Source organism: Xenopus laevis, chromosome 5S, assembly GCF_017654675.1.
Source record: "Xenopus laevis strain J_2021 chromosome 5S, Xenopus_laevis_v10.1, whole genome shotgun sequence".
NCBI lineage: Eukaryota > Metazoa > Chordata > Amphibia > Anura > Pipidae > Xenopus > Xenopus laevis.
This window is the reverse complement of record NC_054380.1, coordinates 65,060,931-65,133,019: the sequence shown is the minus strand read 5'-3', so window position 1 is coordinate 65,133,019 and position 72,089 is coordinate 65,060,931. Positions and strand designations below refer to the sequence as shown.

Here is a 72,089-nt window from a genome sequence, read left to right as displayed (position 1 = left end):
ACAGTTCATTGAGCAACCCACAGTAATAAGTGTTGCTTTGTGTCACGTATTGCTTTTGACGAAACAATTAGATTAATGTAATAAAAGGTACAAACAAATGAATTAAAACGTTTTTAAAAAATGAAACAGGTGATCAATAAATTATACCTGCTAATTAGTAATTGCCCATAGTAGAGCTGGTGCAAACTTTGAGCTTTTTTCTTTAATTTACCCCAATACAGCATTGGAGAATATCATTGCTGGTTTGAGTTTAGAGGTGCCATGTACCTTTATCCCATCCACAGGGACATTGCTATTTTACTAACAGTCTTAGACGACTAGTGAAAGAAACCACCACTAGCTCAGTTTCGCGCCCTATCGCTAGGTAAATTTTCGCTCAGACGAACAATCGTTACTCGTAAATTCACTAAAGTGCAAATTTTACAGACCGTTACCTCTTTAGCAAGAATTTCCTTTGCCACCTTAGACCTGGCAAACTGATAAGATGAAGCTTCATCCTCCTCAATCTTATGTCAGTGACATCATATCCTGTATGCTGGAAACTCATAAAAACTGTAAAAAAAAAACACTGCTGTTTTTTTATTTTTTTTTTTAAAGCGGCATTGGCTTCAAAAGTCCTAACAATTAAAAATTTTTGTGTTAACATTTTTTTTCCAACCATTTGAGGGGCATGCCACATTTGTTTTAGGGTGGGCTCGTGTCTATGACATTAGAGGATCTCTTTATTTTTCATTTTGCTTCCTTGCACATTTGTAATAATAAGTGGCCACTTTAAGCATTTGCACCAACAACTCCAATAAATCCATCTATATGGCCTATATGTACCCGCCGTATTCAAATTGACCTAAGTGTATGAGTACTAACAAATTGAAAGATAGCGAAAGATCGCTAAGAAATATACTTGCAACACCACTTCAGTAATTTACCTTTTAGTGTAAGAGATGTGGGATTCAATACAGTGGGAGGACTCTATGTTAATTTAAGGAGCATGTGAAAGAACACATCTTCTCCATTAATAAATGTAGTCTGGTTGCCAGGGTCCAAATTACCCCATCAACCGTGCACTGATTTGAATAAGAGACATGAATATGAGAGGGTCTGAACAGAAAGATGAGTAATAAAAAAAGTAGCAATAACAGTAAATTTGTAGCCTTACAGAGCATTGTTTTTTAAGATGGGGTCAGTGACCCCCATTTGAAAGCTGGAAAGAATCAGAAGAAGGCGAATAATTCAAAAACTACAAAAGAATGAAGACCAAGTAAAAAGTTGCTTAGAATTGTCCATCCTATAACATGGCGGGTTTCTGGATAACGGATCATATACCTGTACTAATATCCATTCGTTTTAAAGAGTATCATGGACAATATGGGCTGACAGTTTCCCTTTGTCCTTGCCCCTGTTTTTCCTCCTTAAGCAGTCCAGCACAGCATTGTGGGAACCAATGAGTTCATATTGTATATTTACAATATAAAATGCCTACATGTTTCATATAATGACTATGTATCACAGCTGGAGTATGTTTACTTCACAAATATGAATTACAATCAATGAATATAATAAATATGGAATGAAACGATCCTGAAAATTTGCAAAAAAGCTTCTTTTACTTTTATTTAATTTTATTATTTCTGCCTCTCCACAGGCTGTTGATCTACTTATTCTCTTGAAAGAATCAAGCATGCTTACAAATGCCTGCAAATAATCCTATTAATAGGCCATAATGCTGCAGAAAAACCTGAGTGAATAGAAACGAGAGACAATTTAGAGCATCTCTGAGTTAAATGTTAATTCCTGAAGAGAGATAATCAAGTGTGAACTGCAGTTGTCTCTTTATGTACCATGCCTTGTGTAAGAAGCATTCAGCAGCATTCACACTGCAAACACAATAACTGCAACAACTCAGCAATAATATCAGCATATATACAGCTAAGCACAGTGCAAAACCTACTAGGGAGATTTATATACCAACAATCCAACAACATAAAAATGGAATTAGAATGGATTAAAGATGCATATGTTATTATGCAGAGAGAAATACTGAATTTCACTGAGGCAGTCTTGCCTTGGAAATGTGAGTTTGCATCTGTGTTATAGTAATTATCCCAGGGAGGAGCACATTATACAGCTCTTCATTGTTTGCTTTCCCAGGGGATCCCTGTCTAATTATTATATACAATTGACCCGTTTTTAACACGATTCCCTATGACTTTTGAATTCCTGTGTGTGACAGAAAGCGTGCTACAGAAGAATGAGCTCCCTATAGTCCTAATGCATTTAACATATATGTACTAATGTGTGCATACCAACTAATCTATTCCTAAATATCACACATCGTTTAATATGTAATTTGTATGAGCTTAAGAAGCCAGGGTGCAGTGTTAATAAGTAACCCCCCAACAGCATTCTCTGAAAAATGCACCAAACTAACCGTGTATAATTAAACTAATATAAGGTCATATGTATTCCCCTTTGTACATTTCTCTTAACTTGCTTCATCAGATGGATTCTGTTAGACACAACTCAATATTTATATAATAGCATTTAGTAGTCAGGAAATTTCATTTTGATGCCCCAGTGGGCATTACCTTTATTTTAATAACTTAATTGTGGAGTAGCTGAGTCAACTGAGGGCTGGAGTGTTATGGTAGTTACCAGTCATGTGGTGGCACTAGTGTTATCAATTCGATAGCATCCCGGTGCTTTTGATTACCACTGTTTTTATAGGGTGAACTGAACTCTGTGGCACAAAACACATTTGTTCCTCCAGCAGCCACTTACCATTTACTTAAATGAAAAACACTCTGCCATGGCAGCCCACTTGGTAGTGAGTGGGTGTTGCAGACTACCCCCAGTGATACCCACTTACATTCACAACATAGAATTGGTGTCATTGTGCATGTTCACTTTAAATGAATGCATGCAGTGGCCCCTGGAAGAAGGTTATATTTAACACTGCTAAACTCCACAATGTCTTCTGAGTCTTATATTGTAATTTTCCCTTATAAATTATTCATGTTAAGATCAATAACGTATATATATATATCTAGTTGTATTCTAGAGATGTTCAATTCAGCTACAGTTTTGCCAATTTCATATCTGGTATATGTATCTGTTCATATTTGGTGAGTGGGGGGGGCAAGCACTCCCTACCCCAGTGATCCCCAACCAGTAGCTCGCGAGCAACATGTTGCTCTCCAACCCCTTGGATGTTGCTCTCAGTGTCCTCAAAGCAGGTGCTAACTTTTGAATTCCAGGCTTGGGAGCAAGTTTTAATTGCATAAAAACCAATTATAGTGCCAAGTAGAGCCTCCTGTAGGCTGCCAGTCCACACAGGCGCTACCAAATAGCCAATCATAGCACTTATTTGGCACCACAATGGACTTTTCCATCCTTGTGTTGCTCTCCAACTCTTTTTATATTTGAATGTGGCTCACGGGTTAAAAAAGGTTGGGGACCCCTGCCCTACCCCAACACCCCCTTCACCTCTGCATGTTTGTGTAATAGATATGAATCAGAGATGCAGAGTCTCAGATAAGCATTTGCAGAATTAACTTTTTGTTAGGTAAGTGATTCTTATACTTATTATATACTGTCATATTTTATCTCTTTCAATTACTGACTTTAATTACTGACATCAATTTGCAAGCCACAAATTATTCTGTCCAAATCTAAGTTTTAAATGTGACCCATATGCTAAAATGTAGCTAAGAAGGTAAGATTTGTTGGCATTTGTATGGGGGGAGTCTGAAATGAGCTCAAAGCAACTTTTCCCATCCTCTTATCTATCTGGCGAAAGTGACTAACTTTAGGGCCCAATAGAGAGAGAGAAGAAAACAATGAGACCTTCTAATCCATCAAGTCACCTTCCACAGCTCAAACATGGGCTTCATTTCTTTCACCCTCTCTCTCGCGCTTTCCCTCTCGCTCTCTTTTGCTGGCTAGAAAAAAATGAGAGAGAAATTGACTTTTGTTTGGAGTTTGTGAAAAGTGGGGCTGTGGTCCCAGTCAATGGGGCTCCCTGCAGTGCGGGCTGAGTGGAGCCATCTCGAATCAGCCAGCCAAGGCCCCAATTAATCCGCTCTTTGTCCCGTCCAAACCACCACCAGCACATCAACACATTTGGCTATTGTTCAGACCTTCATGCAATGGGATTTACCCTTTCAAACAGCCAGTTTTGTCCTAAATAGTTCGAGCGGAAGTTTCTCACTGACAATTTGCCCCAAATAGATAGATTTGTCAGCACCGACCTCTAGCAAAAGCCAAGGAAAGTTAGATGAACAGGTGGGGGGTGCCAGGTTATGCTATACTTGTGGGTTGCGGGGAAGTCAGCTCCTCGAAGTGACAAGACCAGTTTAAGAAGCTAATATCCTTATCACCCATTTTTGGAATTGGATATTAGGCCTTCCACATGACTGGATTTACCTTGAATCTTGTGGGCTAGCATTGCCAAATGGGTTATATACACGTGTGTGTGTGTGTGTGATATGTGTTTTTAATATTATTATATTAATAATAATGTTCTTGTATCTTTTGTGCTGGCATCGGTTTTTATAAATTTATAGATCAGAAGTGACTTGAAAGAAAATACTGCAAATGCTTCAATACAGGAGTGCAGCTTCTGCACCTACTAAACCTGCGATTTTATTTTATTGAAAGGGGAAGTAAAGTGTAAAATAGAATAAGGCTAGAAATGCTGTATTTTGTATACTAAACATAAACTTACTGCACCAGAAGCCTAATCAAACAAATGATTTATGCTTTCAAAGTTGGCGGGGGGGGGGGGGGGGTCAGCATCTTGTTACTTTGTTAAAGGACCAGTAACATCAAAAAAAAATTGTTAGTATAAATCAAAAAATAAACACCAACACAAATTAAACTTTTAAATTACAAAGCCTTTATTAAAAAATAACTTACTGAAACACCACTTCTGCTCTTCTTCAGAAAAGGCGACAGGGCGACCATCCTTTCTGCAGCAGTTGATTTCTCCTCACTGGCTATCTCTCCTGGCCGCTCTGCCGGCAAGATTGGGGCAGCACTTCTAAGCAATGTATTTGTTTTCTTTCCGCGAGCACATGTCGTATCCCCCAGCCCACGTCACCATTGCCTGCCAGTTGCTCTCCACTTCCCAGCATTGCTCCTCCGTCTCTTCCTGACAGAAGCCCTGTGAGTTTGTGTCGGTGGCAACTACATCACCGTTGTATACATTCACCCTCTCTGACGGCTCCAGTGACTATTCAGCCCTCATAACTCATGTTTTTTTCTTCTAGCATCCCCAGCCCCCGCACTGCACTGCCCCCTGTTACTGGTCTTTTAAACATTTTTGCAAGACCAAGACTGTGCACATGCTCAGTGTGGTCTGGGCTGCTTAGGGATCATCATAAATGATCAAAACAGCATAAGTTAATTATCTGCCAGAAGCCGATACAGAAAGACTGATTAATAATCAGAATATATACAACCCTACTCCAGAACCAGTGGCTGCAGCAAAATTGAATCCCAGTTTATCTGTTTAAATCTGGCTCCATGATCTTTGTAAAGGCAAAAATAAAATACAATACAAAGCTCTACACACTCGCCAACTGCTCTACAGGGAAACAAACAAAGCTGCTTGAGTTCTGCATGGCTAGTAAGTAAGACTGGGCTCCCCTGCTGTTCATAAGTATGATTGTTTCCCTGCAGAGCAGTTAGGGACAGTCTGACAATTCCTATCCACAGCAGTAAATGAAGGGATGGTGAACTTTCACTTTCACCCTTTGATAAATATGCCTTTAAAAATCCCATAGAAATGAATGGATAGAGGCAGTATTTCACTCTAGCGGACTGCGTTGATCTCTAACTTCACTCTTCACTTCAACACACAAGGTAATCTGTATGAATTGGGGCTGAAAGGCATGGTTGGATAATCAGTCTATAACTAACAGGGAATCCTACAGTAGAAATCTACTGTATATACTCAAGTATTCTTTCTGATCTCATTGTGTCCTCTCTTTTCTTTAGTTTTGCTTTAGTTTTTTTTCTTAGAATGCTATTATTAGAGTATTTTTTTCCCGTCGTTTTTCACTTGACATTCGGATTTTTCATAAATACCCAAACATTTGAGTTAATTCGAGGTAGAAAAACCCTCACACAACTCAGAAACTCAATTCTTGATAAATATGCCCCATAGCCTCTCAGGGTAGCTACATGCAGAAGCATATAGGAGTGGATCCGCTTCTCTCCATCTGCATACAAAATACATTATTTTATATTGATCTTTTAAAAAAACGTTATTTTGGCAAAAATTTCAGTATGAAAGATATAAAGCAGTATCATATGTAAATGTATATATTATAATAACATTACGGCATGGTGCTCAACCAGTTATCACAAGCCTGTTGAGAATCACGAATAACATGAGACAAATTTAAAGTATCAGTTCCAGCTAACTCCAAGGAAGACTGTAATGATGTTCAGAGAGGGTTAACGTTCCTATACTGCTTTCCATTAAACAGTTTGATAGCAAGTTAATTTAGTATAATCTTTAATTTAATTCTAAAATAATCTTAATTAATTGGCTGTGAGTTTTAAAAAAAAAAACTACATCAATACTGTATATATAGTATGCATAGAGTGTATTCCATAATTATTTATCCCCCTCCTTAGGCTTCTCCAGATTTTGTTGTTTTACCATTTTTATGGAGTGGGCAGTGTTAGATCTGCACCACACATATATTACTTGACTTTGTGCAGAATGCTTTGTATTAGTCACAATGCCATTGGTGTAATGACATGCTTCTGGCAAACTCCAGTCTTGGTTAGATATGGTTCTTTCTGTGCAATGTTTTAAGCCTACAGAGAAATAAAGGCTATGGTGGCATCATTCCACTGCTTTTCCTTACCAGGCTCTGGACAGAAAGAAGAATGGATGAAAATACATCTTTATAAATGAATAGTGAAGTTATTGGTTATAAATGGTGCTTAGTGATGTCACTAGACACAATTAAACTATTATTATTGTATTATAAGAAATATATTTCTTTAGGACAATATTAAAAGTAACTGTGGCAACTTGACCTCTTGTTCTATCTATAGTCACTTTTAAACTAAGGGAATAAGGCAAAATGTTATAGTGTATAGCAAAAACAGCCATTTTTATTAAAGTAAATGTAAATCAAATCTTTTTTTTTTTCCAGAAAATTCTATCTCCCTTTAAAAAAAAAGATTTGATTATGACAACCAAAGAAATAATTAAAAAAAAAAAAATACACCTAAGACAAGAAGTCAGGAGGATAGAGTACAATTTTCCCAGTGTAGTTTTATTTTGTTCTCTCTGTTTTCAGAATCTGTGCTTGCTTCCCCGCCCCCTCCAAATTAGTCAAATAAAACAGCTCCATACCGTCTTTATCTTCATTTTGTTAAAGGACTTGTCCAAAAAAGGAGCTTCAGAGATCAAAAGTTATGCTCTGTTTGGTTGTAGTTCTAGCACTGTCTGAAGCACAAAAACATAACATCTTATTTCGCTCTCACCCAATTACTGCTTTCAGATGAGCCATGTGAAAATGAACTGGAAAACTGCCTTTACAAAGGGACATTATTTCAGTTTGAAGACGTGACTCCTATTTAAAACATAATCCTGATTACCCTCTTAGTCAATTATTTTGTAACATCCAGTGGTAGAATAGGGCATAAGATAGTTCAATCATCACAGCTGCTTGTTCTACACAAAAGAGAGGGAGTTAAAAAGCCCCAAGCTGCTTATAGACTTTCAGTTCTTTTTGTGAAGTACCCTCTCCACAAACAGTTTCTTGGCTATACCCACTAATGCACTTCCAATTGAAACATCCCATGGTAAACATTAACAAAACGCTGCACAGCAAATTAAAATGAAATGCTCCTCTAACTTCTATTCACTCTCGGGGTATTTCTCATTGTCCTGGCAGAAATCATCAAGGTAACTTCAAATAGGTTTGGCCATTTCTTTATCAGAGCTGTGCAGATGTGTCAGTGGCCGGGTTACAGTGGGTAAGTTAATAACCCTTTTCACATCCATAGGCCAGGCTGTTTTCTTTTTGCCAGCTTGGTGCATCATCTCACAGTCCTGCTATGCACTATAAGTTACCCCACTAAAGCATGGTTTTATGGCAAATACAGCCAAAGTTTTTCAGTTAGCATTAGGGCACTAAACGAGAACTAAACTCTAAAAATGCCGTATTTATATATATTGAACTTATTGCACCAGCCTAAAGTTTCAGCTTCTCAATAGCAGCAATAATCCAGGATTTCAAACCTGTCACAGGGGGTCACCATCTTGGAAAGTGTCTGAGACACTCACATGCTCTGTGGTCTCTGAACAGCTGTTGAGAAGCTAAGCTTAGGGGTTGTCGCAAATTATCAATCAGAAAATTAGGATTGCCTGTGATATAAGATAATGCTACAGATTAGTAAATTCTGATGCTAGTTGCACTGGTTTCTGTGCTGCCATGTGGTTATTATGGTTATTAATTACTAATCAGCCTTATATTGTGACATTTATATTCCATATGTACTGTATATTCTGGGTTTTTTTTTTAAAAAGAATAGTATTTTATTGATTTTGAAAGATTTCACATAGGTATACATGGCAGCATAGTATAATATAACAGAATCAGCAAGGTGAAAGTGTTGCTTTACTTGAGCTACACATAAATTTTGACAAAAGTCTGAACAGTAGGTGAAAAAAAAAATTGGACACTCGATGTCTCGCTTGCTGTTCTGTCTCTGAGAGGTTTTCCAAATCCGGTTAGCTTTTACTTTCATAGAGTGAGTCGAGATGTGGAGTCGTCTGTTGTACTGTATATTTGAGTAGGTCCCTAAGATCAGTAAGTGACAGCAGCACAGGTGCAGTGAATCAGCAGAAAAGAAGGTAGGGAGCTACTGGGGCATCTTTGGAGACACAGATCTTTACTGCTAAAGGGATGTGGTCGCTTTGGGCTGGAACAGAAGCCAAAACATAATGTACAAGATTTCTAGTCTACTTCTTTAGTTAGGCTTTAAAGTGGACCTGTCACCCAAATGTAAAAACTAATAAAAGTCCTTTACAAATTACTCATGAAACCCAAATTATTTTTTTATTAAATCATCCCTACATGTTATAATGTATTTAAAGATTTCAGCTTTCAATCATATATTGCCTGCCCCTCCTCTATGCCTTAGGCATAGAGGCGGAGCAGGCAGTTACTTTCCATTTTGCATTTCCTACATGTCAATTCCCTGCTCACAGTCTATAAATGTGTAGCTAGTAGGCATGGGCATCAGTTCTCACATTCTAGCACATAAACATGGTTTTAAAGGTGTTACATACTGTAGTTTATCTCAATGACAGTGTCCACAAAATGGTTGCTGCCTGTTTGCTGTGGTTGTGAATTCCAAGGCAGGTGGCAAAAATCATTTAAATAATTTTTATAATTTAAGAGAAGTTTATTTTGCTTAACAAACACAATAGATAAGAATTTGGAATTATTTTTTAGGGTGACGGGTCCCCTTTAATTCTCCTTTAACTGTGTGGTTTCCTGCAGATGCATATAACACAAGTTGTAAATGGAGAAAATAATAACATAAATTTGCACTTCACAATGTTTTACTGGCCAGAGCCATGATTTCTGGAGCCATATGAAAAAAGTTAGAATAATAAGTATAGCGGGGGAAGTACAGCAGCATCTATTCATCTGTGCATTTCACAGATAAGGACAGTTCTGTACACATAATAAGATAAACTGTATAGGTTTCACTTTAATTATATTACTTAGTTGCGGTAAGGCATGACTTAACAACTAGAAAACAACATTATGTGATATTTACTCATTTTATAATTTTCAGCTAATGAGCTTTTATTATACATATACAAAATATATACGAGTGAGAAATTAACGTTTGCGTTGGATGATGTTCCTATACAGTACATTCTCCTTGCACATAATGTTGATTGCAATTAACATAATGTTGAGTTACAGTAGCAAACATCTGAAGTTAAAGCAATGCTAAACAATATGAATTTGTAATATTTACATTTACTGAACGTGTCTTAGTTTCATTTCTCTGTCCAGAACTAGAAAACATTTTAAATTAACCCATTCTTGTCCATAATTGAACACAATCTCATGCATTTCTTTTTTTCACGTTGGTTGAGAAGTCGGATTGATCAGATGAGTGAAAACGTCATAGGGCAAGACAGGGCATTTGTGCCTGGTAGATCACCACTTGTTTGTGAGGTCCTAAAAAGATAATTTTTCACAATTTTGGCACTCTTGTCTCTAGAGGCAAGACAGAGGATGGGGGGGGTTGAATGATGACATGGAGCAGATTTCGCCCCCCCCCCCAAAAAAAAGTGCTTGCTTATACAATTAGGTGTGGAAACCATAGCAGATATTATTTTTAAACAATTGTACTATCATCATGGGATTTGATGGTCCAAAAGTTGTTTTCATGGAATGCTATATTTGTACTCAAGCTAAATATTATTTTATTTTATAATTTTTTTTAGTTCATCAGCACTATATATTCTTTCAGCCTTGCTTCTTTACATATGGCATTTATTAATAAGTTGGGTTCCATTCTGTATTACATTAGATTTCATTATCTACTGGAGGTTTTCAAGGTTATTCTTGATTAAAAATCATCAAATGGTGATTAGTACAGGGAGAAATCTGAGTACCTGGTTTGGGTCATACAGGAAATATTTGAGATTTCCCATTTCCCTTATGTTTCTTTAATATTTAGCAGTTTACTAACAATATCACCGCAAAGCTGTGCATTTTGCCACCATGAAATTGGCTCTCCCTCACTCTCAGATACTTACTCAGACACTATGGGGGTTGTTTATTAAATTTTGAATGTTAAAAACAAAATTATTTTTTTACTTTAAAATTGTTTACTTACAATTTCTTTTGTGGAAAAAAACCTTGAATTTTTGTGGAAAAAACCTCTAATATTTTGGCCTTTATTAAAGCCGAAGCTGGAAAAATCAGTATCCGAAAATCTGGCATCTCAGACCTGCCGATGTTGTACATAAGTCAATGGGAGAAGTCCCTATCCTATTTAGAAGTTTCTGTGGTCTGCACTAGAATTAGCCCAAAAATGTAACTATTTCTGACTTTTTGGGCAAAAATACAAAAAATTCAGGGTTATCGCTCAATTTTATCGAGTTTTTCCCCGATCCAATTAAATTGTGATTTTTTTTTTTATAATAAACAAGGAGCAATTGTGCTCTGACTTTTTTTAATACTAGGATTTTGATAAATAAGCCCTTACTATCAGATGCACCTACAAAGCAGTATAATGAGATAGTGCTTATTAGCAGATTGATTAGGCTATTGCAAGATTTTTTCAGGGGTTGACAAAAAGGTTATTGATAGTAATAGTGTTTATTGAATACATTAAATTATATAGTATTCCTGGTAGAAAAAGGTCACAAGTCTCTAATATTGGTCTTCTCAGGTCTCAGATGTCAGATGTATCACTTCAACTAATGTTTGGAATTACTGACCTTATAAAGTAGGACCATTGCCTGTCTTGTGTGAGCTTTTCTACGGAAGTGGCTGCAGCCTTGAGGAGTTTAATGGACCCTGTATTAAATTGTAGATAGGGGAGCCCTAATGATGTCTAGAAAACAGCTAGAAAAGAAATGGTTGTCAAGTAAGGGATTCAAAAGCTCATTTCCTTTGTCTACTGCACATGCTGAAGGAGTTAAGTGGTACAATGTTGAGTAAATATAAACAATGTTGAGTAAATATTTCACAATGAACTAGGAATATTGAGACTGGAGTGTCAGGACCATATATAACCAGGCCAAGAAAAATATGCTTCCAGATGATATTTTACCCTTAATAAGTCTACCCTCTCCCTGTAATTGACTCACAGCTGACTGATCCTCCTAACTTGGAACCTCTGTAATGAATTAATGACACAGAACAGCAGTAGATAAAGACAGCTTGGCCAGGGTGTCCAGCAAAGTTGGCTTTTGTAGAAGGAGATACAGAGAGGCAAGAGAGGCAAGAGAATAACTACAGAAGAAGCAGACCCTGCAGTCGCAGAGGGGCCCAGAAGTGTAGAGGGCCCAGTAAAGCTCTAATTAGTTTAGTGATAGTATTGGTGAAATTTGGAAGGGCCTTAAAGGGGTGGTTCACCTTTAATTTAATTTCTAGCATAGAATGGCCAAATTTAAGCAACTTTTCAATTGGTTTTCATTATTTATTTTTTATAGTTTTGAATTATTTGTCTTCTTCTTCTGACTCTTTCCAGCTTTCAAATGGGGGTCACTGACCCCATTTAAATACAAATGTTCTGTAAGGCTACAAATGTATTGTTGTTGCTGCTTTTTATTTTTGCCCTTATATCCCCTTTAAACATGTGCTTATTTTTCAGTTCCTGGCTTGGAGGCAAGTTTTGGCTACATAAAGAGAGTTCCACTTTATGCAGAGTCTCCTGTAGGCTAGCCGTCCACACGGGGCTACCAACTAGCCAATAACAACCCTTATTTGGCTTCCCCAAGTATTTATTTAACGCTTGTATGGCTGCCGGAATGCCCAACATTTTTTCTATGTGAGTGTACAGTCACAAGTAAAATAAGTTGGGGATCTCTGAAATACACCCTTGTGTGTTTCCAATATTTTAAGCACCACCTGCATGTAAAAGGATGGCACTTTGGCCACTTTGCTCTGGCTAGGGAGATGACTCTTGAGTGATACCAGTAACTGCTGCCCTTAAATTCCTCTGTTAAAAATAACATACTATTCCAATGAATATTCCAAGAAACTGCAGGCTGTGGGTTCTGACTCACTTGTCATTCTCAATGTCCTTCTGGCTCGGCACAGACTTAAGGTGGCCATAGACGCAGTACGAAACAAAGTTTCATATGATATTCAGTGCAGGAGACGAGTCAAATTGATATTGGCAAAAGACTTGCATAATGGTCAGCTCATTGATCGGGCTGGCCAGAAAGTTTTGATTGGCCCTTTGAAGGCACCTGAACATCACCCACTGTTGGAGCTGAACCGTCAGATACAGGTGGAATTCTATTGTTTCTACTTGTATATGTGATGATTGAGCTCTAACAGTTAATATTGAAAACTAACGACCAATGGTCACAGGAAAGATCGTAATTGTAACATCTATTGCCAACTTTTATATAATAATACAAACGGAAATATGTGCTATTAGTATCCCAGACTTAAACTAGTCAATTGCATAATAATGATGGGCATCAAAAGAAGTAATTTTGACCAGCCTATTACTGTGATATAACTATAACCAATACACTGAACTTCAGTCATGACCGAATAGGATGGGATGTTATAGCTCTTCCATCTGGCTCCATCTTTGTTCTGTAACATAGAGTGATGTAACTTTCCTCCCCAGGTGCTGGGATCGATGATTCCTTTCCTGAAGAAAAGGGGAGGGAAGAAGAGGGGACAAACAGGGGTCTCACAAAAAAAAGCAGGACCTTTAGATTAAAAATAGACTTTGAGGTCCCTGCTTAAAAGAGCTTACATTTTAAAGGGTAAGATAAGAGAATACAGAAGACTAAACAATTTAGAGCTGTTTGAACCACCAGTAACAAGTAGAAACCAATCAGCTATCAGCTTTCCTGGTGCTAGTGCAGTTCCATTTATGAAAACAAATGCCCAGCTGGTTGCTATAGGTTACTGCACAGGGGCAGCTTTGCACCCATATTATAAATGAGAACCAACTGTCTGCTTTTCATTTGTACCTAACCACAATACCATTGGAATGTTCTTCATTTACAGGCAAAGAGATTATTTACATAGACTTCCATTTGTTTGCATGATATTTCAGCAGGAGGGTAACACCACTAAACACACTCCAGTGAGAAATACATGAGTTAGCTTTGCTCTTTTGTGTTCAATGTTCATATTACCTTTTGTTTGCTAAATAAGTGATGGAATTTGATATATGTCCCTAATCAGTTATCAACAGTTATGTGGTAAGCAATCTCAGTCCTTCTGAGAATACAATTATCCTTCTCAGCTTCCAGGGCGGTCTTCTCTTCCCAGGTTATGTGCTATGCTTTATACTAAGAGATACATGATGTCATAGGCAGGAGCAGCAGTACATATATTTATCTGTAAAGAAAAGTCCCAGAGGCACCTCACTGCCTTTTAGAAGAGTTTGGGGTTATACATGAAGAGGTAAAAATCCTGCTAAAAAAAACAACGCTGTCACTACGTGTGGGAGGTTGAAACTCTATTGGACAAGAAATGTAATGATACAAATAATACAAATAATTACAAGAAATTACACTTCCTTCTGACTTGAGCTATTAGAGGATTTTTTTGGGGTGGGGGTGTTGTAGTTTCACATCTGATGTACGTAACAGATTGTCTGCTGGCCAGTGATTTTGAGCAGAGAACAGAAATGCCTTTGAATCAAAAGGTCTTGAAAAAAAGCTACTGTATAAAATGATTAAAGGGGAACTATCGCAAACATGAACATTTTATATAAGCTTCAACACACTGAAATAAGAAACTTTCTAAATATTATCAATTAAACATTCTGTATCACCTCTGAAATAATCAGGTTTATCTTCATTATCCCTCTCTCAGCATTTGTTTCTCTTCATTCTGTTGTCATGCAGGAGTTGGGTGTCAGATAGTCATTGACAGTTAGATCCAATATATCTTGCCTAGAAGATGTATTAGAGTTCACTCTAGGCGGCAGAATTACTAAAGGGCGAATTGTCGACAGTGACCACTTCGCACCCATCGATACACTTCTCCAGGTGCAAATGCACTTAGACTACGCTAATTCACTTAAATTCAGCGTTTCGTTGTGGGCGCCGAACGCTGGCAACTTTTCGCTAGCGTTACTTCACCAATGTGAGTATTTAGATAGTGAAGATGCGCTAGCGTTCATTTCTGCCTAGCAAAACTTTGTAGGGATCTTGCGCTTAGGTTAATATGCATACGGCAGGAAATTTAAAGTTGTATGGACGTCTTTATGTTAAATGTTGGTGCATATACTTACAAATTACGCTTTTAAAAACACATGTCCAGGGAACCTTAATAAAGACAATATAGTTGTTCTAATGCCCTACACATGTGCCCACTGTAAAATTAATGTTCCATATGTTAGCAAATGTATGGGGAAAACCAATTACCCAAAAAAAAGTTTGCAGGCAATCAGGCTGAAAAAAGGAAAATATGCCAGCGTTTTATGGACTTTGATGCATTTTCGGCTCACAGAAAATAATGTAAGTGACAGAAGACTGAGGAAGATCTAGCTACTTTAATGCACTTCGCCTGGTCTGAGGTGATGAAGGCAACTCTGGCGAAAGAGGTAACGTTCAGTAAAATCCGCATTTTAGTGAATATGCGGAGTAGTGTCTGTTCGCCACAGCAAACAGTCGCCTGGTTATAAAGTGCGAATGACCGCTAGCGCCAGTATCTTTTGCTAGCGAATTGGCACCTGCGCCCATTTGTAAAGTGGCGATGTCAATGCGGGTGGCAACGCTTGCGAAAAGTCGCTAGTGTTAGCCATTTTGCCCTTTAGTAAATCTGCCCCCATAAATTCATGGGATTTTTAAAGGGTGAAAGTGAAAGTTCATCCTTTGATAAGTACACCTTTAAAAATCCCATAGAAATGAATGGAGAGAGGCGGTATTTCACTCTAGTGGACTGTCGTAATCTCTAACTTCACTATTTGATAAATATACCCCCATTACTTTCTACATGCAGAATTTGTGCAAAAGGGCATTTTGTTCGATTTTGTTTGTACTGGAATCAGTTATTTGAATGGGCACTGAGCTCTATAAGATATATAGAATCTAACTGTCAGTGAATATCTGACACCCAACTCATGAATGAAGACAGAATGGAGAGAAAAAGATGCTGAGAAAGGGATAGTGAAGATGAATTTGATTATTTCAGAAACTATACGGAATATTTAATTAATTGTATTTAGTTTCTTATTTCAGTATGCTGAAGCTTATATTACTTTTTTATTTTCGCAATAGTTCCCCTTTAATATTTACATTGCCGGAACATGTAAAGTTCCATTTATACCGGGTAACTATAAATGAATGCAACTTAAAAAAAAAACAAAATATACAATATAGCAGTGGGTTTATTTCATGTAAATTATTTTTATGATTTGGTGCAATCATTCGTCTGTACGAGCTTGAACAGATGGATTTGTAAAAGAACAATTAAAATCTGATCCCAGTGTAGTGACTTATCGAAATCTATCAGATGAGCTAATATTAGAGGGAAACTTTTCTAGCCCACCGAATGTTGTGTATATTACCCACGGCGATCCTGCGCTAGACTGTTTCCGATTGGCGAAGTTGCAGCGCTAAATATCGCGCTAACTTTCCAGTTAATGGACTTATTCCACACTGTACTACAGCGATCAGGATGAACTTTGCAGTGAATAGGGGAAATAACACTTTTACAGGCGGGGGGTGAATATGCTGGTTCTCATACTGAATAGCAGCTAATTACTATTCTCCCGCCCCCCGCAATGTGACCCAATTATTAGAGATCTCAGGTAAATCGCACATCAAATGCCACTGCTTGTGGGCTTTATTCGTTTTGTGGTCTGCAAATGTATCATGTGGGTAACAATAATTAGATAATTGGCCTACTCTGTGTATGTGCGTCTTTCTCCTACAAATATATGTTTTATTTATTATATATATATATATATATATATATATATATATATATGCACACCACATCATAAACACACGTATATGTGTATATGATGTGGTGTGCTCGTATTTATGTATATATATATATATATATATATATATATATATATATATATATATATATATATATATATATATATATATATATATATTTCTAGAATGATAATATCTGAACAGATAGCATTAATAAAGTCTGAAAAACCCCTACGACAATAATAGTGTTTCTGTTAAAAATATTCAATATATATTCATTGAAACTCCTTACTACAAAAAAAGAGAGAAATTGCCTGTGTCTTCTGTTACTTAAATGTCTATATATATATATATATATATATATATATATATATATATATATATATATATATATATATTCTATATATATATATATATTCCACTAAATGCTAATGATAAGGTGTGAATATTACTTTAAGATATTTTCAGCTAAAGAGGCAGTTATACAGGAGAGGGGCAGCTATAAGGACTCTCTAGCTCAATGCTGTAACTCCTGGTTGCTATTTATAAGCATCTTTATTTTTGGAGGAATGTCTTACAAATCGGCTCTATCGGTTTCTTTCCTTTTCTGATTAAATGCAAAGTGTCATAAAAGAAGTTTCTGCATGTCAGATATGTGTGTTGATATACTAAATAGTGAGAAAATCCCCTGATTTCTAATGGACACATTTTGCCAGCTGTTCATGAGAATAGAAATCTCTGTACTGATCGCCTGGTGAATGGGTTTGATTTTATAAGGGACATAATGTAATGAATGCAGTTAAGGGTCTGACAGAAGCAGCAGTAAATAGCCCAGCAGCATGTTAGTAGCAAGCAGAATCTGAGTGAAGGGAAGGTACCACCACCATAGAGGCCAGTCTAACAGCAGGTAGGACTCAATACTTGTACATGGGGTAGGAACATTTAGTGCCTATTATATTTATCCGACTTAGCCCAGCTCCCTAGGGCAGGCTACATAGATCCAGAGAAAGGCAGGGTGTCTCTATCCCTTATATACTAATTAACAAACCTATTGTGACCCCACCAGGGTAACTGCCTGCTCTGTGGCAGCTCAGCTTTGTGTGGGGGATCAGCTGTGCTGCTGGGCAGAAGAATCCTATTACAAAGCCATGCAGTACACACAGAGCAACTTCTCACTAGAGCTCTACTACTTCTACTGCCCCACTTGTAATACCTTATGTAGACTGGCACTTCCACACTATGGATAAGGATGAGAGGTGGAACCCATAGTACATTGTTTTAGCCCCTCCACCTCAACTTTGGCAATATCACCTATTTCATTAAACTTCTTAGTAGCCAGAACCCCAATGTCCCACTATAGTTCTTGCAGTCTCTGTGGAATTGTCAACTTTTTTAAATACGCTTGCTATGATGATGTCTGAATTTGGGAAACTGTATCCAATGGTAAGGCAGATAAGAAGTAGTACAGTTACTATGCCTGGCACTGTCTGCACTGGGATCATAGACTCACCCACCACAAACAACTTCATTATTAATTACACACCCCTGGCACAGGCACTGGAGACAACATTTAAAATGCAAATATCAACTGAGTGAAAAGATGGCACTTTTATTAGATTATTACATACCTTCTCCCTAACAGCTCTGGGACTGAGCAACACTCGCTCCCTTCCCAAGAACACATGGCGTTAAACGCAGGCAGACACACGGTACCTGAGGCTGATGAGAGAAGAGGATGCGTCGCAGACAGAGTACAACCTACTAGCAGCACATCATACCCCCCTCCCTGTGCAATGTGACGTCACCATTTTGTAGGACTTTAGGGAGACCAGGGGAAGCTTATGGGCAATGAGAGGCCAATTCTCCTCCCTTGTGTGCTGTCACTTGTTTCAATCCCCGTTTTATTCCAGGGGCTGTTGCTGCCGGCGGCTCAGAGCATAAAGTCACGGGGTGTAATGAACTTGTGAGCACCTGGTTTTCCTTTAATTCTGTCACTTGCCTCTCGTGCTCCTCTACTGCCCTGACTGCCATTTATCTTAGGCAACTACCTTCTTGCCTCCTGACTTGCACTGGGGAGGCTCCATCGCTAAGAAGTCACACAAATTGTTTTTCCATTTTTGTTGGAGATTTTTATTTTCTTCTTGTGCGGCGACTGTCCCAAGGGAATCGGCTCTATTTGATTTGATATTGAGAGCGATCATCGATCGATCCGTGAGCAGCAGGAAGATGCTGTGATTTATCCCTCGCTCTGGACTTGCACCTGTTTCATAGGAGTCTTTATTGGCCAACATCTGAGGGACTTTGGGTCACTTTCTGCGGACAAAGATGAGCAAACCGACCGGATCAACAAGTGGGTGCAAGTTTCCTTCCAATGTGACTTCTCCATAGTTACTTTCTAATTATTCTCCCGAATCACCAGATTTCTCACTCCTAGTGTATTTCAAACGAAATGTATATTTTCTTAGTGCCGGTTTACTACTTGTATGTACCGATTACAACTCTAGGACTAAATATGATACTTTTGTTTTCAGAAAATTGAAATTATTTTTTATGGTCAGATCATTAAGAAAAGTAACAGATCAAAGCTTAATTCGTTTGTTACCGATTATCCTTACAATCACGGACAGTGTTGAATAGTAAGCGCTGATAATTGTATTCGTTTTCATTTTCCCTTTTGGAAATCTAATGAACTGAAATAAGTATCACTGAAATGAGCCCCAAACCCCCTAATAACCTGCTTTGAAAAGTTTCCTACAGAACATATGTTGCAGGTAAAACGCCCTAAAACTTCCTGCGAGAAAATAGAAACTTTGATATTGAAATAAATCAGCCGGGATCACAGAATCATCTGGGAACAAATCGGATTTAAATGGAGCCTGCCGCACACGGCTTCTCTAATTATTTCTAATAATCCTGCAAACGAACCAGGAAAAGAAAAACACCAGTTTAAAAGTCACATGTTTTCCCGAAACCAGCCACTTTAGCACTAGAACAATTCTCAGTGTGGCTGATTGTTGATTGCTAACGTTTCTGCTAATCCTGGGCACAGTTAGGGTGGACATGGAGCGGGGAACACACACATTTCTAGGTCTTCTGCTAATAATCAGCCGAATTTCAATACAACCAATATTGGCCAGTGTCAATTCTTACCAATCAAAACGTTAGAAATAATACTGAGTGTTCTAAACTAATTTTCAATGAATTCATGAAACTAAAACTGTTAAAATATTATGTAATGCAAAACTTAAACCTGTTCCCAGCACAGAGATTTATCATCATTCCCTATTTACCCATCATCTATGTATCTTTTATCTATCTATCTATCTATCTATCATCTATCTATCTATCTATCTATCTATCTATCTATCTATCTATCTATCTATCTATCTATCTATCTATATCTCTCTATCATTTATCTATCTGTCTATCACATATTTATCTATCTATGGACTCTAAAGTGAAACATTCATGCATTTACAGATCAATGACACAGTTTGATTTCTAAATTCTGGGATTTTCACCCTGTTATTTTACATTTCGCACAAATGCAGATATAGGGAAACCAGTGTTTGCCCTAAATAGAAGGTTAGCAGCTGGATATGAATGCAGGTTACCAAAAATGAGCAATTGGTGCATCAAAGTGTTATTTAAAACCGTACTGAGCCATAACCTAATAATAGTACAAAACTTCAAATTCCTAAAATTTATATATTAAAAAGTGATATTTTGACACAACAAAAAAAATTTCAGTTTCACTGTTCTATATTGTACTTTTTACATGAATATATGGTGTTCACTGGGGGCAGTTGTGTGTTTGTTGGCACAGCAAACTTGTTTCTTTACTCCATCAAAAGTATAAAAATACATTTGTGCTTACTAGAATGGTTAGTAAAAGGCAACCTATCTCCCTACATATGTTGTTGTTCAATCGCAGCAACTCTTAGGATAATGTAGGTAAATGTGTAAACTGTATTATACAATATTACTGTAGATACAGGATCAACTTAGATGTGTAGGCATTGAACTTATACATTGATCACTATATAATGTAACTAGGAATATATAGGCACAATGCAGTCTACAGAGGGAGCCTTAAAACAGAGAGTAATATATTATGTAACTAAGTATATAGAGGAACCCTAAAGGATGTGAAGAGTGCTTTTGAATACTTTCTGCTGTAACTAGAAATAAATAGGCACTATGGAGGATATTCATAGCACAGTGAGAACCATGTGATAGAATATCCCTTGGTACATTTGAATCCACCGGTGGATATGGCACTGTAAATTCATAATGAGTATTGTATAACAGCCCTGGGAATTTCTAGGCCAGTGTTTTACACACAACCTTACTTGTGAGGCTTCTTACAAATATAGTGAGATCCATGTGAAGTATTGGTTCCCCACGCATGAAGGCATTTAATGCCTATAAATAGTAATTTGTGTTCTTTATTGTGCTTTTCAGAGCGAGGTTTGAAACAGGTGACGCTTGAGTTAACTATAAGTATGTAGGAGATTTTGGTGAGAAGTGGTTTCAGAACAGCTAATCCAGGTCACTGGGTGTTTAGTCTACATAGTGAGTAATATGTAAGGACTGTAAGTATATTGTATATCTGGGGATATCTGTGCCTTTTGCAGGATCGCAGTGTCTCCTTGCACAGTGGTTCATATATAATATAACTGAGATTGTTTAATCCTACTGGTAGATATGAATAGAGTGTTTAGCAGTGTGTATAATGTTCCTGGTGTTGGTACATTGGGAGGACATGGAGAGTGCATTGGACAAGTGAGTGTGGTATCATGTTCCTGGCAATAATAGTACTTGCCAGAAAATATTGAAACTATGTATGTGGTATAATGTAGCTGGGGAGGGATATCTGTACACACTGAAATATAGAGAGAGAGATATTTTGCTTTGTGAGTATTTTATATGTCTCTGGAAAGCTCTAGGCACACTGGGTACCTGGAGTGTCTTGGAACAGACTGTATTTATTTTTTGCACGTTAAGTATTATATAACATCAGCATTAAGTTCTAAAAGAACTGAGTGTTTATATGTTTATAAAAAAATATATAACTTGGAGAAGTTAAGCTATTTATAATGTTCCTGCGAATATTTGATCATGCTAGAGAATATAGCAGGGGCCTTTGCACAGTGAGCATTGTATAACACTGATGGAGAACCTGTGCAGTGACTGGGATTGGGGCTGTTTATACACAGTGAGGCTGCCCTGAGAGTATAGTTATGCAAACTGATCTCTGCCTGGGTGGTAGGGTTACTCCTGCAGATCATACGCACTCTTCTTTCAGCAGCCCCTGATGATAATTACAGTAATCTAAGCTGCCATATATCTTTAAGCAATTATAACACACAAAAAGTCCCTGGGCACCCTGCTGTGGGATGTTAAAAACGGTTTCCCAGTTCAATAAAAATCTGTTTGTGTCTCGCTGTACTGTCAAATCCAGGCTGCCCTAAGGAAGAGGCTTCTGCTCAATCACTGGTCTCTTCCAAACCCTCATTAGCCTCCATCCCAGTGATCTTCTGTCAGGTTGTATTGCTTTCAGATTCTGGTTATGTCTGTCCCACTCCAATATTTGCCAGGTTCTCTAGCATGGGGTATATCACTCAGTTCTGTCCACCAAATGCCAGTTCAGGGATACACTTCTCTGTTGCATACAGCCTGGTCTGGGTATGTGTGTGCACATGTCCCATGTAAAGCCTTCTATCTATCTATCTATCTATCTATCTATCTATCTATCTATCTATCATTTATCTATCTTTCCAGAATACCTTTATAGCATCTGTTCATTATGTTCATTATCTATGACATCAGATCTCTACTTTCTTTTCTTTCTTGTTGCTGTAAAAGAGAGACACTGAACGCAGCCCGATGTAAACAAAACTACAATTTATATTCTCAGATTATTGAAGCTACCTAATACACCTTGATATAGTGCAAATAGAATTACCTCACCAGTAGCGGGATCCAAAATCTCTAGTATAGTAATTACAAAATATTAATGTTTTAACTAATAAATAATCATGTTTACAAATTATATATATTTCTCATTATGAAACAGGCCATTGACCTGTGTGTGTAAGGCATCACATTGCAAGCTGGCAGTCTATTTCCAAGGAGCAGTACAAGTCAGAGGTTGCAGTGTGTATGTAAGGCATTACATTGTTAGCGGTCTGCCCCATTGCTCATGGCTCTGCAGTAGCTGTAAGAGTGCATTGCTAGGCTGTATCAGGAAGGTGGAGTTAGTATCAGAAGACGAAGCTAAGCCTGCAGGAGGGGGGGGTGTGCTCCCTGTAGGCATTGTGTGACAGCAGAATTCCCATGCTACTCTTTTTGACGGGTCACTGGTGAATCAATAGGAAGGTGCCAAAGGGACCTTGTAATTACACATTTAGTGGAACAAAACAAGTACATATCTGCTTTAAAAGCTCCCCACACAAACCTACCTGAAAAGTGCCCCAACCTGCACCGAAAGCTGCTTAGAGTACACTTAAACTGCTGTTTGAAATTATAAGAAAGTTTTCTATCAAATAAATTCACCCCCCATTCCATACCCCACCCAAGCTTAATCCCCCTTTCCCCTAGCCCTGCTCTACACAGCAGCTGTCCAGCCTAATTTACTAGGAGATGTGGCAGCTTGTGCTTGTTGGAGGCAGTCAAACAGGTCTCAATGAGAAAATCATTAAGTTAACACTCTATCTAATGCATTGTTTTAGAGTCCCTGCTGAATATGAATGTCCCATCCTAACCCCACATCTCCCTGGGAAGATGCCTTGTTATTACCCTGCCCTCTCCCTAATAGCCTTCTTAACCAAATACAAAAACTCATCAAAAAGTGCAGCACTCCCCTGCCGGGCAGCTCCCACACTTTATACCAGTCATTCTCTTCTTACTTATAATGTTTGAGGTTTACTGCTTTAAATTCCACTTACTAGGACTTTAACACTGGGCATATTTGCCTTGGTGCAGTAACACACAGTAACCAATCAGAGATTTGCTTTCAGAATTCTACCTGTGTCAGACTGATCATAGAAAAACCAGCAGATGAGCCCACTGACCAATCCACTGACTGCAAAGGGCAAAACTAGGGGGCATACAGTACACATGTATTACTGGCCAATGGGAATTAGGATTACAAACTGAGACTCCAGGGCATGACTAATCTTTAAAGTGTCAAGCAACTGGCTGTCAGTCAAAAAAGAGAAGTGCAGACTACTGTATTTTGCTGGGGTTTCTCTGCTGCTTGTCTCCCAGTGTATCATAAAAGGTGGCCATACACAGACAGGCAGATTTAATATGCTGATTCGGGCCCTTTAGACTGATTCAGACTGATTCAGCAGTATACCTGTCCATGTTCGGGGATCTCTGACAGGCCCACCTGATATCTGGTCAAAAACCGGGCAGATCATATGATTTGATGACGGGAACTGCACCGGGAACTTTGCCCTAGTGCTTGTCACTCTACCAATGAATTTATTTAAAGCTGTTTGACACTGGAGCTATTGCTTAGTTGTGGTCTCTAAACGCAAAGGTATTAAAATACCCATATCACATGTAAATAGTAGAGCAAGAATTGCTAGGGTCACATGGAAATAATACAGTATAATGTACGTGTATAGCAGAAGCAGAGGAAAAAGCAGGTTATTTATAAATAATAGTAGGGCATGTATTTGCCTTATTAAACAGGGTAATTGTTTTGCCATATACAATAAATCTAAATGTAAACACCTTGGCATCTAAATACTAGGGAAAGGAACCGTTTGCTTTGTGTGCCTGGGACTTCCATGAGTAGCACGGGCCCTGAAGGTCATCAGTAGTATAAGCACTGTTAGAGGCCAAGAAACACCTTGGCCACTCACCTCCACTCCTTGTTGTTTCTGCACCCAGAGCCACTGAAGTGGCCATCGATAGTGACAATTCGCCAGCAATCTCATCCGCAGGGACATCGCCAATTCACTAGCAACCAAGACCGTTCGTGCGCACTCTATCGCCAGACAACTTTTTACTTTGATTACCTCTTTCGCCAGAGTTTACTTCACCACCTCAGACCAGGCAAACTGATAAAACAAAGCTACATCTTCCTCAATCTTATGTTACATCATATCCTGTCTGCAGGAAATGCAGTAAAGTTGTAAAAACTGGGGACTTGTCCTTTTTAAGTGGGATTGCCTGACTGTGAAAGTCCCCAGACATTTGAGGGGCATGGAACATTAGTTTTAAGATGGGCTCATGTGTAGGGCATTAGAGGATCCCTATTGATTTTATTCAGGTTCCTTGGACATCTGTAAAAAAAAAGTGGCCACTTCAAGCATTTACACCAACATTTCTAAGACATGTATATGACTTTAATGTACCCGCCCTATTCAAAATTGACCTAAGCCTAAAAGGACTAACGAAGTTTCGCTAGGCAGAAGCGATCACTTGCGTCATTTTGCTTTGAAACACTCTGCCCAGGTGCAAACACATAAAGCAGATTTTAGCACCAAAATGCATACTTTCACATGTTCACATAAGTGGACAGGTGTTTCTTGGATTGCATTTTTCTGCAGACTGAGAAACAGCCCGGTGTGACCGTTACATATAACCTGGTATCCAGTTGCTCTGAAAATTTAGTCAGTCTGGCTGATTACAATGTTTGTTCTGCATTCTAATATTTCTCGAGTTCCACTGTGCTGTTCTTGTATACTAACTAAAGGTCACCAGACAATTGTCATTGTTGTTAGCAGTGGCTGGAGTTTAATGAGCCCCACAGCAAAATCACTCTAGGGCCCCTTTGAGATAAGACATTTTTAATAAACATTTACTGTATTGCTGCTTATCAGAATCTCCTGGGTCTCTATACATTCCAGGCCCTCCCAGCAGTTGCAGAATCTGTTAATTGATGCATTTAAGATTTAAGGTATTTATACATATTTCATTCTGTTTCAGCTTTAGCTATGTTTGAAATCTTGTTTTCATTCATTGATAAGGAACAGATATCCCGTGTTGTAAAACTGTATAACAACAGTAGGCCAGAAGCAGCCCCCTATTCTGCAGAACAGTTTTACCAAAAAAGTAGAAGGAAGAATATTAACTGAATTGTGGATACTCTGAATTCTTTCAATTACAACCCTTACATATAGGAACAGAAATCTTTCAGGGAATATTAAAAACAATATAAGAAATCTTTAAGACTATACTGTAAGATGAGTACCACTAGGATCTGTCATTTCAAATTGCCAGTATCAGAAATCCTGAAGTCACGCGCTGAGCGCATATTGTGGATTTCAGTGTTTATAGTTACACAGTTTAATAACTGTTTATAAAAGCTCCAGATGCCATTCAAGTGCAACTTTTACTATGTTCAAATAAACAGGATAAGGTGTACCTTAAGGGTTACCAGATTATTTGACTATTATTTTAAAGGGCCCCTTCACACTATGGGGCAAATTCACTAAGCGCCGAACGCTAGCGTTACTTCGCTAGCATTTGGCATTTTCATTACTGCGCAAATTCACTAACGAACGCTGGCGTAGATTCGCTAGTGTTACTTCGCACCCTTACGCCAGGCGAATTATCGCTACGGACGTAACTACGCAAATTCACTAACGCGCGCAGTGTACTGAACGCTACCTTTTACGCTAGACTTCCTTCGCCACCTCAGACCTGGCGAAGCGCAATAGAGTAGCTAGGGATTGCTTCAAAAAAAGTCAAAAATTTTTCTAAGTCCCAAAAAACGCTGGCGTGTTTTCTACATTATGGGTGATAGGCTGAAAAAGATCGCAAATTTTTTTGGGGCTCCCCTCCTTCCCCCCTACATTTCCTGACTCATGGCAACGTACCTATACAGTGGGCACATGTGTAGGGCAAAATAAAATTTTTATTTGATGTTTTGAAGGTTTTCTAGGCATTTGTAGTGCTGATACGTATTCCTCCATTGAAATTTGAATTTGGCGCCGTATGCAAATTAACCATCGCTAGCGTAACTTCGCTTCACTTAGCGAATCAATGCTAGAGCAACTTCGCAACTTTACGCTTCCCCTGAGCGCAACTTTGGATTTAAGTGAATTTGCGAAGCGCTGGCAAAACTACGCCTGGCGAAGTGTGGCGAAGTGCGGCGAAGTTACGCCTGGCGCAACTACGAATCTTAGTGAATTTACCCCTATATATTTTTTTCCTTTGCATAATGAAATAATAATTCTAAGCAATTTTTAGTATCTCTTCTAATTCTAAGAAAATGTTAATATACATTCATTAAAACTGTTATGAAATGGTTTTAAGGAAATTCAGAAATGTATTTGCTATTAAAGGGCACCTAATATAGGAAAAATTGCTTGTGGTCTAATAGAGCATGCACTCTGGCAGGAAGAAAAAAAATAATAATTTGGCCAAAAAATTGCTTGTAGCAACAATATTCTGCCCACACTGGGAGAAAGTTCCCAGTGCAGACTGACATTCATTCATTCATGCACATAGTTAATGTTTCCCAGTTTCCCAACTCCAAAGGAAATTTTTAATTAAGGATGAATACATGATTAATGAAAGTATAAAGAAAATAGAACTATACTAAATTTAAATAAAAGAAACAAGTTTCAGTATTTTAGTCCTCAAAGGCCAATCTTTAAGAAATAATATGTAAATTTAAAAAAAAATATCCTTGACGACTAGGAGGCAATATTTATTTCTGCCACATGGGTTGGTGTCCCACATTGATCCATAAACAGCTCTGGTTAACCCCATTCGCATGTAATACATGCAAAAGTACCCATTAAATGCAATTTTCTGCAAATGATTATGAATTATATGTGGATATAACCAGATGTATCACTATAGCTGTGATCAGTGATAATAGGAACACTGCTCGCCTCAGCAATCCTATTAATATCATACCATTTTGCCACCCCTAAAATTTGGGAATAAACATTTTTTAATAAACGTATTGAAAATCCGAAAAAATCGAGCGGAAAACACGAATCTTTAGATTTTTCTGACTTTTTTCCTAAATCCCCCGATTTTTTTTGTGTATTTGCCCGAAAACATTGATTTATTTTTGGATTTTCTGGCAAACCATGATATCTTCAAATTGGGATCTCCCATTGAGTTATAAAGGACCTCAACAGGTCTGAGATGACTGATTTTCAGATTCTGGCTTTTTGCAGCATTGGGTTATAATAAGTAAAAAAATTTAATAATAATGCAGTATCTGAGCCAAATGTCTGTATATGCTTGCTTTATTTTGAAATCCCAAGTAATATTCTTAGAAGTAGATGCTGTTAAATGGCTTATGGCTGTTATACATACATATGTGTTAAACGCTGCAATTCAAGCCATACTACATATAGCTTGTTTACTAATGCTAGAGCAGGCATCTCCAAAGTGCGGCCTGGGGGCCAATTGCGGCCCCTTTTCAAATTTACACTGGCCCTCAGCCTCCATCATGAAATTAATAATAACGAGGCCCCCCAGCACATCAGGAATCCCATAGCAGTAATATTTGGGCACATTAGTGAAATGTTCTGCCACTTGGTCTATACTGCTGTCTGTGTGTTGTTTTCGCATACTTCTTTAGGTGTCAATAGACGTACTGACGTGCCAGTACAGTAAACTAAAGAAGTATGGCGTCACTACGTTCCAGTACGTGTCTATTGCTAACACCTTCAGCACACAGGCGGCAGTATAGACCAAGTGGCAGATCATTTCACTAATGTGCCTTAATATTACTGCTACGGCTACTCGATTCCTGTAATTTAATATTAATGGTTCAAAGAATGTCAGGCTGAATGGTCGGCTCCCACACATTTTCACCTCACCAAATCTGGCCCTCTGGTAAATTGACACAATTTCTGCTGAGAATTCTGTGGTGTTTATACAAAGAGACTGAGATACACCTGACCTCCAGAGGGCACTCTTTTCAAGCTAAGCTCATTTATTATCTGCAAATAATTAAAGGATAAGTAAACATTTAAAAATAAGTGAATGTAAAATTGAGGAGGGTGCTATTCGAAGCACTTTTGCAACGTACATTCTTTATTTTTTTTTAAAATTCTGAGGTATTAAAGAATACATGCACTGCTAATATGAATGAATTTTGTTACAACAACGCCACCTGCTGGTCAGTTTATGGTCAGTCTGACCACCAAGTAGTCAAGGAAATTGTCAGGAGAAAGAAAGAGACTGCTCTGATGTTCTTCTGTTTAGGAATAAAAGAGACCTTTCTCAAACTTTTCCTAAACAGAAGAACATCAGAGCAGCCTCTTTCTTTCTCCTGACTTCTTCCTTGACTACTTGGTGGTCAGACTGGTGGGAAACTATCAGGTTTCAGGTGGCCTGTTGTAACAAAATTCATTCATATTAACAGACATATATCCCTTAATATCCTGTAATGACAGAAAAATAAATAATGAATGTACATTTCAAAACGTACTTAAAATAGCCCCCTCATCAGTTTTACATTCACTTCTTTTAAAGGCTTACTTGTCCTTTAATTTGAACTTTCACGTGGAAAGTGTAAAATATTATGTTAGAAACAATAAATTAAATTGAGACGAGTTCTGTTGCTGTTACATTACTCCTAGGGGGTTATTTATCAAGGTCCTAATATTCGAACCTCGAATAATTCGTAGTTTTCAGAGCAAAAAAAAACAAAACATTTTTTCGAGATTGTCTAAAGACTCAGAATCTGAAACCACGGCATCTAAAAGCACTTGAGGTCCTGTATAAGTCAATGGGGAAGGTCCCAATGTCTGTACCGATAGCCGATGATTTCGGTTCGGCACAAAAAACTCATCGTTTTTGTGGAAAATTCTGAACAATTGTAAGTTTTCGGGGAAAGCTCCGAAGTTTGCCTGACCCTATTTTTTCGGGCTTTCTTCTTCATAAATAAGGTCCATTCTGGAATTCGGAGTTGCTTGAAGTTTGATATTAGAAATACTGAGATAAATTCAGACCTTGACAAATAACCCCCTTAGTGTGATAAATTACCCCTTTTTGGGCAAGGTATATGCACAACTCTGCAATGCCTTCTGTAAGTTACTGTATTTCCCATTTGATTGGGAAATACACTACTTTATGCAGACAATGGCACGAGGGGAAGGCAGTTATAACTGCTGTGTTTCTCGCTGAGAGGAACACTGTGACACTAATTCTAAATGTAACATGGGCTTTATACTATTGCTCTGGTCACTGACAGAGGTGACTAGTAGACAATTGCACAATTTTGTTGCTTTCTAATGCCATTTAAATGTGGACACAGTTGTTCTGTGTGGTTGTCATTCATTAATTCAGATATAAAGTTTAGTGTTCAAAAGTTTAGTGATAAAAAGTTTAGTGTTTTTTTTCTGCTTTAGAGATCTGTTCTTATTATCTTACAAATGATAGTCTGATTACCATAAAGCAAGCGTTAACTGTCATGTTTATGGAAGTGGGGATGAGGGCTGCATGTTCCCTAACCAAAACAAAATAGACTTGCTTCATCACTACCTGATAGCCAAGATCATATTGTGTCTGTTTATGACATTTTCTGCTAAAGTCATAGACAATTTATCTAGGGCCCAGTTTGCCTGTAGGTTAATGACCTCAGTAAAACAGGGCTGCCCTGCATAAGGCCCATATGGGTCCTCTGTCTTTTTAAATGACTTGTTTGCTTCATAGGCAGCCCATCTGACTCTTTTTTTTGTTATAATGCCTAAGGCATAATCATTAGTCTGAAATCTGTATCCCAGTATCAAGTATTTAAAGACAACTAACATACCTATTTCCTTTTGTTACCCATAACAACTTTACATAGCTAAGACAGGATACCATATCTATTAAGTATTAACATTTTGGACTTTTCTGAATTGAATTTAGTAGTATACAAATATAAGAAACATACTGATTTAGGGGCAAGTTTGTATTTTAACCAGTCACTGTGAAACACCCCATTTTGCCAATGCTTTGTCACATTTTGTTGCATTAAAATTCATGGATTTGTGTGTGTATCAGAAAAAAACTATCCTTTTGTGGCTCACTTGTCCTATTTTCTGCTTGTAGGTCGGATCCTGGACATACCATGCAAAGTATGCGGAGATCGCAGCTCAGGTAAACACTATGGAGTGTACGCCTGTGATGGATGTTCAGGGTTTTTCAAAAGAAGCATCAGACGGAACAGAAGCTATGTCTGCAAATCTGGAAATCAGGTCAGTATTTCCCCAACATATGTTTTTTAGTAGTTTTTATGTCTATGCTAGTATATTGTTTTACAACATTCTGATCAAACTCAAAAATACATTATGAGTGAAATGACAACCACCCTTCCCACTTGCAAAATGACTGTTAAACTTTCCACTATGGCTCTGAATGTTTCCTTGTGTGTTGTACATAGAATCCAACACATAAAAATAAAGCAATTACAAATACAGTTGAACCCCCATTTTATGTTTTTCGGGGGACCGAAAAAAAATGGTGTAAAATCCAGGAAAATGTAAAATCAGGGGTTACTAATTATTTGGATCATATCTGTACAAATAGCAGCCAATGAGCTCTTCTGTGTGTCTATATGAACACACAATAAACCGTTAGGGTGGGTATGCTTTTATAATATTTATGTAGTTGTTCATATATACACTTGCATTGCTTTTAATTAGAACTCAGACTGGGAAAGCAACATTTAGCTTTACTAGTGCAGTGTTAGATATAAAATTGGTTCCCCAACACGGCTCTGCAAAATATATTAACATATTTCACTTGTGCTCACAGAATAATGTTCCCCAGTATACATATACAGTGCATGTGGCGTATCACATGAGAAATCTGTTCATTGTGAGGCCCCTTTCACATGGAATCTTGTATAAAAGCACAGCTCTGACAGCCTGATGGCCATCTACGGTGAGCACCACTATACCCTGACCCTCTCTTATTCACTATTCAAAGATATAATAATTGGAGCTGCACTTTCTTTCGCTCTGTTGTGTAGAAGATATTCCATTCTCAAATTTCAAGCACACTGGGTTGGTGAAATAGGCATCTAACATGATATCATTTCTGTACTGAATTCTTAACCCCTTGCAGTATAAATAGGGGTTTGACAAGTAGCAGCCTTCTCTATAAACAAATAAGGGTGGCTGCAAAATCAGTAATGCCATTTGATTTTTTGATTTGAACTAATCTTTTTAATAAAATGCTAATTAGTGCTGGGCAGTTTTCTAAATGTAGTTGTTTATAAAAGTACACATTTAAAACTGCTGGTGAGTTGTTTCCTTACTAAGAATTTTTCTCAGTCACTAATCTAATTTATCTTGACATGGATTAAAAATCCCAGTGATGTAAATAGTGAGGTTCATGTAGGAATGTGAAACACTGTGTTCTGAATATTCTTTTATAAAGATTAGTAATAGGGATTTGTTTTTCAAACTAACTTATCTTTATCAAACGTTACCCTATTTGATCGAGGACAAAAACAAACATTTGATAGAAGTAGCCTAAGACCCTGCCTGACTGTTTATGGGCTCAGTACTGCTTCAATAGACCCGTTTATATTGACCGATTTGCATTTGAAACTGTAAATTATCTGAAGACATTTAATTTAGATAACTAAGGTCATATGGTTTTGTATATGCATTTCTTTTCTTAAAGGAACAGTAACACAACAAAAAAATGAAAGTGTTTTGAAGTAATCAGAATATAATGTACTGTTGTGCTGCCCTAGTACAGCTGCTGTGTTTATTTCAGATACTTTTCTACAGTTTATATAAACAAGTTGCTGTGTAGCCATGGGGCAGCCAGTCAAAGCTGAAAAGGAGATAAAAGATAAGCTCTGTAGTATACAATGGGATTCTTCAGAACTTATCTGTTATCTACTGTGTATGCTGTACTTGAAGGCTGCCCCTATGGCTACACTGCAGCTTGTTTATATAAACTATAGATGTATTTCTGAAGCAAACACACCAGCTTTATCAATACAGGGCAAAAGTACATTATATTGCTATTCGATTAAAATACTTACATTTTTTGTGTTACTGTTCCTTTAAATAAAACTGATTTGTGTTGTGTGGCTTCAAACATTCCTTCAGCCTGGCACACAAGTGGTCTATTTACAAACATTCCAACAGGTTTTTTATCAATTTTAATAAAAGGTGGGAATAAAAAGTGAGAATAGTTTACGAAAAGTAAGTTTTAGGATAATATAAATTTTTTTTTTTTTACATTTTCAAGTGCAAATATTCCTGAAAGTTTTAGGATTTTTGTCCTAAAAATGTTAATTTGCTTTCAGGCAGCATAATCACATTGCCTTGTAAATAGATATGTGGCATAAAAATCAGCTGTGCTGACGTTCTTTTTATCAGGGTGCCAGGATTCTACTTTCAATAGAAATTAAAGGGTTAACTACTAGAGTCATTACCTGGTTCTTAACATTTGTGATAAATCGAGTGTGAGAGAGTGAGAGTGTAGATATTACAAATACAAAAGCACATTATCCATGGCCAATATTGCTTAAGAACTGAAAAGATGATAGGGGTATTTCACATCTGAGCCTGCAATAAAGCATATTACATTTGCATCAGTTCGGAGTAGGATTAACATGAATTTTTGGTTACAGGGGGGTTGTCCAGTTGACAAGACTCACAGGAATCAGTGCCGAGCGTGTCGTCTGAAGAAATGTCTGGAAGTCAACATGAATAAAGATGGTAATTTTCTCTACTGGCTCCTCTTCATAAGAAGTGATCCTTTCACTTATGTACACAATCATCTATTGTCATTCATACTAGAAAAAAAGGTTATTATAATATTTTCTTAGCAATCAGAAAGAAACAGTCACTGTGTATTTTTTTTTTTTTAGATAAGCAAAATCAAAAGTATTATGCCTAAGAACAGAAGCTTATGTTATGAGATTGACTTGCTTGGCATAAAATAATGATTCATGTAGTTATTTAGAAAAGGAAAATCATAAGGAAGGGATGATCTCTCAAGGACACAGTATGAGGGAAGATTTCTATGATTTTAACATTTTAATGAAATGAAGACAGCCCTCTACATCAATTTAACAAATGAGATGGAATAGCTCTGAGATGATTGCTGGGTTGATTTCAGCTGTTCAACATGAAAGAGGACCAAGAACATCCACCATAAGGAAGCAAGTGGCACTATACTTTAGAGGACACAAAGAAGTGAATGGAAGCACACAACACTTTTCATCAACAGCACTGCCGACCCCAACCTTCTTCACCACTGTTAGGCAATTGGAAGCACACAATCTGGAGCTGGCAGCTATCTCCACTGTCCCAGAAAGACAAACCTTAGTAGGACTGGCACAGCCAACCCCAAAGGTAAGTGAGACCTACTAAGTCATTTCACTTAGTGAAATCTCAATCTTCTGTCCTGCCGTAAGCTCTCAGACTTTTAAGATATTGCCACATTCCATGGCTGGAATACACTTATTCTGCAACATCATGAAATCATATTTATAATGTTAAGATTAAACTTTCATTACATGTTTACACACATATAGCTGGCATTATCTGGGGTTCCTTTTCATATGTGTATTTAAATATTCGTAGTTCTATGATACTCTATTAAATTCCTTAGTTTAACTTAATGTTTTAGTCTTTATCACAGAGACCTTACTTGTTAGTTAGTCTTTTCATAAAACTTTTAAGTGTGCACAACCGAAATTAATCGGTATTACAAAGAGTTGCTCCGGCATCTCTCTAGAAATGATATTCAATCCTAATAAAATAGAATGGGAATGGGAACCTGATATCCAGAGAACTCCCAAAATTAAAGAGAAACCATCTCCCATATTTTAAGCATTTTAAGAATTTTTTTTAGAAATTATATACTTTCTCTCTGTAATAATAATTCAATACCATGTGATTGATGGTAACTAAGCTGCATATATCCATTTTACTGGCAAAACAACCTTTATGGGTTTACATGATTTTTAGGCAGACTTAAGGTATGGTGATACAATATAAAGAAAAACCTCTTATCCAGAATGCCTCAGGCGAATAGAACCCATACCTAGGTGTATATCTTAAAGTGGACCTGTCACCCAGACATAAAAATATGTATTATAAGTCCTTTTCAAATTAAACATGAAATCCAAATTATTTGTTTTATTAAAGCATTCATAGCTGTTGTAAACTAATTTAAGAATGTCAGCTGTCAATAAACGAGCAGGCAATTACTTTCACTTTTCATTCATCACTTACTAGATGGTATTGTTCTCCACACATTCCCCGATTTCTTCACCATTTAATTGTGTAGCCCGGCATGGGGATGGACAATAGGTCCCCCAATCTGATGCATAAACAAGATTCTGAGATGATACAAGGCTTGCCTTAATAACACTGTCCACAAAATGGCTCCTGCCTGCTTGCTATCATAATGAGTTCCTAGACCAAAAGAAACAAATTTCAAATAATTTTTACAGTGTAATTAAAGTTCATTTTGCTTGACTAACGTGATAAAATAGGATTTGGAATAATTTTTTGGGTCCCCTTTAAAGTTTATTGCTGTTTATTGCCGATTTTTAAATGTTATTACATTTACACAAAGAAATGGCTGGCTAGAAATTGTATGTGTTGTTTAATACAGGAGCATACTTGCCTACTTTTTAAATGTAATTTGATTTTTTGTACAGGTACTTTAAATGTAAGTTACACTGTATATATGTAAAGCAGAATAACATATATTTGCTCTGCCTTTTAGTACCCTCATGAAGTGAATGGAGCCCCTCTGTATCTGTATGAGTTCGCCACTGAGTCAGTCTGTGAATCAGCTGCACGACTTCTATTTATGAGCATTAAGTGGGCAAAGAGTGTACCTGCATTCTCTACACTGTCACTACAAGACCAGGTAAATTAAAGCCCTGCAGATGTAATATATGTGACTCAGAAGTGGGTGAACTCAAGATATAACTAGAAATGGACTGTATTTCAGTCAAGTAAATTTGCAGTTTACTTCAAAGAGTAATATTTAAATACAGGTCTGGGAACTCCTATTGACATTTTATTTAAAGTTGATATTATTTTGTGGACTTTTATTTTTTTAAATAATAGGAATATCAAAAGATCTTGCTAAATCCAGGTACTTGATTCTCTAATCCCAGACAGAGACATATTCACTAGCTAAGGAAATAAACTTTCTAAAATATAGTGGTTTCCCCAAAGATTAGTAGGGCTATCTTAATTACAGCTCCCTTAAATGTAAAAGTTTTTAAAAAATTATAACAGATCAAAATGTTGCCGTACAAAGCTATAGGGAGTTACCTTCTTATTGGAAATCTCTGTTTTGGAAAACCGATTACCCTCTGTATTACATATAAAAATGAAGATACACAAGAATATTGTTAAAAGAATGCACAGGGCATAGGAGCAAGAACCACTAAAATGTTTCTTCTATCCTCTTGCCTCCTATTCTTTTTCTGTAAACTAGGTAGAAGTTTTTTATATTTTTAAACCCAATTAAGTAGAATGAAGTTTGCTTAATCTAAATAGCACAATATGTAATTAATCAAAATGTTGCAGTAGAAAACTATACAGAGATACATGCTTACGAAAAATCTCCATTTTGGAAACCAATTACAGTCCATATTACTCATAAAAATATGAATAAAATATTACTTGTAAAACTCCATGAAATGAAAGGTGTGCAACAGCTATTCTGTAACTTACAGATGGATAAAAAATGTTCCCATCTTGTGCTGTGTAAAAGATACACAAGAAAACCGTTCAAATATTGCAAAAAGGCACAGGAGACAAGAGCCACTAAAATGATTCTCCTATTCCCCTGGCCTCTCATTCTCTATTCCATAAACTAGAAGTTTTTATATTTTAAAACCAATTAAATACAATGAAGTTTGCTTGATATAAATAGCACAATATGTTACAGACCCTTTTATTTACAAGTATCATTGACCAAACATGATTGAGATAAAATATTCAGATAGAAAGGGTTTTGAGAGCTAGCATAGCAACTGCGAGATAATGGGAATATGCATGGTTGATGTGCTTGTAAACCTATCATTCATATATTGTGTGGCAGCTGATGCTTCTAGAGGACGCGTGGAGAGAGCTGTTTGTTCTCGGAATAGCACAATGGGCGATCCCAGTTGATGCTAGCACACTACTGGCTGTATCTGGTAAGGGCTGCTCAATTTAATGACTTTGTTGTAGAAATTAACATTAAAATGCATTACTGGGAGTTAGAACAAATGGCACGAATAACAAATCCCATTCAACACAAAAGCTTATACCTGTCATTTATAAATCTATATTTAAATGCAAATAATGTTGTCTTGTTGTATTCATAACTGCTTGTATCATTATTGAAATGCAAATTGCTGTGTTTATCATTCAAAAAAGTATAAAAAAAAAAAGAGTATTTTATAATAACTTCATAAAACAAAATCTACACCAAAATCGTTTATCTCAGGCTTGATAAATGTTAATTGGTGCAGATTTGTCAGAGATGAAAACAAAGCGACTGCAAGGGGAGGAGGGGAAAAGCAGATTTATGATGAACCTGTGTTTATTTTCAGGAATGAACAATGAGAACACAGAATCTCCAAAGCTGAATAAGATCATCTCGGAGATCCAGGCTTTACAAGATGTGGTTTCTAGATTTCGACAGCTTCGGCTAGACGCAACTGAATTTGCTTGTCTCAAATGCATTGTCACTTTTAAGGCTGGTGGTAGGTAGCACAATTCCTGCTTCAGATATTATATTGAATCATAAACAGAACTTCTTACAGAGCTGTCATTAGGTTAAATGGCTTTCTGTCCGGAAACATGGTCTCCAGAAAGCTCTGCTTAATGGTACATCTCCCATTAAGTCCATTTTAAGCGTTTAATTCTATAACGTTTGAATGATTTCCTTTTTCTCTTTAGTAATAAAACTGTATCTTGTATTTGATGATAACTAGCATAAATCCATACTGGTGGCAAAATAATGTATGGTGCTCCCAATTATAAATAAAACCCGTATCTAGAAAAGCCCAACTCCCTGATATTACTATAATAAACATGGAGCATCTTCTTTGCATTAGTCACAATTATCCAGAGGTCCAAACTGCCAATCAGGGGCAGTGCCTCACAAGTTACTATGGCAGCAAAAAGTGCCTTGTAACTTTAAGAGCTGGAATTCCGATTATAAAACTAGAAATAAGGCTCTCCTAGTGCTAAGAGAGCAATTTCACTTTCTGTGCTAGAGATGCGGCCGCCCAGGACTCATTACGGCAAGGCAAACTTAAGTGCAGTGGGCAAGGGGGTGGAAGAAGAACCAAAATTCCATTTTAAAATGTAACATTTTATCTGTTTAAATTATTAGAATTGGATTTTGTCACCCCATGTAACTTCAAGAACCAAAATTCAGTTTTTTAAAATGAAATTTGGGCTCTTCTAGTATAGCGAGTACAATTGCGTTCTCTGCACTAGGTCTCTGCATGGCCAAATTTTCTACTGTTCCATTTACTCAAGTGGAGAGCCTGAATGCGTGGAACACTGGGAAGTGAAGAGAAACTATAGCTGCCAATGCACCATCAGCTTAAAGGAGAAGGAAAGTGAAAAAATAAATAGCCTTTTAAGTAAAGTCCTTGGCACATAGAACTTACAGAGTGTTCACAATCTTTTCTATCTGGTCTGATGTTTAAGCACTGATGCTCTCCCAATACGGCAGCGTGTGACTTGGGTGACATCACTTTTTTCATAGGCATATCTGCTCTGCTGCCAGAGGTAGCCTTGATGCGCATTTGGCTGAAGTTACTTGTAGTGCGCATGTACTCTAGCGCACTACTCCCAATGATGATGACGCTCGTGCAAATGAGCTGCACTGCTCACTGCAGACTCGCTCCGGGGTCAACAGTTTTTTTTAGGTGCATGCGCAACTACAAGAAAGAGGTAACGACAGCCGTCGCTACATAACTAACATGGCGGCTGTCTGAATATATAAACGATGCGAACATGAACTTGTATTTTAGGACATATGCGCGTTATTAGCCTAGCGTTTCAGGAGGTTTTGTTCCTTTCCTTCTCCTTTAAATCTTCCGGCATGTCTAATTGGTGAATCAACCAATATCCTCTGAACAAAAATATTCAGGCAGTATAAATATGCACTGAAAACCTACAAAACTTTTAGCAGAATGTGAATGGCCGGTTTTAAATGGATACACTACTGCACATTAGGTTGAAAGTTTCCTATTTTCTGTCTTTTTATTTTACTAAAACAGGCTTCCAACTATTCTACGAACAGGATCATCAGCAACAATGGCTTTATGCATGGGGTGCAAAGTTAATGTTTTCAATTAGGTTCTACAATAATGAACATGTATTTTTTTCTGTTTATAGTGTCTACACATAGTGGTTCAGAATTAAGGAATTTCCGAAATGCTGCTGCTATCTCAGCCTTACAAGACGAAGCACAGCTCACACTCAACAGCTACATACACACCAGGTGATAATGATTTTTGTAATGGTTTGAATGCCAAAACTGGAACTGCCTTCAATATTTAGATATTGTGTCTTGTCGTTTTCGAGATCAAAATATGGGCTTTTTATAGTACAGCAAAAATAAGTAAATACAGATTTATTCCAAATCAGGTATACTAAGACAATCCAGTTCTTACTTAGGGGTGTCCCTTAATATATTCAATCAGTGAAACATTTTTCACACCAGACTTAAAGGGACAATTTGCAGCAACAAAGAATTTATTGTGGTTTTTAAATTATTTAGCTTTGAGTTTTCTAATTTGCAATTTCACCAGCTATCTGGTTGCTAGGGTCCAGTTTACTAGGGACGCACCTAAATCTCAGATTTAGATCAGAATTCAGCTTAATCCGAGCCCTTTTCATCAGGATGAACTGATTCCAAACCCTTAAAGCAAGATGTCTTTAGACAACACAATTAAGGTAATAGCTTATTTGTTTCCAAGTGCTTCTTCCATGTGCTAATTTGCATATGCAAATTAAGAGTTTGGATTCAGCCAAAATACTTCCAGAAAAATTTTAAATTTGGCCAAATGGATTTGGTGCATCCCTACAATTTACCAAGAGTAAACGTAACAAACCGCAAACCTCCCAACTGTCCAGTTTTCTGCGGGACAGTTTCTGTGGGCAGTCCTGGCTTTTTAATTAAAAGATACGAAAAAGCACACCGGCACACAGGATTTGAAGCTGCAGGGCAAGCCCTTGCAATTTTTTAATGCATTAAAAAATTGCAAGGGCTTGCCCTGCAGCTTCAAATCCTGTGTGCCGGTGTGCTTTTTCGTATCTATTTGAGAGGTTTGCCGATTCCTCCATCACCGGGCACCAGGTACTACAATATTGGACGGGGGTCGTGGGTGTGCGATTTCCTCTACAGCTACCTGAACTTTTTAATTAAAAGTCCTGAAGTTTCTCTTGTGCAGTTATATCATAAAAAAATTTCTGAAACGTAATTATTATAAGGCGGTTTTTGGCAGAGAGCCCAGAATACTGAGCAGCTGCAGTTCAATACATTTGCAACAATTTAATATAAGCAAATAAACAATTGTAAGCAAGTCTCTTGGGAGAGTCTAGCAGCAATTTCACCTTAATTAGCAAAACTGTTATAATATATAACACATGACCCTAAAACTCCCAGAAATGTGTTCAAACTTTCATAACCTGCCAAATTTTGTAAACTGGACACGGTAATTAGGGGATGTGGCCATAAAATAGGCGTGGTTAAAAAATCTCTCTGCGTTACACGTGGCAGATCTTTTTGTCCCTCTTTTCATTTTTAAAATGTTGGGGTATAAAAAAGCACTACGTTATGAAAATATGCTGCAGATTTTCTGCACCCAATTTTCCATGGGAATAGTTAGGTGTGGCCTTAAAAGGGATTCACTACTCACATGACCTTGATACGGCATTGGCCAAATAGTACACTTGGAGCCTTCCAACACCAGATCTGCAACGGTTTATGAACACTTATTTCACTTATATTTTAGTGTTGCTTGTCTACTAAATAGTTGTATTGCAGCACAGACAGCCACCACTAGAGGTGCCCAGAGTCGTGGATAAGGCTCCCATCATGACAAGGCCAATAAGTATAAGATTTGGGCTCAATGCTTATACTGCGGTTTTAGATGCTGCTGGAAGCCCAGCTTAGAGTACGATTTTGAGTGATTCCTAAAAGTCTACACTATGAGGCACTCAAATCACAAATTCATGTGAGTTTTTTAAAACTACCATAAATTCTAAATTCTAAATTTTTTAATAAAATTGTTTTTTTCCAACTCAGACGAATTTAAACCACCCGAAAACTCGAATCAAATTCTAATTGAATTCGATCAAACTCAATTTGTGTTTTTTTTTGCGAAAAAAACTTGAATGTCAAGAAGGCTGCAAACATCACCAAATTGATCCTTGGACCTCTCCCATTGACTTAAACACTAATTCGGCAGGTTTTAGGTGGCGAGGGCCAGAGTTTGAAAAATCTCGAAAATCGCATTTGAATTTTTAAAAAAACTTGAATAGAGTTTGGATAACTCCCTAGTCGAATTTGACAGTTTTGACCATAAAAAATGTGAAAATTGGAATTTCCAATTTGACCCTTAATAAATCTGCCCCTATATATTATAGAAAATTTAGTAGGATAAAAGGTAAGAAATGATGTTCAGGCAGGCCCAAAACAGTTTCCAGGTACAGGACAGTTAGGGTTGTTCTCCCCACACACAACCTTCCTCTGCCAGCTTTTTCTTCTGGCATCTATTTCTAGGCTGATACCTGTCCCTCCCCTTTCATGATGTCAGAGATGGCCAGGTTGGGCGTGAGTCTATAAATAGAAGTGCCGGGCAGGTTTGGGTCAGGTACAGAAAGTACAAAAGTATACTTTCATATAACCTTACTATCAAGTAAGGGTAGTCCTGATCAAATAGTGGACCACAAATAGTGGTCCACAAATCTGAAAAACACTTGTCTAGATCTCTAGACACTATAGTTGAGACAAAATATGGCTTGTTAATAAATAAGCCAGATGTAATAACAGGGTCCTTACACTAGAGCTTAGGTATCTCATTCAGGTCTGGTTATATTCATACATGAAACATGTAGTTGTTCTTCTGTGAGCCTCCCAACTAATACGTGTTTGAAAAACTTTTTCCACAGATACCCTACACAACCATGTCGCTTTGGAAAACTCCTATTGCTCCTGCCAGCATTACGCTCCATAAACCCTTCAACGATAGAAGAGGTTTTTTTCAAGAAAACAATTGGGAATGTTCCAATAACACGGCTACTTTCAGATATGTACAAATCGAGTGACATCTAACCTTGGGAGAAAATCCTGAAAATGAAAGACAATTGAAAAGGATTGTTTAAGCAGATATATGAATATTTCTTCAGAAGGTCATGTCCAGAACAAATAATATTTTGTCAAAAAGCCATCATATTGATGAACAAGCTATCCAACTACATTCTACCATGTCCAAGAACTTGACTTCAAGAGACAATCCATTTTAAAAACGGAGTTACCCACTTCTGTATGAAAAGTGCAGAGGCTAAAGTGCCATTGTACATAAGTATACTACATTTCATCAAACTGAATCATCTAAATGTCTAAAAGAAGGTCCTATCTTCTTGTTTCAACCGTTTACTGAAAGGAAGCATGCACAATAATAGAAGGCAAGATTTGCTAAGGTGGAAAATGGTTGTGTATAAACACAACAGTTTTTAAGTTCTTGGGAATGTGGCTGCTTTTATTCAGACTTGCTTGGTTCCCAACCTCTGTGTTAAAGTGACAAAGTTATAGCATTCTGTAACATAGTCGTGTATTGGCCTTGCATACACACTGGTGCCATAAAAACCTATAACATCCACTGCCACTTCTATGGGGTGACTTGTGGTTCCAGCCACTAGTTTTGTACCTCATAGGCTATGAATGTGCCACACGGTTCATTAATACTTTGCACTTGAGAGTATTTGGAAAAGTGTCATAAAAGGACTTTTCAAATGCAGAAAAAACGCCAATACCTTAGTATGCTGCAACAGGGGTGATCCCAATTTATTCCATAGTGCTACCAGACACTGCAGTTACAATCAAACTTTTCGGGTACACCTGTCCCTTAAGGTACAGGTGTTCCCGAAACGTGTTCCCGAAACGTTTGATTGTAACTGCAGTGTCTGGTAGCACTATGGAATAAATTGGGATCACCCCTGTTGCAGCATACTAAGGTATTGGCGTTTTTTTCTGCATTTGGATTAATTGCTGGCGTTTGGCTAGGCCAGTGCCATAGCCTTTCACCCCTTAAACTGAACTTTTATAAAAGGACTTTTGCATGTCTTATAAATCCTCTCATTTAAATATGCTGCAGTCTCAAGCAATACTATGCCATGATAAGTTGGAAATGTACACAATTTCTCATATTAAGTTATATAGTAGGAGGTATGCACCAAATCCACTATTTGGGATTCGGCTGAATCCCCAATCCTTGGTGAAAGATACTGAACCGAATCCGATTCCTAATTTGCATATGCAAATTAAGGGCTGGAAAGGAAAAAGTGGAAAAAAATCTTCTTTTGTGCCGAAAAGTTACACGATTTCCCTACCCGCCCCCAATTTACATATGCAAATTAGGATTCAGATTCGGTTCGGCCAGGCACAAGGATTCAGCCGAATCTGAATCCTGCTGAAAAAGGCAGGATCCTGGCCGAATCCTGGATTCATTGCATCCCTAAATTATAGTAATACCATGCGAGGAAGTACTTAACAACAACGATTAATTCTGTTCCAATTGTTTGAGAATCATTGCTTTAATTTAAGTTTTGCAAGTCAGAAATATGTAAAAAATCCTATGTTTTAGGAAGACACAAATGCCTTTCTGAAGATGGAACTCAAAAGAGAACCAAAAGTGAAGGGTGAAACATCTGCATAGGGTATGAAAACCAAAGGCAATAGTGTACAAATCACTACCATATAAAAAACAAATGGATTATTGCATAGTCCCCAGAACTAGTGGCAATTAAAAATGAATTTGTGTATTTATTCTGGACTCTATCAATTATCATAATACAGGCCAAGCATTTATCGTTAAATACCATTCAGAAAGGGACCGTTTAGTGACAGTGTAAAGACAAAGCTGCTTTGCTTTCAGAGTTTTGGTGTAATGCTAGGTTCTAGCCCCGAGAAATGAAATCAGCACTTCAAGTATCATAGGCGAGTAAATATTTTTTTCCTGTATAAAATGTCGACTAATTTGTGAAGATGAAAGTTGTACTCAATTTCTTTACAAAGAAAAATAAACTATATTGAATTTACATTTTTCCCCATGTTGTTCTAGAAAGTGCAAACAATACAAACAAGCATTGTGGAAAGAATTTTGTAGACGAGACAGGATAATTACAAATCGCCCATATCCAAACGTACTAATGAATGAGCTGAGTGTACTAATGAATGCTTTCCAAGGTGTTCAGACTGAATGGGTGTGCATATCAGTACCACTAGGACGACCCTGCACAACAAGTAGGCATCAAGGAAACATACACAAAGCCTGTTTTGTAATCTAGTTCTGTAAGATACATGGACATCAATAGGGTTGAATCTAACCTGTTGCACAAGCTTTTGTCCGTTGGCAAGTTTCTCTCAGACTAGTTACTAAAACCAGTTATTATGCACACTTCCCTTTAAACAGATGTAATAGCAAGCACAACATTTGCTGGTATATCCTATAGCAAGCCACCTGCAGGTAGCACATACTGATCAGCAAACATCTGATTGGTTGCTATGGCTTACTAGAACCAGATAGTAATTTGCAGCACTCCCAAATTGTAATAAGACTGCCTTTACTGCACTTTACATCTGGCACAGCCTTTAAAGTGCAATAAAGGTGGTCTTATTACAATTAGGGGGTGCTGAAATCTGGTTCTAGTAAACCATAGCAACCAATCATATGTTTGCTGATCAGTATGTGCTACCTGCTGGTGGCTGCTTGGATTCTGACTAACAGGATGTGAAGGTGAACACATCGCTTGGCGTGCACCCCTCAAAAGTAAGCAAGGCAGGAAGTAGTGTTCTGGCTATTATGTCAGACATCCAGTCACTCCAGCCTTTATACATTACATTTTTGGCTAACTATAGTAAACATTTATTTTGCACAACCGGTTTATCCAGTTTTTATTTTTATACTGAACTGTTGCTTTAAGCACTCATGTAACAGCCATTTTGCCCCATAATGTTAAAAAAATGTGATAGTAGGAAGGGGAGGGAGCGAAGTCACGCAAGGAAAAAGGAGTTATACGCTATTATTAAAGTTGGTTTAAAGTGACCTTTAACGTACCTAATAATGTTTAATGGGCTTTTTAAAATAGGGGTGTCACAGCTAATTGGTTGCATATGCAGAAACAGAAGTTGCAGGAATGGACGGGCGTGCCTTATGGCAGGTGAAAAATCCAAGGTTACTTTTTCAATACTTATCCAGGGATAGGTCTAATTTTGCCCTTTAACTTAAAATTGGAGACAACTTCTTTAAAGTTTTGATTCCCACCTCCCTCTAGCCCTACTCAATGCTAAGAAAAAAATAACCAAGCAAAGGGTTCAACTTGATGGATTTTTTTAGGGATGCACCGAATCCACTATTTTGGATTCGGCCGAACCCCGAATCCATTGTGAAAGATTCGGCCGAATACCGAACCGAATCCTATTTTGCATATGCAAATTGGATGTGAAGGGGAAACCATTTGTTACGTCCTTGTTTTGTGACAAAAAGTTGTGATTTCCCTCTCCGCCCCTAATTTGCATATGCAAATTAGGATTCGGTTCGGCAGGGCAGAAGGATTCGGACGAATCCTGCTGTACAGGCCGAATCCCGAACCGAATCCTGGATTCGGTGCATCCCTAATTTTTTTATTTTCTAAGACGGCCTAGATTTGAACCCATTGAACATGGCTTTGAAAACGGTTGACCTTGATACTTGAATATGTGGACACAATATGATATGAGTTGACAGAGGTAGTATAACAAAGTTAAGCATTGCTGAAACATCTGTTCATGGGTGAGGACCAACTTGTTTCAGCAATGCTTAACTATATGCCAAAATGTTGTACATATTGTTGACTCAAAAGTAAATGTGAGGCTCTTTGGATAACCCATCAGGTCACAAGATACACAAAACACATAGAAGCAAAGGTGGGAGAAATGTATCATTTTACATGTGGGGAACCATGAAGACTTTTCGGGAGAGAACCACAGCCCAGTGCAAATTTACCCATTCTTCTAATGGTTATTTGTCTGAGCTCAGATATTTAAGGAGTGTTGGCAGCAAATATCACCATGTTTATGGCAAGCTCCATCCTGCAGGTGGATCAGTGTTGGGACTTAAAAAAAAAGATCCAGGATATTGTGTTCTGTTAATAATTACATTAGATATAAAATAATAAAAAAATCATTCAAAATCACGTAGAGGGAATGAAAACAGACCACAAAGAAGCACTCGGGAGTTTTAGACTTACAATTTTATTTCAAAAAGGTAAAATATTACACAAATCATATAAATGTTTAATATTTTATAAAGTAATTTCTCCATAATGTTAATATAAAGTCTTCTTGCAAGCATAAAAGCACATCTACTGGGGTAATAGAATAATGTGGATTGCTCAAGGTCTGAAGCAAACATTTACTTTCAAATGAAGCAAAATATATACGCTACCCATTGATTGGGTACTTGCCACCATTATTACTTTACCCCATACATGTCTAGACATTATTATACAAAAACCGATTATATTATGAATGTATTCAGCGTAAGACCAGGAGGTGATATGATACAAGAAGTAGCCGTTTAGAGGTTAGTCGCAGTTAGTAGCCAGACATACAGGATGATTTCTACCAAGTGGGATTTGTAAAAATGATGGTTTTATTTTCAATTTCAAGAACTTTACAATAACACATTTTAGAAAAGAACTAACGTCCAAAAATGAATGCAATTACTTTTAGAATTTTTATAAGCATTTTATAACAAACTTTCTAGTTCTTTAATTTTTATAGTAGCAGTTTTACACTGCTAATAACTAGGGATGCACCGAATCCACTTTTTTGGATTCGGCCGAACCCCTGAATCCCTCGCGAAAGATTCGGCCGAATACCGAACCGAATCCTAATTTGCATATGCAAATTAGGGGTGGGAAGGGAAACACATTTTCTACTTCCTTGTGTTCTGACAAAAATTCACACAATTTCCTTCCCGCCCCTAATTTGCATATGCAAATTAGGATTCGGATTGGCCAGGCAGAAGGATTCGGCCGAATCCTGGCCGAATCCCGAACCGAATCCTGGATTCGGTGCATCCCTACTAATAACATGCTTTTGCCATAGCACTACTGTGCTGGACAGAAAGGGTTTAAATGACTGGTGCAAGCAGCATTTCCAGACACTACTCTTTACAGTTCTTTCAGTCCTAATTGGCTTGTTTATGTCTTAAAGATTAAAGAGCTGAAATAGAGTAAGAGAATTGTGCAGAACAGTGACAGTGTACGGCAGTCATTTAACCCATCGCTGACTGGCCAGAACAACAGCTCAAAGTAATCCGGAAAGTACGGATGCACCGGATCCAGAATTCGCCAGGATTCTGCCTTTTCCAGCAGGATTCGGATGAATCCTTCTGCCTGGCCGAACCAAATCCGAATCTTAATTTGCATATGCAAATTAGGGACGGGGAGGGGCATCGCGTGACGTTTTGTCACAAAACAAGAAAGTAAAAAATGTTTTCCCCTTACCACCCCTAAATTGCATATGCAAATTAGGATTCGGATTGGTATTCGGTCGAAACTTTTGCAAAGGATTCTGGAGTTCGGCCAAATCCAAAATAGTGGATTCGGTGCGTCCCTACTGAAAAGAGATCAGAAATTTGACGTTAATGGTTTTTTTGGCGGGGGGAGGAATATGTTTAGCTTATCTGGTCACTAAAAATATTTTGCAAAAAATACAAAAACAAAACAGCTTGGATAAAATATAATTAAGGATCCAGTATTGGAAAATTTTAAAAGGGTCACTGTGAAAGTCTGGGAGCAACAGTTAAAGAAAAAAAAAAAAACGATGGCTCTCCTATTACAGGTATTGCTGAAATACAAGAGTAAGTATCAGGCAATTCTAGCTCCAGAGCCACAGAGTGTAGTACAGGATCTGTTATCCGGAAACCCATTATCCAGAAAGCTCTGAATTACAGAAAGGCCATCTCCTATAGACTCCATTTTATCCAAATAATCCATATTTTTTAAAACCAATTAGCTTTTTCTTTGTAATAATAAAACAGTAGCTTGTACTTAATCTAAACTAAGATATAATTATTCCTTATTGAAAGCAAAACCAGCCTATTGGGTTTATTTAATGCTTACATGATTTTCTAGTAGACTTAAGGTATGAAGATCCAAATTACGGAAAGAGCCATTATCTGGAAAGCCCCAGGTCCCAAACATTCTGGATAACAGATCCCATACCTGTACTCTGTATTAAAGCAACTAATCGTACGTTAAACCCCCTTGTTTAATCAGGTAGGCTACTGGAATTGAGAATGGCTAACATATATTGCTCTGTTGCTGAATCCATTGTGGTATCTGCCAAAAGCGAAGGAAGGAAAGCTTGCCTCCATGGGTGGAGTTCTCCAGATTAGGCATCAATTTAACAAGGGATAAAAATCAATCCTTTAAAATCTTGTAAATAAAAGAAATACACCTATAATACTGTGAATAAATTCAGCCATCATTTTTCCATATGAATGAAAAAGATAATGCAAGGCAGGCACAAACAATTGCTTGAATTACAGATAAATCAAAGCTCTCAAAAGGCTGTCATTAAGTATTTCAACTGCTTCAGCACTGTACGACTATCCGTATATGCCACAAATTGTTAATGCTGAAAGCACTTACACAACTGATTAGAACTCAGTTAATACTGCTCTGTCTCCCACTTTGTGTGCTTTGTTTTCATGTTTACCTGGATACACATTTTGGTACAAGCAAACCACCTATAAGTAACAAAGTCTACAAACAAACACTTGGGGCTTATTTGTAAAGCTGTGTAAAAAAAAAAGCAAATAATTAATACAATAACACCCTGGTATAGTAAAAAAGTACAAATTATGCATATTTATAAAGCTGTGTAGTGATATAATGCAAGTGTTCAGTTGATGGTAAAAATCTTACCATTCCTATAAAAAGATGCATTACTCTGGAAAAAGCCACAGAAAAACCAGTGCATAGTGTTGTCACTTATCACACACACACCAATCTATACATTCTGTTTACTTCAGAAATTCTTTGAACCCTGAATTCGTCCCATTGTCTTCGATGGCTGAGGTAAAATTATGGTGTAACTTGAGGCTTTAGAATAGTAAAATACAGACATTTATAAATACACAGACTGGCTCTTTGTAATAGGTTATTTACATAATTATGAGATTTTATCGCCAACGCCAAGAGACAGATTATTATAAATGAGCCATATACTCCAAACTTTACACTTTTTTGGTATTAAACACACCTTTATAAATATGCCAATTAAAGGGGAACTATCGCGAAAATGAACATTTTTAATAAGCTTCAGCATACTGAAATAAAGAGTTTTCTAAATATAATCAATTAAATATTCTGTACGGTTTCTGAAATATTCAAGTTCATCTTCACTATCCATCTCACAGCACCTTTTTCTGTTCTTTCTGTCTTCATGCAGGAGTTGGGTGTCAGATATTCGTGGACAGTTAGATCCAATATAGGGGGGCTCCTTTTGGCTAGAAAAAGTATTAGAGCTCACTCTATTAAAATCACCAGACATCATGTCTCTCTACATGCAGAATTTGTGCAAAAGGCAGTTATTATGTAAGATTTTGTTTTGTACTGGAATCAGTTATTTGACTGAGCTCAAATACATCTGCTAGGAAAGGAAGCCCCCCACCTTACAACATATATTAGATCTAACTGTCAATGAATATCTGACACCCAACTGCTGCAAGAAGACAGAGTGGATAGAAACAGATGCTGAGAGAAGAATAGGGAAGATAAACTTGATTATTTCAGAAACGATGCAGAATGTTTATAAGTGTTTAGAAAGTTTCTTATTTCAGTGTGATGAAGCTTATATTAAATTTTCATTTTTTGGAGATAGTTCCCCTTTAAGGACCAGGATAGACAAATTTATTCTATAACAATTATGTTGCACAGGGCCCCTGTAGTTAAAGAATGCAAAATATGGTTTAACAAAAACAATGAAATTAGTCAAATGGTGTATATTTCCTTATCCATTAGCAAACAAGGTCACTACTAAAAACTGTGAAATACTCCTTTAATAAACAAGGCAAAATAATCCCTTCATGATAGAATTGCACTTTTTTTTTAAACTGCTATGACAATCAAGCACTTCGTTTTGTATATGGCCAATGGAAAAAAAAAAAAAAAAAAAAAAAATCAGCAACACGCAGGGTCTTCAGTGTGTAAAACAAGACTAACCACAGTCCAGCACAGGCAAACAAGCACACGGAGTCACAGTATCAGCAAACGAATCAGTTTGTGGAACAACGTTTAAAGAAAGAAGATGGAGGTTAGTATGTTACATTCATAACAGAAGATTGTAACATGCTGATGACAGTAAAATTTATAGTAAGGTCATACTATTTGACTTATAAAAGTCATAGTATTTCAGTTCATTCTCCAGTACTTAGGCATTTCTTATTTTGGATGGGGTGTAGCTCTTGTCTATAATTTCATCTTGTAAAAACATGTGAAGGCAACGTTCATTCTGCGCCAACGGATGTCCTGCAACTCTGGGGGAACCAAAACAGAAAATTTATGTTTTGATTGCAGTCATTCTGTAGTATGTTTATATTTGTATATAAATACACAGACTAGCTCAAGGACGTATATCACATGAACTGTTTCCCCCAAATGTAATAAAAGGCACTAAGTTTGCCCAAGAGCAGTAACACCTAGCAACCAATAAGATGTATGCTTTTAAACAGGTGACCAGTAAATGTTACCTGCTGATTGGTTGCTATGGGTTACTGCTTCTGGGCAAATTTAGCGTCATGTATTACATAACCCCCACTAGTCTCCTGTATTTAGCACAGATTTGCTGTATGTCACTTTTATTGATTTCTAAAAATAAAATGCCATGAACTGTGTCAGGCATCTGTACATATGATTCACGGACTGATCATTCTACATTGATGAAAAACTGGTAGCTTTACACAGTTAAGATTTTTGGGTGGGGGAAACGTTCATAAATATGCAGATGGGTATTGGTTTCTTTGCAAAACATCCTATGTGTTTAGGATTAATTGAACACAGTTACTATGTATAGGTCTGACTTCCATGCTTTATTAGCAATTCTGAGCTTTATACTGGCATGCACACAGATTCAAACCTGTGACATAATTAAAAAAAACAATGCAGATCAATGCAAAAAACTATTCTTAGATATTGTAAGATGGAAGTTTATTAAACAAAACACAGTAGAGACAATGCCACAATCTGTAATCAAAGTAAAATGATTATACTTCCATTGTAGATGATTCCAGTGATGGGGCATACACAAACCAGGGACATCTACAGTTTAGGCTCTCACCATTTGTTTCAGTGCTTTCAATCTCAGAAGCAATTTGCATACATTACTTTGAAAAACAAATAGAAGGTCAACAATAAGACAAAATTGTTTTAACTCCTCTGATACTGGCAGGGGCGCATATCTCACACCAACCTGCTGCAGATCTTTATATGCAATAGAATAAATTGTAATGCAAGGATTAATGCTAAATTCTAAGCATACACCCACTTACTTGTTTATAAATTGTTCGAGGCCTTGCTTCCTTTCCTCTATGAAAGAGTCATCAAATATTCCTTCATCTCCTCTAAATGGAAGTTGCCGAAAGAAAGCTTTTCCAGGTAAAGGAGGGACTACTACCTATTAGACACACAGCAAGAAATAAACAGTCAATATACTGCAGAAATTACTTTGACATCTAAATATATTCTGGGTGTTTAACCACTAAACTGCCACAGATCATACAATTTACAACTGAGCCTCAAAGATTTAGTAGAGTACAGGTATGGGACCTGTTATCCAGAAAGCTTGGGACATGGGGCTTCCTGGATAACAGATCTTTTCATAATTTGGATCTGCATACCTTAAGCCTACTTGAAAATCATGTAAACATTAAATTATTAAACCCAATAGGCTGGTTTTGCTTCCAAGAAGGATTAATTATTTTATTAATCTTAGTTTGGATCAAGTACAGTGTACTGTTATATTATTGCAGAGGAAAAGGAAATAATTTTTAAAAATCTGGATTATTTTGATAACATGGAATCTATGGGAGATGGTAATTCTGAGCATTAATGGGAGAATGGGGTTCTGGATAATGGATCCCATACCTGTGAACATGGAAACCAGAGCTATATACAGGAATAGCCTCCTGGACAATATACATATTGGTGAAGCTGTAAAATGAACGGGTCATTAGACTTTCAATTCATCTATTACCTTGCTTTCTCTTTCAAGCTCACTTTTTAGCCATTCAAAATCACTGTATCGTCTTCTAACACAAGACTCCTTCAGCTTAAAAATCGGAAGATTAGTCTGCAAAGATAAAAATATACAAGAGACCTTATATTATTAGAAAGTTAACCATGTCTTATAGCATTTTATAATCATAAATATATACATACATATTGTATAAAGAGAAAGATCAGCAGTTTGGAACTGTATAATGGTTACATGAAAGAATTAAAAGCTCTCATGAATGCAACACTTTTTCAAATATATGCTTCCAACAATTGTGAGTTCTTGAGGGGAGTGCCAATGCATCACCCAGCCTGCTGTAATGAATTGTGTGCAAATTGATGCCATGACCCAAGGGAACCCTGGAATTATCACCAACTGGCAGGTGTCGGTAATTCCAGGGTTCCCACAATGGGAGGTCATGAAGAAAGGGAACTAGGTAGTAAGAGTACTGTGCTAAACTGGCCTGCCTACAGTCCATTTAAAACATTAAAACAAAACCCCGAGAAAAAGAGACCCCAAAGAGAGCAGATGAAAGAAACATTTCACAGAACTACATCAATTTGTCTCCTCAGTTCCCAAAACTGTTGTTAAAAGAAGTCATGCAACACAGTGGGAAACATACCCCTGCCACAACTTTTTTTAATTTATTAAGAAACCTGTTGCTGAAGTCAAATTCGAGCGTAATGTCTATGTTTCACCATTTCATATTTTGTCTTTGTACTAGTTGAAAATATATGGTTTAAAGGGGTTGTTCACCTTTGAGTTAACTCTTAGTATGATGTAGAAAGGGATATTCTGAAACAAATTGCAATTGGTTTCATGTTTTATTATTTGTGGTTTTTGAGTTATTTAGCTTTATTTCAGCAATTTGGTTGCTAGGTTCCAAATGACCCTAGTAACCATGTAATGATTTAATTAAGAGACTGGAATATGAATAGGAGATGGCCTGAATAGAAAGATAATTAAAAAAAAAGTAGTAGGAACAATAAATGTGTAGCCTAACTGGGCATTCGTTTTTAGATCAGTGACTCCATCTGAAAGCTGGAAAGCATTAAAAGGCAAAGAATTTGAAAAAATTCCAAACATACTAAAAAATAACTTAAAGGTGAACCTCCCCAATAAATGATCCTGTTTTTATTTATATTTTATTGCATCTCAACTTTTTACCTAAACCTGGTAAGGGTGAGATGGGCTAAAAGGAGCCAAAAAGCCCTTCTCTTGCAAGACATGCAAAATAGAGCCTTCTGAAAACAGAAGGGATTTACTTACCTCATGCCATATAAGGGTTAGGGCACACCTGGTGATTCGGGGAGATTTAGTTGCCTGGCGACTAATCGCCTTTCCCCGAATGGCTTCCCCCTGTCTTGTGCTGGCTATAATGAAAAGCCGCCTGCGGCATGGCACAAGCGGCGCTTCATATTCCGAAGTAGCCAGAAGTTTCCTTGTGAGGCAACTTCGGGCGACTTCAGAATACGAAGCGCCGTGTGTGCTATGCCGCAGGCAACTTTTCATTATAGCCCGCGCACGACAGGGGGAACCCGTTCGGGGGGATTAATCGAGGCGATTAGCCAGGCGACTAAATCTCACCGAATCAGCAGGTGTGCCCTTACCCTTAATAGTGCTGCCTTATTACCACAAATGAGATTTTAACACTCACAAGGCATTATGGGCAGAGGCATGCAATTATGTAATTAGATCATTCACATACAGAAAATTGGCCATTCCCCAAAGCAGTTAGATAGCTCTCATTATCTCTACAGGATTTTTAGAAGGATTTATTAGGAGTTGTTCACGTTCCACCACTTTGTTCAGTTGTTTTCAGATTGTTCACCAAAAACAAAGATTTTTTTCATTCCCTTTTTCCCCATCTTATTTTTTATCTCTTGTGTTTCAGTCAATTTGCTCCATTGAGTTGATACAATTAGTTGATACATTTCTCAGCAATATCTGTGAAATATTAGCAACATTTGTATCAATACTAACAGCTGCTTTTAATGAAGCTCAGGGATTCTGCTCAGCAGGGACAATTGTTTCAAACTAAATGTATCATTTTAGAACAGTTAAAGAGTCAGCGACCCCCCCCCCCCCCCCCCCGCTTCAGAAGGTGAAAAATGAAACTTAACACTTGAATATTAGAGAAACGGGCACAAATAGAGCATAGAAAGTAATTGTAAAGTATTTATTTCTGGTGAACTGGTGATCTGAAACCAACGGAACTGAAAAAAGTTTTGAAGGTGAACAATCTCTTTAAGTGGTTTTCCTACACAGTTTTTGCATAGATGTATTGGATACTATGTTTTTTTATGTTCTTTTCATACTGACATACAGTTGCTGATTAATTGTTAAGGACACTACAGTGAACAATAAATTACATGTGATCTAAGGTTGCATTGCTAAAGTTTCTGCCCTCAAAGGGGATTTAAAGGCTTCCAAATAAGTTAAAAAAAAAACAAAAAACAAAACAACTTTCCAATATACACGCATTACATTATTCTTACTGTTGAAATAATCAATCCGTTTTCCACTTCAGCCACAGGCTGCTGCTTGCTTCGTGTCTGCTGTAACCCAATCCCAGGCCCATGTGTGCATCAGAGGCACAAGCTGGTGTATTCTGTGTTCCTACTGGCTCTGGCTGCAGTAAGAGATAGGGAAAGCCGGCAACTGCCTACATTTCTAAAACAGCTGCAGTAGGTGGTGTGGTGACTGTCATTTGACATGCTCCTGGATAGCTGGAACGGCAGCACAGAGTAGTGGAGCCAAAAGTAGGGGTTGTTCACTCAAACTCCTAGTTGGTTTCAGATGGTTCACCAGAAATAATGACTTTATCCAATAACTTATTATATATATGACTGTTTTTCTAATATTGAAGTGTCAAGTGTCTTTTTTCACCTTCTGAAACAGCTCTGGGAGGGGGGGGGGTCGCCGATCCTGTAAACTGTTCTAAATGAATACATTTAGTTGATACATTTCTTATCTTTGTTCCTGCAGAGCAGAATCTCTGGGTTTCATTACAGACAGCTGTTAGAATTGATACAATTGTTGCTAATATTCCAGAAATGCTGCTGAGAAATGTATCAACTAAATGTTGCAAAATTGTATCAGTTTAGAGTCTGTACCTGAATTACTGAGCTGCCAGACTCAACAGAGACAGGAACATTCAACTTTAAACTTAGATTTTGGAAAAACAGTAAAAAATAAATAATGGAAAGTAATTGGAAAAAGTCTATTTTCTAAAAACAACTGAACTGAAAAAAGTGTTTGGAAGGTTAACAACCGCTTTAATGAGGCAGCCTTTTAGAGCTGAAGAAACCGGGTCCTTTATCTTCACAACAGTAAGAATAAAGTGAAGCTTGCATACTGCAAAGTTGCTTGTTTTTAGGGATTCTATCAGAATCCCTTATCTTAACAGGAAGACTTTACATCCCCTTTAACCCTGTTTACTAGGATTTAAATAACTGTTTGAGCATATATGGATTTTATTAAAGGGGACCTGTCACCCTAAGAAATAATTTCAAATTATTAGTTGAGCAAAATAAACTTTACTTACACTGTATTTATAATTACATTTTTGTTTCTTTCTGTCTTGGAATTAAGCAAGCAGGCAGCTGCCATTTTGTGGACACGGTTATTAGAACAGGTATGGATGTTCTAATGAAAAAAAAAAATTTGGGGTTCCATATTTAATTTGCAAAGGACTTTAATTATGCAGCTTTTTATGTGTAGGTGACAGGTCCACTTTAATGCATTTGGGACACAAAGTTTTTTCTTAGAAAATAGAAATATTTATGGCCCTTCCTTGATTATGACATAAGGTTTGACAGGTTAACTGTTATAATCATGGCTGAAGCTAAGGTATTAAATACAAATAATGACACTGGATGTTGTAACTGCCTACTGGGCTAAAGTTAGGATAGTCTGCAACTCCAACACTCATTCGGGTCAAAAATGTATGCACTGGACTGCCATTATTTCCATAAGTGAACTCTTGCATTGTTGCTTGCACCGTTGTCTATTGTACAAATGGTGACTGATGTTTGACTTTGATTAAATGGGTCAGTTTAGTAACTTTATGGACAATAGAAACTTTCATGCAAAGATTATGCTATAAAGGAGTGAGCAAACAATCAAAAAATATTATTCATTTTTAACCCCAAACAGGATTCAAGGATAAGTCATTCAAAAATCGGCATTACTTGAACAAACACTTGTGTTTTTTTTTGTTTGTTTTTTATCTGACAGTCAAATGTTCTGTCTTATTTTTGATTTTTGAAGAGCTTATTTTTGAATTCCGGGCTTGGAGGCCAGTTTTGGTTGTATAAAAACCAGGTGTACTGCCAAACAGAGCCTCAATGTAGATTGACAATCCACATAGGGGCTACCAAATGGCCAATCACAGCACTTATTTGGCACCCCAAGAACAGTTTTCCTGCTAAGTTAACTTAAGTTAACTTTTAGCATGTTATAGAATGGCCAATTCTTAGCAACATTTCAATTGGTCTTCATTATTTACGGTTTAGATTTTTTGAATTATTTGTCTTCTGCATCTTTCGAGCGTTCAAATGGGGTCACTGACCCGATCTAAAAATAAATGCTCTCAAAGGCTACAAATGTATTGTCGTTGCTCCTTTTATTTATTTATTTTTTTTTTTTACTCATCTTTCTATCCAGGCCCTCTCCTATTCATATTCCAGTCTCTTATTCAAATATGTGCTTGTTGCTAGGGAAATTTGGACCCTAGCAACCAGATTATGTAAATTGCTAATTAACTCAAAAACCACAAATATAAAATGAAAACCAATTGCAAATTGTCTTAGATTTTCACTCTATCTACATCATACTAAAAGTTAACTCAAAGGTGAACAACCCCTTTCAGCTCCTCTTCTGTCAGAAATGTACTTTATAACGTAATTAGTGATGTCACACTTTTTTTATTATTTACTTTAAAAAAAAAAGCAGGTCAACCAAGGAATGCATTGGAAAACAATCTCAATCTCACAAAAAGTATATACTACAAAAGTATACTACAAAATATTGTTTACCTGGTAACCCCATTCCTAATTGCGGAGATGACTAATAATCAATTACAGTAAAGAAAGCAGTTATTTAGAATTAAAGTCAAACTTGTATTTAATCAGCTAGGTCTCTAAATAAAGAGTATTCAATAAGAGAGATTAAGAGAGGTCACCAATACCACAGGATGGGGACTCTGGAATCAGCAAGGTATCAAGCCTCTCCAATTACACATCTATTGGCTTTTTACCTGGCTTCAACTCCTTAACACTCAATGCTAGAGAACCCCATTATCGTCAGCAAAGTCTTTAAATGTCAGTGTCTTCTACAGGTGATATTTTCCATGTTCAATTCCCAACTCTCAAATTACTTTACAAAGGGGATTAACTGCTCTCTTCGAGTGATCCTGTAAAGATCAAGCTTGTGAAAAGTTTTTTAGAGAAATTTTCATACACGGAGTACGGAAGTCTATAAAGTTAATCTCTGAAATACCATATCAAGTTTACAGGTACAATAACACAGGTAAAAGTGCCAGTTCATCTCATTTTACCTTCTATTTTCACATTCTGAACTTTTGACATAATCAAGGAAGAAAAAAAATAATCTGTTTTCAAGATAAATTTCTGCATAAAAAAAAAAAAACAAAATGTGTCCTCTACTTTCTCCATACTACTGGTTTACCTTTAAATGGGATTATTCTGTCTTTCTAAAGTATATTATAGAGCATATTGGGTCACTGGAACATTGCCTGCATGACTAGTCCTAAAGGGTTTGGATGCATAGAGCTTGGCATTACAAGAGAATGCTGCTTTAGCCCACCATGGTCCAGAGTAGCAAAGGGAGTGCCTGGGGCCTATGCATAGAAGCATCTGACTGAAGACAAAATAATTATTTCTAATGCAGAATGAACTGGCTTCTATTTAACCAAGTAATATGAATCTTAAATAGAGCCTTGTATTTTTAATTTTACATTGTACAGGTATGGGACCTGTTATCCAGAATTCTCGGGACCTAGGGCTTTCGGGATAACAGATCTTTCTTAAAGAGATACTGACACCAGAAATTAAATCTTTTTTTTACATCTATCATAACATTGTCTTTGCATGCTATCATTTTACCATAAAAGTATTTGCATATGCTTTTACAGTACACATCTGATCCCCTTCTTCATCTATGAGGGGGCTGCCATATTTGAACTTCAGCAGTCTGTTAGCATTAGAAATTCTAACCGACATGTTGAGAAGGGACAGTCAGGTTGGCAAAACAGTCAGGTTTAGGAACTTCAAGTAATTATTTACAAAAACAGATCCATCAGTGAAAAATTATCAACTTGAACTATAGGTAACTTTTAATGTACATTAATATTTTGAAGAATAATATTTGTGTCAGTATCATTTTAAGTCAACTAGAAAATCATGTAACCCTTAAATAAACCCAATAGACTGGTTTTGCTTCAAATAAGGATTCATTGTACACAGTTTGGATCAAGTACAAGATACTGTTTTATTATTACAGAGAAAGAGGGAAATCGTTTTTAAAAATTTGGATTTGGATAAAATGGAGTCTATGGCAGATGGCCTTTCTGTAATTCTGAGCCTTCTTGATACAGAGTTTCTGGATAACGGATCCCATACCTGTATACATATACAGTATATTGTGAATTGGTTCCTAAGCTCAGGTAACAGACATCATTTGGAAGCATGTGCTCTGAATAAGGAAGAAAAAATGTAATATACCGGGGGCCTCTTTGGAATATAAGTTCTCATTGTAGTAGCCTTTGCCTAGTACAGAAGCCCAAAGCAAAAGGTGCAGAATTTCTAGCCTGATCCGTTATTGAGATTTGGTTTTAGCTTTAAAACATTTTAAGCACTATCATAGATTTTTTTTTTATAAGTTTCTATATCATGATTCAATTTTCTTAGCAAAAAATAGCAGCATCGCAAACTTTCCATCATGTGGGAACCTGAGAGATGAAACAATGGAACACTTAATACTGGAGTTTGAGGAGGCATTAAAAACCGTACTCTACATGAGGGGCCTAGTTAGGCTTTCTTTCCTTTGTTGCTGAATATACCCAAATCCTCACAGACGTGTTTTCATTAGTGAAGAAAGAACTATTATTTTGTTTTAGAAAATCCCAAGCCTTGTTATATGTATCAGAGACTCTCTAAAAAACACAAATAGAAGTATAACTGCATTTTACACATATGTATATTTGTAAAGCATAGCGGGGCTTGTCCCCGACCCATAAATTATCACATAAAGGGAAAGAGGGTAAAGATCCTAGAAATTGAAGAGAAAAAAAAAAAATAGAGAGAGTCAAGTGGCACTTTATGTTGTTGCTAGATGCTTTTTAGAAGCCAATGAATAATAGTGCGGGGCTTCTTTCATCCTGCCTTACTAGTCATAGGCATAACCATAAAGCTGCCTTGTTGCCATGGTGCCTACATTTATGCTGTCATTTCAAGGAGGCCACTGTAGCCTTGATACAGCTGGGTTTATATTTCCATTAAAATAGTTTTTTGAAAGTTTAAAAAGAAACCATTCACTTTGGCTTACTGTTTACTGCTTAGGTTAATATCCAATTAACTTTCAAAAGGACATCTCAATGCTGTGAGCATCAGAAGTGAGCTTGGGAAAACAAACAAAAGAGGTGGAGTACATGAAGCAACATGCACTCTCTGGGCTTCAGCTCAAGGAGTTCCCACTGCAATATTAAATTGGAAATGCTGCACAGCAAAAACCTTTGGCCTTTTGTTACTCAGAAACTTAGGTGATAATTTAAAAACTGTTTAGCACAGACATATCAAACACATAAAGGGATTCTGTTATGATTTTTATGATGTCGTTTTTATTTCTAAATTACACTGCAAATAATGCATTAAACAATATAAAATTTAATTCATGAAGCAATAAGCATATTTTTTTGTTGTTGTAATATTGGTGTGTAGGCAGCAATCTCAGGTCATTTTGCCTGGCCATGTGCTTTCAGAAAAAGCCAGCACTTTAGGATGGAACTGCTTTCTGGTAGGCTGTTGTTTCTCCTACTCAATGTGTGGCAGTAGGACCTGGATTATACCATTGAGTGCTGTTCTTAGCTCTACCAGGGAGCTATCTTGTGCTAGGGAGAGGCAATCTGGTTACCTTCCCATTGTTCTGTTGTTAGGCTGCTGGGGGGGGGTATCACTCCAACTTGCAGTACAGCAGTAGAGAGTTACTGAGGGTCATCAGAGCACAAGTCACATGACTGGGGGCAGCTGGAAAACTGTCAATATGTCTAGATTTCAAAATGAAATATTACAAAAATCTGTTTGCTCTCTTGAGAAACGGATTTCAGTTAAGAATTCAGCTGGAGCAGCTCTATTTACTGATTCCATAACAGTATCCCTTTAAATGAGTAATCATTTAAGATTGTGGAACATGGGCCAGACCTGACCTGGGGTTTTTTAAAGGGCACCTATCGCTAGAAAATTGAAAATCGGAGGTGTGGGCTAATAGCATCTGCACTCCGGTTGGGGGAAATAATACTATTTTCTAAGAAAACTGCCTCCTGCCAGCACGGTGTTGTCCAAACCAAGGAGCTCCCAATGTTTCGTCACACGTGTGCACCATTGAGAGGGTCTTCTGGACCAATCATGTAGCGTGACATTACACGCTTGTGCTTAACATGCAAGCTGGAACACTAAACTGCAGTCTGCTCAGGGGCTCCACAGATTTGTTTGTACGACATAATTTTTATACAATCTGGGCCTTGGGCCTGCAATATGAGAAAGAGGCCCTGAATTAATTGGTGCGTGTATGGCGGGAGATGAGACAATCGGCAGAAGACATGGTTATCAGTCAAGCTTGTTCATCACGCCTGTCGGAAAATTTTCATCGCCTTTAAAAGGTGCCTGAACATCAGCCACTGTTACTGGTGAATCATCAGATACAGGTAGAATTCTATTGTTTCTACTTGTATATCTAACGATTCAGCTCTAACATGTCTATACTGAAAACAAACTATCTTTCCTATGACCAACGGTATCGTAATTGTTAGGTCTATGGCCACATTAATTTTGGCAAGTGGACAAGCTCTGGACAGAAAAAAACGGCTCTATCCAAAAAAAGTAAATGTTCCAATATTCCTAATGAAAATCAAAGCTCACCAGGCATCGAATTTGACCTAGGTGCATGTGCCTATGATTAAGTATCTCTAGATACGAAGCACGGTGTGTCGCAGGAGTGCGTGCCTAGTCTTTCTTTTCCTTGGACAACTCTAGACACCAATTTGATTACCCAAAGTTTACCAAAACAGCTCTGTATGCATAACTAGTGCTATACTAGAGCATATACAAACTACCCCAGAAATAAACATACTGGGTCTGCTCCACAAGAAATCAAACTTAAGTACTACTAGCCAGACAGTGACAACAACAAAACAACCTAATATAATAGACATCATCCATGAAGTCACTCAAAATGTTTATTATTATTGTGTAGGGAATTAGCACGCACTCCTGTTCAATTGCCATTTATTGAATTTAAGGCTTCATATCAGTTAATGTCAACGTTTTGGTTCATGGACTACAACCTTTGTCAAGATAGATTGCCATTATATATATATGTGAGAGCATACAATATGATTTATGGTAGTGCTAGATGGCAAAGTGTCACGTATGGGATATTACAGATGAAGGGAGATTACCGAATGAGCGGTCGCATTTAAATGCTGTGAACAGGTGTCTAAAGGAGGGTGTCCCACGGAGGTTAAAGGAACAGTTCAGTGTGAAAATATAAACTGTGTAAATAGATAGGCTGTGCAAAATAAAAAATGTTTCTAATGTAGTTAGGTAACCAAAAATGTAATGTATAAAGGCTGGAGTGAACAGATGTCTAATAAAACAGCCAGAATCAAACTTCCTGCTTTTTAGCACTATAACTCTGAGTTAGCCAGCGACTTGAAGGGGGGCCAGATGGTACATTTCTGTTCAGTGAGTTTGCAATTGATACTCAGCATTCAGCTCACATTCAAAAGCAACAGATATGACCCATGTGACCCCCCTCAAGTCTCTGATTGGTTACTGCTTGGTAACCAGGGTAACCAGTCAGTGTGAACCAAGAGAGCTGAAAAGCAGGAAGTAGTGTTCTGACTGACATGTTATACATCAAATCACTCCGGCCTTTATACATTACATTTTTGGCTAACTATATTAGAAACATTTTTTATTTTGCACAGCCTATCGATTTACCCAGTTTTTATTTTTACACTGAACAATTCCTTTAAGAGTGATCCATAGGTTCCGCTGGCTGTATACGTCTTTACCCGTACCTGCATTGGTGGCTATATACCTTTGAATGAAGATAGCCGTACGTACCTTCATGGGGGTGCAAGTTGTAGGTATTAACCCCATTTTTTATCTTGCCCAATAATGCTACATTATGATACATAATATATAGAGTATACAAGTATCCATGTATGCTTTCTCTGATTGGACAGTCGGCACTGGTGACGACATCATTTGTGTTTTGGCGTTGTTTTCTTTAAACTTCTGTATATAAACCTGTATGTTTTGCCGTGAACTCTCACTTCCTGAAGACGGATCATGTAGTAGAGCTGAAACGTTGAATAAATTTTATCTGTTTTTTGCACCAAGACCTATGATAGTAGAAGTGTAGTAGGAATTTAATTGCCGATAAGTCCCACCCTTTAAGGGTAGTGGCTAAAAGAACTTAATACAGCTGCACTGAGAGATTAGAGAAATGTCATGATCCATAAAAGATCACATGAATGGTTTAGCAGCTCTTGTATGAAAGGTAGAATGGGGATGCATTCAAGGACAGGTCAGAAGCTTGATAGAGGGACCACAGAGTACCATAAGCTATATAAAAGTTCTCTACCTTGTGCGTTAATAGGGTCATGCAACTCTGTGACTTAGAATATGCTTATAATTTGCAATACAGAGGAACATGCAATATGACTGGACCAATTTATGGAAAAAATATATAGCACTGCAATTTATAATCAATTAAAGCTTCTGCAGAAAAAGAAGTCTTCAAATCACAATCATACCCAACTGCACAAATTAACAGCAAGGCATCAATATTATATTAGGCTGCACCAAAGGTCTTGCCTAGTGAGTGTACTGTATAAAACATGGATAACATGGATATAATAGTTTTTCTGTTTACACTGAGAATCCTCGAAATCCATGTCTGTCTGGGACTCGGCCAAAAGGTTTGCCGACAAACTGCATACAACGTTAAGGGGGTTATTTATAAAAATCCGAAAAGTTCTCACTATTTTATGAAAACTACTCCGACCAAATCCGCATGGACTTCCCCCCCTCCTTTTTATCAATAAATTTTCACGAATTTTTCTTGTGTGGAAAAAGTCATGATACAATTGTAAAAATCCTATGATTTTTTCAGATTTTGGGCTTGAAACCTATGATTTTTTCGTAAAATCTCCCAAAAGCTAAGATTTTTTTGAAAACCCAGCGCAACACAGAAAATCTTCCAATGTACCATTGACTTTTACATGTTCTCGGAAGGTCTGAGTACTTTTTTCATCTGACTTTTAACACCATCAGACTTTAATAAATCCTGAAAAAAATAGTTTTTTTTTCTTCAAAAAAAAAATTGGTATTTTTCCTGTTTAAAAGTCCGAACTGAAAAATTCAAAGCTCAATAAATAACCCCGTTAATTTTCAGACATAAAGCAATTATTTCGCTTTTTTGGATTTGAATTAAGTTCAGTATTTGACAAATATTTTACAGATGATTCAGTGAATCTAAAAAGTCAGTGCACCCCTAATTCTAATAACCCTCCTTCCAGACATTTTTTTAAAAAGGAAATGCAATGCTAAGTGACTTTCAAACACAAATTGCTTGTTGTTTATTATTTAAATGTAACTGCTATGAACAGTAATATCTGTCTGACCATTCCTATTCTCTGCTCTACTGGATCTGACTCTGAAATGGCTTCTGCCTTGTGCTACACTGTTTAAAGAGCCAGAGAACAAAAAAATATACTGCTTTTAGCACCAATAAAATTGTGTAAAACGAGAGAAAACTTCTAATCAGAGTATGTAAAATTGAGGCTTCACTGTTATTTGATTTTCAAATCAGCCAGGTAGATGAGAGCGATACTGATGTAAGGGCCAATTTATCTAGGTAGAGCTAAAATTCAAAATTGTAATTGATGCTCAGAGAGAAAACTTGCTTTCTGTTGTTGATCAAAACTTTTATACATCTATAATTTATTCTTGCATTTTTAATGAAAAAGCTCAAAGCTGCAAAGACATATTCTAACCAATGGACACATCAGAGTTTATTTGAATGGAAATCTTTCTACCCCTCACTCAAGTGGTCTTGAGAGCTGCTGTTTTAATAGAATGACACTATTATGTACTGTTGCCCTGCACTGGTAAAACTAATGTGTTTCCTTCGGAAAAACAACTATATTTGATATCAACAAGCTGCTGTGTAGCCATGGGGGCAGCCATTTAAGCACAGGATACACAGTAGATAACAGATTAGTTCTGAAGAATCCCATTATATACTATAGTTCTCATCTGTTATCTGCTCTGTATACAATATTCTCCTTTTTCAGCTTTAAATGGGTGTGCCTATGGCTGCATAGCAGCTTGTTCACATAAAATATTGTTTATATAAACGATTATAGCTTTTTTTAAGAAAACACACCAGTTTTACCATTACAACAGCACTAAATATTTTCATAACTTTAAAACTGCTTTTATTTTTTGATGTTACTGTTACCTTAAAGTTTAAGGGAACCTTGACCATTATGAGAAACATTTTACGTGTCATTTTAACATTAAGAAAATTTGGGCAAATATTAAGTGAAATGGTTACTTTGTTTTTTCTACCAGGAAACTGGTGCATACAAAGCTATTGCATAACAAAATATGGACCTATTGGCCTGCTATGATACACCTCTAATATACTTCTCTTTACTATCTTTCTGCCTTAGAACGTTTCTCTCACTTTCCACCCTCCATTCCAAACCCCACATTCTTACCTACTACCCCCTCCCTCCAGATTCTTAGGATAACTTATAAGATCTGCCTATAAGTTTCTGGGTTTTGCTTATGTTATTATTGTATTTACCTGTATCTCTGATCATCCTAGGTTACTATATTTATGTATTATAATTGATATTGTCATATATTATTGGGTCCAGTTTTACAGCGGCTTTAGATGTCATGGCTAAAAATGTGGGTCAGCCGGACCGAGTTTGGCATAGGACTCGTGCAGGACTATTTGTTTAGCTTTGTGCGTACCTTTCCAGAACAAAGACACTGGTAAGTTTTTCACTCTATCTTAATTTCATTGATTTCTTTTGTTGGTTTAGTCATCTGTGCTACATCCCCTGGCTTTAAATATACCTTAGGTCACGTCCTTTATTATGTTACTATTTTATGTCTCCTATTATGTCTCCCACCAAGATACTTGGTTTCCAATTTAGATAATATATACTAGCAGCCTATCCCCCATGTCCATCAGCACTTGTTTCCCCATGCTGTGAACTATTTCTCCTCCCCTTGTTTCCCCTTCCCCCCATATACTTGGCCCCCACAATCCGAACAGCTGTATACAAAAATATTTTACAAATTTGCCTGTCTCTGTTTTTTTAGTTGTTTTTGCTCCCGTTCCATATTGCCTGATGAAGCAGGAAATGCCTGCAAAACGCGTTGCAATACTGTTTTGTGAATAAACTATTATTGAAAATTACCACTTTCGTTGGTGTCTGTTTGGAGGAGGTAAGTTCATTACTACCTCCTCTGAATTACCCATTGGGTTTTTAAGTGCTTTTAGCTATTTTTATCCTTTTGGCGCCTCTGTTTTGTCTTACTACTTTCCAGAACAATGTATTTGTTAAAAGAGAAGAAAAGGTATAATGATTAGGGAGTGCCAAAATATTGGGCACCCCCCACTGATTATAATTGCTTACCTGACACTCAATGCTCCTGATTGCTGAATACTGGATCAGCCAAGCATAAGTGCCAAACTGCCATCTTCTTCTGCATCTTTCTTTTTGTCTTCAGTCCCTGTCAGTGTGCAAATGTGAAGTAGAGTAAAACGCTGTTTTTTACTCTTCTGCACATGCTTGAGAGCATAAGGCCAAAGAGAAGGAAGACGCAGAAGAAGTGTGCAACATGGTATTCTTTTACCTCAGGCCGCTGCAGTTTTCAGTGTAAGGGAGCAATTGCCCAGGATATCGGTTATCACTGGAGATGTTTAACATTTAGCATCCACCAGCGATTACACATTTCCTTCCCCTTTAAAGGAACAGCAACACCAAAAGTGTTTAAAAGTAATTCAATTATAATCAGCTGTTGCCCTGCACTGGTAAACCTGGTGTGTTTGATTCAGGAACACTACTATAGTTTATATGAACAAGCTGCTGTGTAGTGATGGAGGCAGCCATGCAATCTGAAAAAAGGTGAAAGGGCACAGATTACATAGAAGATAACAGAAAAGTAGAATACCATTGTAGCATATAGCTTATCTGTTATCTGCTATGTAAACATGTGACTTTTCTCAATTTTCAGGTTTGAATGAATGCCCCATGGCTACACAGCAGCTGATCCATTTCCTTCCTCTCCCTGAATGTGCGTATGCTGACATGCAGAGTATAAGCCTGTCATGCACACACATTCAGGAAGATGAGTCAATGGATTGGCTTTTATAAAGTTAATGGTGCATCAGGTGGTTTCTTCACCTGCACTGAACAAATCATCCAATTCCCATCTGCTCAACACTGTAAGAGCTCGGACAGGCATATCGTCAGCCTGTGTGTACATACAAAGCAAAATTTGGCATAAAAATTCCCCACCAAAATCTTGTGTGTGTGTGTGTAAACAGGTCATTTACAGGAGGTAGTAGATCTACTTGGATTGCCTTTGTCTGCGCAACATTTTTAGGTAGGTGGAGAAATAGCCTAACATAATTGCACAAAATGCATGCCTGGCATTTTGATCATCTTAGATAAAATGAGAGCAACAGAAACAAAATCCCAGAGATGATAATTGCTTAGTGTACACTATCAGAATTGAACAGCTAATGACACACAGACATGACTTCAATCAAATAATGCTAATTTGTTCTCTTGTGATACAGACTCTCATATATAGTATGATTTACAATGAGATGGGAATGGCTTTCAGCATTTCCTGGCTGTCCATAGGTCAATAAAACACATCTTCACGTTACGGAAGATTAGTCCCAAATCCTCTAAACTGACCTGCAACTAATATTTAACTGTTGAAAGGCATGAATAAATCATTGGTGAACCATGTGTTCAGGCCCGGACTGGGGGTTCTGGCAAATGCCAGAGGGGCTGCTAAATAAGGTGCCATAGAAAGTCAGTATTTAGTGGGCTGGTGGGGGCTGTTTGGGCCTCTGTGTGGGCTGATTGGGCCTCTATGTACCTGAAATGGCAGGGCCTATTTTACTTCTCAGTCCGGACCTGCATGTGTTGTTAACTAAATCCATATTTCAGGTTTAGAAAACTGCATGTTAGGTTACTCAAGAGGTTTAGTAGTCAGGAGAACAGAAACAGGGCTCATAATGTTAATTCGTTGCAGTTTTACTATGTGTTAGGGAAGAACAGATTATGTTTCCATAGGGGGAAGACTTGGTGGGGGAGAGGGGTATCTACATTTTGTCATGAGGCCCAATAACTCAGTTATGCCACAGGTTGGACTAATAACTTTATTCTGTAGTCGGCCGCTATAAAACAAAGGGTATAAAAGTTGTAATGTCTATGTGAGATCACTGGACGCCTCTTTCACAAGAACACTGGGCTACATGATCCTCTCCAGCTGTAGTAAAACTCCAACACGCAGTGTTCCACAGTAACTCACCAGCAGCCTGATAACAAATGGAGACTGTCTAGTAAGTGCGCTCTCACCTTCAAGCGGACCTCATAAGTAGTGAACCTGGCCCGGCCAACCCCGACAGTCTGCGGGTTGCTCACATCAATCTCAAGGAAGTTGCTTGGAGGTCCGTAAGCATCGTTTAGATTCTGTGGTTTGCTCAGAAGCCGGCGAGTATCCACCACTGTATCCGTCATGTTACCGGGAATAGGCGGTGGAGGGCAGGAAAGAGTAAACCGAGTAGTCCCTAAACTAGAGGAGACACTACCCACACTATCACAGCGGATGCCGGAAGTGGCGGTAGCAGAATGCAGGAGTCAGGTGACAGAGAGGCGCGCGCTCAAGTGCACGAACAATGCGTAGTCGGATAGGGAGGAGCCTCTTCGACAGCGGCATACTTTCATTGGTCTGTATTGGAAATATAAATTAGGCTTGGTCTAATAAATCGAATATAGACAGTGTGATGTGGAATATCCTTTAAACCACCGCCATAGGAGTTTTTCAATGGCTCAATTATATGTGCGAGTTGAACTTTTTGATAAAATAAAGGGAGATTCGTCAGGGTTTTGCCACATTCAACTTTGGTTTACATTCAGTCACTTACGGGTTTGCTCTGTCTACAGGAACAGTTAGAAATTGGCCACTGAGGCGGTGTCTTTCGTTTGAATTCGGGAAGCAGCAAATCCGCTAATCTGACATTATGCCGAAACGTTCATGAAGGACTCTGGCAAATAACGAAGCCGAACCTTAATTTACTTGTGCAAACTAAGGCACAGAGGGAATGGGAAAAAATGTCTTCACAAACAAGACCAAAAGTGACATGATTTCAAGGGTTCGAATTCAGTTCAACCAAGGTCTTGGATTTAGAAGAATGGGAATCCTGCCGAAAAAATCTCGGATTTGCAACTGAAAGCTGCTCTTACACCCTGTGTTGTAACATATGCTCCCCAAAATCCTGAAGTCGTATTATATAGTGAATAAAGAACCCCTTATTGCAAAATATATAGTGAATAAAGTAGCCCCTCCTCTGAAATAAAAGGATATTATAAGTTACCGAGGAGTTTCATGACCATATAAAAACACGAGGCCGAAGGCCGAGTGGTTTTATACAGGTCATGGAACTCCGAGGTAACTTCTAATATCCTCATATTTTGCAACTGGGGGGGGGGGTACTTTATTATAATACACAAGTTTCAGTGAGTCATGTGACAAAAATGACATTACTACTCACTGTTTATAACTGATGCCACCGTTTATATTTTACAAGATATTCATGGCTTTTGTGTATTATAAATAAATATATACACATCCATCCAGGACCACCATCAGAAATCGCAAGGGGCCCATACGACAAAATTTACTGGGCCCCCTGGGCTGCACCCACCACAAACCCCACCTACAGTTCGTCCTCCCCACCCCACAGGTCCACCCCCCACCACACAGTAAAAAAACAAAAATATGAACGGATCGTGCCTTCCTTTTGGGGGGGGGAGCTTTTGGAGGTAAATATTTAGCTTGCAGCACCTCTTTGATACTGACACATTCCTATGATTTTTATAGGAACGTGTCAGTATCGCTTTAATGACTGGCTTTAATGAGGGGGGATTCCAAGCTTCTTTTGGGTGGGGGCAAATACTTAAACGAGAACTAACCAACCTTGTTAATAAAAACCCCTGCCCCCTACGCTTCATAGTCCCCCCTCCCTCATCCCCCCCGCACAGGTGTTCACACAAGTAAATGCCCCTAAGCTGGTAATTACCCCTCATTGCAGAGTCAGCACAGCGGAGCTCACAGGGGCCACCTTCAGCACTTTGGGAATATTCAGAAAGTAAGAGCTGTATGCACATGTGAAGTTGTAGCAATATTCCGGTCCCGGACAACTGCGCATGTGCCGAAATACACATAAATTGCCGAAGGGACCCGAAGATTCTCGAATCGCAGCAAGATGGCGCCCATGAGCTCCACTGCGCTGACTCTGCAATGAGGGGTAATTACCAGCTTAGGGTCATTTACTCGTTTGAACAACTTTGCGGAGGGGAGCAGGGAGGGGGACTATGGAGGGTAGGGATTTTTTTTAGCAAGGGGGTTTAGTTCTACTTTAAAATGGGATTCATGTGAATGGCAGTCACTGGAAAGTGTGTCACAAAACTGAACCCATACTTTAAGGTCAGGTCTGGACTGGGATTCAAAATAGGCCCTGGCATTTCAGGTACACAGAGGCCTAAACAGCCCCCCACTGGCCCACTAAATAGTGACTGTCTAAGGCATTTTACAGCAGTCCCTGTGGCATTTTCCAGACTCCACAGATTGCCAGTCTGGGCCTGTTTTAGGCAACTGCCATCTAAGTGAATTGTGGTGATGTGGAGCATTTTGTCTTCAGCCAATAGCTACACCTAGGTGACAAATACATTCAGCTTCCCAAAGTTTCCAATTTAATGTAGGCTATGCTAACCTAGGACTCTGTTCTGCTTATCTGTTCCTGACCCCCTGTCTGTATCCTGACTTTGCCTGGACTGACCCCTTTGCCTTTTTGCTTTTCTGGATCCGGATTTTGTACTGTGCTGCTGTTCTGGTTTTGACCCGGCCTGCCTGACTTGTAAGTTGCCTCAGTCCTCATCCTATGATCTGGTTCAGTTGCGCATCCAGGACCTTTGCCCTGGTCTTCTCACTTTAAGACTTGGCCGCAGCCGAGTAGCGGAGGGCTCCACCCAAAGTCAAAGGTGGCTGTTATAGGCAGAAGGGTGAGCTGCAACTGGGATCCTGGCAGTTGTTCTGGTTTGTGGGTTACCGATTGTGACAGAGGCTTGAGAAAGGGCCCTGTGTGGCCCGAAATGTTGCCATGTTTTGAAGTCTGCAATGAGCCAATAAAAGTCACTTTTTGCATTACCAAAACATTTGTGTGCTACAGCTATTTTGGACTTTGTTGTAACTGTGCTGGCTCTTCGCAGGGGGCCTTATATGCTGTTTAGCACCAGACACCTGAAAAAGTCTATGGAGTAGCAGGTGAGCTCTCTAATTTTTGTACCGATTGTGACAGGATCACTCCAAAATGAGTCCCAAACAAATGTCCAGGGATCTGGTAAAAGCAACAGTGTATTCAAACACTGCACCGCACACAGCAGCACTGAACAACAAGAACATTGATATATTGCTTTTGCTGTTGAATCAAGCAGTTAGACTAGTGCGTTCAAGATTTACAAACTAAACAGAATTTATCAAGCACTATGCAAGAGCAAAATTAATCATTTATGTAAAAAAACTGAATTGTGTTTGATGTATTTTAGTTAAATAATGTATGAAACAAAATGTGACAACTCATTGGCAGAGTCTTTTCTTGCATTTGCATGCTTTTGGAGTTATCTATGTGCACTGACAGTTATTTTGTTATCATAAACAACAGGTCCTGCAGAAAGTCAGGATATTTTTTAACTGAAATATTTAATGTGGCACTTAGAGGCACATTTATCAAAAGTGGAATTTTGAATTCATGTGAGTTTTTAATAACTCCCATAAATTCGATATTCGACCAATCGAAATTTGTATAGAAAATTAAATTTTTACAACTTGGATGAATTAGAGCGACCTGAAAACTCAAATCAAATTCGATTCAAATTTAAAAAACTCAATTTGAGGTTTTTTTTCTCTGAAAAAAACTTGAATGTCAGGAAGCCTGCAAACAACTCCAAATTGATCCCTGGACCTCTCCCATTGACTAAAACAGCAATTCAGCAGGTTTTAGGTGGTGAATAGTTGAATTTTGAAATTTAAAATTTCTAATTTTCAATGCGTCCCTTGATAAATCTGCCCCTTAATATTAAAGCAACTTTGGCCTGTATTCCTGACCCGTAGAAAGTTAATTGGTAAATATTGTTCTGCTAATGAATGGATAAAGAAAAGAATACTTGTTTTCTTCCTTAGTAAACTAGGGTATTGTCAAGTCAGAGAAAGGGCGAGCACTTTTAATTAGAGTATGTGGACAAGGTTGCCTAATCAAAGCAATATTATAATTAAAGTGAATGTAAACCTTATTTACAATAATAGGGTATAATGTGCCCTTATGAGGATGT

At 37.7% G+C, this 72,089-nt stretch overlaps 2 protein-coding genes across 3 annotated transcripts; one reads left to right on the top strand and one right to left on the bottom strand.

Moving 5' to 3' along the window:
- The first annotated feature begins 18,517 nt into the window (after window positions 1-18,517).
- nr2e1.S (nuclear receptor subfamily 2 group E member 1 S homeolog) lies at window positions 18,518-43,902 on the top strand. The gene is given in 9 exon segments (NM_001085811.1): window positions 18,518-19,004; window positions 30,683-30,828; window positions 33,228-33,315; window positions 33,719-33,954; window positions 35,339-35,485; window positions 36,674-36,770; window positions 37,170-37,322; window positions 38,974-39,079; window positions 41,755-43,902. Coding segments are annotated over 9 exon segments (1,161 nt in total). The 5' UTR covers window positions 18,518-18,979; the 3' UTR covers window positions 41,918-43,902.
- Window positions 43,903-49,898: 5,996 nt separating this feature from the next.
- On the bottom strand, window positions 49,899-68,408 carry snx3.S (sorting nexin 3 S homeolog). Of its 2 annotated transcripts, none has more exon segments than NM_001089874.1 (4): window positions 49,899-50,393; window positions 51,405-51,529; window positions 52,109-52,204; window positions 68,058-68,322. In NM_001089874.1, coding segments are annotated over 4 exon segments (489 nt in total). In that variant the 5' UTR covers window positions 68,220-68,322; the 3' UTR covers window positions 49,899-50,287.
- Window positions 68,409-72,089: the final 3,681 nt, after the last annotated feature.

Bases quoted from the DNA above. Each gene is read 5' to 3' on its own strand.
- snx3.S (XM_041563928.1), bottom strand. From the start codon at position 68,219: ATGACGGATACAGTGGTGGATACTCGCCGGCTTCTGAGCAAACCACAG. The intron at 52,205-68,057 runs GTGAGAGCGCAC...TTATCTTTGCAG, and splicing joins CTTATGAGGTCCGCTTGAAG to ACTAATCTTCCGATTTTTAA. The intron at 51,240-51,404 runs GTAAGTGGGTGT...TGTTTTTCAAAG, and splicing joins CTCGAACAATTTATAAACAA to TAATGTATGCAAATTGCTTC.